Here is a 72,089-nt window from a genome sequence, read left to right on the forward strand (position 1 = left end):
GTTTTTCGGGAAGTCATGCTTCCCATATTATTATTGCTGGGTGGATCAGTTCTTTACTAGACCACCTTAAGCTGTATCTTTGTTATGGTTTTTGTTTGTGTTTTACGATGAAATTCAGGTTAGCTTTTTGAGCTTGCCGGGGCTGTTTTGTGCTCTTTTTTAATATTTCTTTCTTTTTTTAAAAATCTTGATCACTCAAGTATCTGTATACACAGATTTTGTGCATTATATACATGTTTAAGGTGCGCAATTACACACTGGTTAAGTCATGAAATTAACACATGAAAAAAAAAATACAAAAACACATCAAAACCATGCAAGCCTTTTGATCTTTTAAGTAAAATTCTTAATTAAAGAGAGGATAGGTCAGTAATTGAAACTACTAAATGCAGGTCCATTCTGGAACTCTAAGTTTATCTACTCATGACGATATCGATTACTTGAAGTTCTTGCCTTCGTATGTCTGACCAAACTGCCAGTTAGTATCAGTGATGTGCCAAGAAGTAGAACTACGTCCATCACCGGCTATGACTCTAAAGGTAAGAGATTCACCAACTAACATAGCATCTGTGACCCAATTCTGACCCCAATCTCGTCTCATTGTTGTCCATTTTAACTTCTTGCTACCCTTAACCTTCACCATTTTGATATCTCCTGCGCCTGCTACATTCCACACCAATACCTTGTTATAATAGGGGTTCCCCGATATTGTGAATCGAATCCCTCCTTCTTTCTTGCATGGAACCCTTCGATATTGAATAGGAATGATACCGCCAGTTAAATCGGCTATTTGACTGAATGCGGGTTGGGAAAGATCGAAATGAACTGCTGATTGTGAATCCGGGCAAAGGTTAGTTCCAGTAACAAAGACAGAGGGTTGCCCTGGCTTGCACCATTTCTGATCAAGACACTTGACCTCATAGCAGGAACCACATGCCAAACCATCATTGTACAGTGACGGGCTTATTGCAGCTGTTAGTTGACCGTATCCGCGTTTGCTTAAATCCTCATAACCGCATGATCCTCCTGCGCGCAGAATTATTATCAAACGAGGTAATGCTGTTGCGTTAGTCCCAGAGGCATAACGAATGAAAAAGTAAAACAATAATAGTGCTTCCTTTCTTTTAATCGTACGTACCGTTAGTCCCAGAGGCATCGGCACCTCCATAGAACGTAGCCTGACCATTGCCCCATGGTCCTGGCTTGAACTTGGGTTTATGATGCTTGGCAATTTGACCTTCTATCGGATCAGCAGCAATAAGGCTCCTAACTAGACGAGGCTCGGATCCAGAAACATTGACAACAAGAAGGGAGAGAAACTGAAGCAGCAGCAATCCTCCTGATAAGAGAATACGCTGCTGCATTGTCGAAGACGACAATGACATTTTTGAGCCCAAGGGGCAAAACGTGCCTTGGCAAAAATTGAGCTCTGAATGGTTTCTCTCTCTCCGCAGCACTTAATCCGGCTCCTTACCTCCTACCTACGCTACTTTATTGGTATGTCGAGTTCCGGTTGAATGATATTGGCATATATTTATAGTGGCCAGATGAGGTTGGTAATAATTTAGCTGGAGGAACGTAATTCTCTCTTTACCTCCCTTACTATGGAAATGTCCGAAACTGAAGCCCACAGCTTTTCTAAATTAGGCAAAACCTTATTCTGTTATATGGCATAAAACCAATCAGTCTTACCATAAACATGCCCTTATTGAAAAGAGTGGAGATCTTCCTTGCTTGCAAAGCAAACTCCCTTTGTTTTTAAATCGACTTATTTAGAATCCATAAAGAAAATTCCGAACTTGTTTGTAAACAAATTTAACTGATAGTGATACTCGGTCGCAAATAAGCTATAGTTACTACGCTTGTGTCTCGTGGAATTTTAAATTTTGCTCCAGCTCACTAGTACTTGTATATAAGCTCCTTGTATGCATCCTTGTTCTTTGAATAATAATCAATCTCCGCCTGTGAAAAAAACATGACTTGCAGTGAGGACGAAACTTTTAAAGAAAGGAACATGAAACACGACAAATACTGTACCTTGCGAACACCAATAATAGCTGTGACAAGTTTTTCACCAATAAACTCCTTCAAAAATGCATCTTTCTCTAAAGCTTCTACAGCTTCGCCTAGATCATTTGGCAGTCTTTGAAGTCCTTTGACATTAGCCGGATTGGTTACTGTTCCATAATGATAGTCTAGATAATGTCAAAAACTGATAAGGATATTAAATGTATTGTGAATGAACTAGATTGTGAGAAGACATACAAACTGGTTCTGGCAAGCTAAGATGTCTCCGCAAACCATCAATTCCAGAAGCAATTAGTGAACCCAATCCTAGGTGTGGATTGGCACAGCCATCGAAAGATTTCAGCTCAAAGTTGCTGACAAAACCATCTGCAACTCCTGGTGGGCATGCAGTCCTCAATGGAGCTTCCCTGTTTTCAGTTCCCCAGCAATGGTATGCTCCACTCCATGTATTCGGTTGAATCCGATCATAGCTATGCATTTAAAAATGAATAAATCAATACACAGGCAGATTGAAAACTTACAAACTCATTGAGATTGCCTGTCTGCAACCATAACCAAGGAACTAATAATTTTCAGAAATATCTAGTCCTTCAGATTAGCATCTCCTACTGATCTGAAGAATGTCAATGTTAAATGGGAAGTTGCAGAAGAGTTTATTGCAATGTTTTGAAAGCTGACACCAAAAAGGTGAAGAATACAACCTGTTTGGAAGGGGAGATACAAATGCCAAGACAGAAGAAAGATGACCAAGAACTCCAGCCATGAACTCCTCTGCAATTTTGGACATTCCATACCGTGATGATCCATCATTGGATCCCATAAACACATTATTCCCATTCTGTGATAGACTTAAATGGACATGGCATCCAGATCCAATGTCATTCAAAGCATACCTGAGAGAGTACAGGATGATAAATATGTGATGTAAAGAAACGAGCGTTCAACGTTCTCAAGAAAAGACATTTACTAATGAGGAATGGAAAGGGATGGATCCAATTTGAGATTAAAGTAAATACTTACTTGGGCAGGAAAGTTGCCAGTAAACCATTTTTTCTTGCAACAGCTCTTATAACCTCTCGAGTATATACTAAGTTATCCGCAGCAGAAGTACATACTGCATGCCCTGTAACTATCTCAAATTGACCTTTGCCAGATTCAGCATGCATCTGTATGATTAGCAAAGGTATCACTCAAATAATTAACAAATCATTTATAGAAGGAAAGCAACAACTTCAAAAACTTATCTTAGCGTAAAGAGATTTTCTACTTCTAAACACTTGTTTTGGTGTTTATATCTATCATAAAATGCCACGATAAAATATTTACTGAAGTACATGGATAAAGAGATTCTGGTGACACTTGACTAGAATTTTCACGGATATCCACCCAAACATAAACATAAAATTAACATGGATATGTTCTACCTGTTCCACTGTAATATTTATAGACTGGAGAGCTGCATTTACTTCCTGAAGAAAAGGGGACGCAACATCAAAACTTTGAGTAGAACTGTAGGGTGTGTGGTCCAACGGTATCCATTCTTCTTTGCCATCCCTATGTAAATGCTTATACAATTGTGATCATCCAAATCAAATGCATGCAACGAATAACTAAAACAGAGAAAAAAAAAATAGTATACCTTAATACAGCCTTAAAAAGATAAAACTCGTTTTCAAAACCAGCATTCATTTCCTGTAAGCAAGTTTTATCAGTTAACCATTGAATGAAGATTTGTTGTACAATGGACTTGACAAATACCCAACACAATACCAAGTTAAATTCATCTTTCAGGACTTTTGACGCCCTTCGTAAAGTCTCTCTTGGACAATATTCCCAAGCTTCACCAGGTTTAAGTTCCATGTCAGCCAAAACCATTTCCTCCTGCCGAGACCTGCAGGAAAATAATAATGGCTTAATGTGCTTATATCAGTTATAACTAATATCAACATGGACAAAGCTGATAACCAAAATGAGACAGATAAAGCCTATTAAACAACACATTTTTCTAACCATGGGAGCGTCCTCTTGGTTGACAAATCAGGCATTAGTCTGATTTCACCAGTGCCAGTTAGATTAGTTCCATCAGCTGGACCATCGGTAAATGAAGTCATCCCCATAATTGCAAAAGTTAAACCCACGCCCTTATGCCTGACAACATCATAGAAGCGCTTCGCAGGGATTACCTGAAATGAAAATTTAAAATTGAAGTGCTTTACTAGATCACAGTAATCCCATGTCTTCTAAGGTATCAATACAATCAAATTTAGTTTAACGCCTAAGGGAAATCTGCATATTTAATACCGAAAAAGGTACAATTTGTATTGATTCTAATACGCAGGCGCCAAAATGTAGTAAGTCAATTGTCAATCCTCTTCTTTATAGAAACTAATCATCAAATTACCAACTTACACGACATCGGTGCTGTCCAGAGGCATCAACAAAGATAACCCGAACAAACACAATACCCTGCTCCGGTACATTAGCTTTTAGTGTTTTAGAGTCATGAGGTGTATCATCGTTTGAAGATGAAGATTCGATAAGCTTTTGGAGCTTGTAAAGTTGAATAGCATTGTTCTTAAAAATGTCTTTGGCTGCTTCCACAGCTTCAGAAATTGTAAGGTCACCATCATCACATGCATCCCGTAGAACGGATGCCACAACTTCTCGTGCTCTCTTCGCACCTGAAGAATCAAAGGAAATACATTAAACAACTACAACACTAATTAACTGCTACGTAATTTGTTTATACTTGATCTCCCATCAGGTTTATCAAAGCTTTCCAACTAAGACAATTTGTGTTGCTCGCGAGCCTTAGTTAGAAGAACAATTTTTGGTTATAAAAGAATCCAGGCATACCTAAATAGAAGGTTTCTGGAAAAGCATAACCATCGCTGCTGAAAACTACCTGTGGATAATTCTTTGTTTTAGTTTAACTATAGTGAACAAAAAGAGAAATGAAAACTTAATTGGAGTATCACTGTATATTTTCCAAAACATAGTGAAAGCCCGATAAATACCAAGACGAGTCAAAGGAGAAAATGACACACAGATAAACATTTAGACCAGAAATTTGACCAACGAGGTTAGTTTTAAATTATTCCCAACAAACTGGGACCTCAACTATCAAGTTCAGAAGAACAAATCTGAATTTTGGTATAATTTCAAGTATTAACATGGGAACATATCATGAATGTTATTCCCACCTACAGAGGTCAACTCATTGTGTTAGGCATCTTTATTAAAGCATGCTGATAATTGGTGATCACCAGTAAAGCTGCTTGCCACATTTTCCTAGTGATAAGATTCCTTCCCAATTGGAAAAATACCCCCCTAACATTCTCCACTGTTACGAGAACTGATGGACTAATACTCAAATTCTTACAACCCCAGCAAAGCTGTTTAGATAGTAATGTACTGAAAACTTTCGATCTGATTATAGCAGTAAATGTAAAGGTGATGCAGACAGTAAAAGCGCTCGACATGTTCTTACCTTCTTTGTTGGAGCTAACTCTAATAATTCTTTTACTGATGATATCATCCCATGAATGCTAAGCTTTGGCACTGCCAATCCGAAGTCAAGGTACACCTGATTCCAAATCCATTACATGGTCTAAGAGGGTACCCAAACATTAAAATCAATCTTGCCCATGCTTGCAATATGAAAGACCTCGAACCTGAGGATAGACAGATGCTAGATATGATGCTTCTCTTGAAAATGGATATGATGCGTGTAGAAGCACAATATTACATTTTGAATATCTCTTATCATCAAGAATAGCCCGTAGATGAAGGGGATTACTCAGCCTTAAGTCCAGATCCTTATCCCCGAACCTGGTACCGTTTTTCTTAACCGTGTTAATATTTCTCCATTTGAAGATTAACAAACAGAAGAAAAGGAACATAGGTGAATCAGGGCTTATATTACACAATTGCAAAAATCGGTACATCAACATAATCAGATAGTAACTGGAGACAAGTAGTTCCAAAAACCAGATGTGTCACCTCAAGCATATAAGGTTAACAAGTGTGCAGAAAAGAAGATGTTACAACTGTATTACCCTGTATGTATCTGTATCGGCAAGTCAAAACTCAGGGCAATGTCCAAACTGCATGTAAATATATAGTCAATAAAGCTCTTATTCTGGATGCGGATAGGCTTTCCAGCTGCAAAGAGACATAGATAGGAATTAGCAACTGATACCATCACCACCTGTAAAAGAGTCATGTAATAAGGCATCTATTACCACTTAAAGCTTCAAAAAGTCCTTCTTCAGCATCCTTCTTACTAACATTTGGATTAATCTCTAGACCACTTCGATATGCAGCTATGCTCTTCAAACCAACGACTTGATTAGCAACTGTAAGAGGTGTTAATTAAGGAAACAAAATCAGACAACCAAACTTCATTTATGAATCACAGACGATTTTTATTACACCCATATAATTTAAAGGCCAAATCTGGTTAACATTGTAATAATAAATGCAAATGAAACACGATCAGATTTAAAAGGATATGATTTCATATTCGTTGCGAAGATATAAGTAAACAAATCCAATGTCCATTTTGAACCATTTGGTATTTCCTGAAAGAAGAAAACAACTGCTCTCGTCAATCAATTATTTGTATAAACCAGCTATACAACTAAGTGGTTCGCCTTCAATTTAACCCACATAGAGCAATTATATTTGATCAAGTCACAAACATTACATTGTCAAATGCCAGCTCATGCCAAAACTGATAAACACAAGTATATTTACAAGATAATGGTGACCAAAACCACCATTTGGATAATAAAAATACTAATGCAGGATTTATAGTTGAACTAGGTGAATTCGCAGGCGGCAACTCAGAGGTCTACTAGACTCTCATAACCCATTTGGAATGGTTCTCATTAAAACTATCACCCACATTGTAATCACTCCTATGAAATTGGAAACCTATAAATAAATGATTACAAAAGTAGTCTACTTACCAAGAAAATTGACTGTTAATCAAAATGTAACTGTTCCAGATTAAGACAATTGTATAAACTTCTAACTTAATTTTAACAACATTGAACCTAAGTTACCTAACTAGGAGCAGATACATTAAGAGGCAGCAATCCTAGTACTCTTTTCTCTGTATATTTGAATGTAGACGAGTTTCAACCTATGATGAATATTATCAACCAATGAATTTACCACCATACTAGCGAGCATATACGAAAATCTAGGTACATAAAGCGAAAAACACATAGACATGAAATTGAGAAATACATTATCAATAAGAATTGTAAAGTTTAAAATGTCTAAAAACTCACATCATTAAGAATCTTCTCAGCAAAGTATTCAATCCTTAAGATTCTAGCAACAACTGGTGCAACACTCTTATGCCACTCGAGATCATGCATTTTATCAAACTCAAGTCCATCATCAATTAACAAGACAGAAACTTTTGCAGCTTTAAAGCATTCTGAACTAATCGATTCCAGTCCAGCTGATTTCCTATATTCTTCAATACCGTTCAAAGTTTTCTCACAACCATATAATTCTGCAATATCTCTTATACTTCTCTGTAAATTCATCAAAAAAAATCCAAAAAATCAGAAATTTGAAATTCAAGTCAACTTGTACTGTAGTAAAAAAAGTAGTGAACTGTAGAGTTGGAAGAGTGAGTGAGATAGTTCAAATACCTTGAAAGAAAGAGTATGAGGAGCAAAAGATAAAGCATCACCATCAGCTTCAGAGAAACATTTGATGAAAGGAAAAGTTGAATTTATAGATACTAAATTATGAGCATGGTTATCAACTATATCCATTTTCTCTATTGTTTCTCTTATCACTTCATATTCATCACCATACTTCTTCATCTCTCTGAACTCTCTAACTCTAACTAACAATCTCTCTGTCTGGTTAGCTGAATGACTTTGATTTCTTGATTTTGGGGTGAACAAACTGAGACTTTTTCTGTTTAGTTAGGAGAATGTCAAAAATTTTGTCTGTTGATTCGGTGTGTCATGGCCATGGAGATAACACATAAGAAATGTGATACGACACGCCTTTCTTCTTCAGTGTTCCAATTTTACCCTTATATTAGAATGAGAATTGCGTAGAGACCCAAAGTTGGTTAATGGGGAAATAAGTCAACAAGTGTATTAAAATGAGGTTGGACTTGGGTAAATGTGCACTGGCCGGAAATCCCACTGATCTTAGCAAAGTTTTGTAGGTAACCTAGGCTGGTTGAGTATACTAGGAGTAGTAGTTTTTTTGTTTTTTTTTAGTGGTCTCTGTTCCAATGATTTAGCATATAAAGGGCGGTCATAATGAGGCAAGTTGAGCAATCTCAATCGGATTTATCGGTGAGCTATCCTATTCTGATTCCCAATCTAGTAGCTCATTGATTTACTCTGGCATCACCGAGCTGCCTGCTTAAAATCCCTCGTGTAGCTTAAACAATTATAGATGAATGTAAAAACAACCGAAAAAAACTGCTGTACAAACAACGGAAAAAAATCACAAAATTGGTCAATTAACCCAATAACGATAATTCCTGGGTGAAAAAAAATATGTAAAATTTGATATCGTTTAAATGGACGAGAATGTAAAAATAATCAGGATGTAAACAGTTTCATCCTACCCATTTTCAAATACTTTTTCTTATTTTTAATTTACATCAGGATGCATCCAGTTTCACCCTCGCTATTTTTTAAATTTAAGCCAGGATGAATCTAGAATCATTCTTGCTATTTTTTTGGTGTCTTTTTCACCCATACTAATTTTTACTCGTCCATTAGAATCATGTTTTAAAAATATTTGGACAATTGACCCAGTTTCTCTAAAAAAATCGTTTCCTCACAGTTTTCAGAATTTGTGGTCCCCGGTGGACCGTTCCCTTCAGAAGTTTAACAGGGGCCCACATATAATCTGTCTGACGGTTTTTTTTTGTTGTTTTTCACACGGTCTGTTCAGATTTTTTGAACTAGAAATTTAGATTTGACAGCGATATTTATCATAACATGAAAAATAAGAGTCACTGGTTATCCGATGACATCATATGGGTACTCAAAATCATTTTTTTAGATTTTTGTTATAGGGAAAGCTGATTTGTTTAGGGGGAAGCTAAAATAAGAGTCACCAGTTATCCGAACTCAACCATACTACCAAAGCCAAACTCAAGTTCCCTTTATCTGCTCAGCATCTCAGGCTCTAAAACAGCTACCAACCCAACAAGTCTCGATGCCACTACCATTGCAGTAACATAAGTTGATCTACACAAACAACACCAAATCCAAGCACAGTGACATCTTATTAACATGCAACTGCATCTTCTCAGTCCAGTCTTGCTTCAGCTTCATATCATCTTCAGTTCAAGAACTTACTGCAAATAAAACCCTGACTCCTAAAACCTTACCATTGCACTCTCTAAAATCTTCATATGCATCCTTACCAGCCTAAACGTACATCTACACTTCCCATTCATTCTTAACCCAGCTATCAACAACAACTTCATTGTCATACCTCAGTCAGACAACCTTACTTCATAATCTCCTCATCCAAGACTCATTCTTCTCAGCATCTCTTTCTTCATTCCTATAGCTTATCTTCATCAGCAAGCCCAAACCAGCCATCCATCCAAAAATATCAAAACAACCATTCTAGTCTTCTCATCTGCAATTTCCACAAACATGCCACCAGATTCATCACCACAGACAAATTCACCTCCATTTTGAAATCAGACTCAAACCCATCTCTAATGTCATCCTAACCAGATTCAAAATCTCATTAACTCATCATCCTCAAGAGCAATTGAGAGAAACCCATGCCTTTAATGCCTTCCAGGACTCTAGAATCACATGTGTTTTAGACACCTATCAAATTCCCTCATACTTAGACTTTGCTAGTCCTCGAGAAAATCAAATAAAATTAGATTACAACAACTTCATTTCGTTGAGGTTACAGTCAAACTTAGCATGTGTGACAATCCTTTAAACTCCTAGGTGTCCCTAGTGGACGAGTTATAGTCTCGCGAGAATTCACTAGAGATATACCCATAAAACCTGCTTTTCCAACTTACAAGTTATCCGAAATGATAGCATCCAACGCGCTAAGAAGACATAAAGATTATACACACTACTCATAAGAAGTTAAACATATCAAAAAACACAATCTCATTCTGAAAAGTTGAGATAGAAATAACCATGCACTATGAATGAATTCAGGTTCGGTAGTGATCGATAGTCTCGACTCTGTCTCACCAGAAAGGATTTTATGAAATTTCTCTTAATAATAAACAGATTTTTTATGGGTTGCACATGCGTCCAGTTAGGAATGAAGAGAGAATTCCTGCGACACGTTGAATGGTAGGAAGGAAAAACCCTCCGAATTATTTCAGAAACCCACATCTTTTAATAGTTTGAAAACTCTTTTTTCTGACGACCTTTGTCAAAGAAAATCAACCACTTAACGAAGGTGGGAATATGCTTACTTACCTTATTATCCGTTCAACGTGCAGTTAGCACCAATCTCACAGCGTCCATAGAAACGTCTTCGGTCTTCAATCCTTGTCTTCGTCTTCGGTCTTCAACTATTGATGATGACATCTTGAACTTCGTAGAATCTTGGGAATAGGATTATTTCTTCAAATTCCTTGTTTCTTGAAACTTTATTTTGAAAATTTCTTTTTCCATTGGCTTTATTGAAAGAATACAAAACTAAAAATGAACTAAACAAACCAAAATATGATAGAATGAATTTTTCTTATCTTTTTTTTCCTTCTTTTTCTTTCCCCGGCAACGGCGCAAAAATTTGATCGTTGTCGTATGCGTCAAAAATAATATTACTTTCTCAGTACTCAAAATATATTATAGAGCAAGGGCAAGAAAGGATCGTTCCCAGAGAGAGGACTAGGATTATCGTTTGTTTCGGTTTCCTACAGTGGGGGGATTTTCTGATTTTTATGTATGTAAAATAAAATAAAATAAAAGCAAACAAGAAAATAAACACGCAAATCAAGGATATAAAGATATTGGTTAAGGATTCGTTTTCATTCACAAACATGTTCTTGTCATAATAATTAGAATTGATATTTAATCTCTCACTATCAAAAACCCTAGGATACCTTGATCGCAAGAATATCCCGCTAATTTCCTCTTGTCATCAACAAACACATTAAAATATGTGAATATGAATTCTACCAAGGAAACAACCTAACGTGTAAAAGCACTAATCAAGTTTAATTCCCGAGGAGCAATAAGATTGGTGAAATAAGGCTAATAATCAATACAATCGAACGTGAAAAGCGCACTAATTCAATTTAACATAAGTCATGATTCATATATGATTATAAGGATATATCACTACAAGCTATAACCATATTTGTGCTACTTGTATTCAAGTATTATCCCTTTAACGTATAATAAACCCTAAATTAACATTAGATGTAATTACGAGTTTTACCAATTTGCAACTTGAAAACACAAACAATCAATCATACATGCGTTATTTGCAGTGAATCATAATCGATAATACGGAGACAAAACTAATCCATCAATCAAAGAAACATATATATTGTGAAATCAAACTATTCCATAACCAATAATAAAATTTAGCTAATATTCATGGAGTTCATAACAAGAAGAAAAAGAAAGGTTTTCATGTTTCTAACCCTAGAACAAAAGTAGAGAATAAAAAGATAATCGAATTTTAACAAGGATAAGTTCCTTTTTATATTTTTTTCATTCTCCATCCATCTCTGAACTTAGGTCACTCCCATCTTCCAAAATTCCTTCCTCAACCGACCCATGAGTCAAGCCCAGTAAAAACAGTCCAAGTCCATAAGAGTCATTCCTGGATCGGTGAGTCAACTCGTCATACTCCGATTCTGACAGAGCTTCCTCTGTTTCAGAATGATCCAGGACAACTTCAGGCTTGTTACACTTTTGTTCTTCTGCATAGTCATATTCATCTGAACCCCATACAATCACCACACATTCGTTCATTTACCAGGCCTAAGCTTAACTTCATGCATACAGACCATGACAGCAAGCACCAACACCATTCTGCTCTAATAAAAGTCCGCAACACAAGTGCAACCATTTCTTCATCTCCTTAATCCTGCAGCTGTAACTAAACTGCACCATCTCAATCCCTTGCAAGTGCTCAACAGAATCAACCACCTGGTTAACAGCTGCAACCCTTTATGACCACCACAATAACTATCCTCATCAACATTGTTCATGTAAGGACCCTCAAGCACGTCAACGCTATGATACCGGTCAAGAGACGATTAAGCCGTTAATGACTCGAGTAGTTAATATAGATTTTAATTAATAGAAATTAATCTAACGATGACCTAGATACGAACTCTAGATGGGGAAAAACGATTTGTTGGTTTTTTAGAGAATTGAAGAGACGGACGTGTTGTCGAGACTCCTCAACCGATCAAACTGCTCAACCTCACACAGATACACTACAAAGGGAGTGCTTAGATTCGAAAGATCAATCTGTAGGACTCCGGCCTAAACCAAGTCAATGGCCGTTCTAGAGTCAATTCGGTCACAAAGAGGGAGATGGGTTGATCTGTAGGAGGGAAGCTGAGAATTGTGTGGGATCAATGATGATCAAGGATTGTGGATGTGCTGAAGGTTTCTGCAAGTTTTATGTGAACTGTTGAGTTCAAAGTAAGTTCTGGTCGATTGATGGAATTTCTGAGAGTGATGACTCGAAAATTGTCTTGTTTCAATCATGGATCCAGAGACTTATTTATATTTTAAGAATAAACACATTGATCCCTATAAGTGTGACGGTTTCTTGAGTGAAAGAGTGGGAAAGTGGGAAATCGTGGTGAAACCAGTTCCAGGTCGTGCGGAGACTTGGTTAACCGCCCACCCACTACTTTGTAACTCCTTCAACTGTTTGCACGACTTACTCACATTTCTCATCGTGGATGAATCCACGTGTCGTAGGCCGCCAGACCAAAACCCTAATTTATATCCCCCATGTGACGTGATTGATGTCTCATGAACGTGGAGTCTGCAAGGCAGACGTGTATTAGGTCAGTAGTTGACTTTATTAGACAATGAGTCTAAGTTTTGTTGAATTAAGCATGAATGACGAATGCTCAGTGGTTTATGGATTGAACATACGTGTTCTTATGTTGATATTGCTCGTCTGAGCAAATACTGTTAAATTCGAGCAACTGAGCAAGTATTGCTCGATTCGACGAATTACTGAATATTGATGGTTGGATCAATATTCGAGCAACTGAGCAAGTATTTCTCAATTCGACGAATCACTGAATATTGATAAATTACTGAATATTGATAGTTTGATCAATGTTCGAGTAACTGAGCAAGTATTGCTCAATTCGACGGATTATTTATTGGTAACGTGACCCAATAAAATATTAGTTAAAATATTGGTAGACTATCAAATATTATATGATTAATCCATATGTTGATTGCTGAATCAACATAAATTTATTAGTGTTTGAATCTTGCTCAAAATGATGATTTGTGGAGCGTTTATTTGAAACCCTAACTTTTGATCAATTGTTCGTCAATTGATGAATTGCTGAAAATATGTCATGAGTGATGGAGGGACCGACCACATGAGATGATTGATAGGTGTCATAAACACCTTAATGTTTATATGTTATCTATACTTTCTTTGCGAGTTTTCTTGTAAATTATGTATCTTATGTTTACTTTTGAGTTATTAGGTGCAATGGAATCTTTTGGAACAAAAGAAGAAGAAATAAGAGCGGAAAGCGCAAAGCATCATTCCACTTGGAGCTAGGCCAAGGATAAGGAGTTGCTGAGGGAATCACTAAATGCATTCATCATATAATGAGGGGAAGCCAAATTGTCTCTATTACAGGGGCTACCACTTCAGGTGGCCAGCACCCTGGAATTCAGAAGAGAATTCATTTCTCAATCATCTGAGTGTGCGGCTGAGTCTAAAGGGAAGAGTGCAAATCTGGAAGATTGGAGAGGAAATGAAGGCGATGATGTTGGCGGATCGAGTTTGTTGTTCTTGCTGATTCGAACCTAAGAAATATGAGATCTCATGAGTCTGATGGTGATGATTGTTAGAAGAAATGAAGAAAGAACAGATTTCTGGAGTTAGGGTTTGTTGAGAAGAAATGAAGGAATTAGGGTTCTGAGAAGATTGAGATGTGAATTTAAGTTCTATTGGGATCATGAAGAAAGGGTATTGGTTATAACTCGAGTTGATTCAGGTGGTGGTAGGAAGATGATTTTGGAGATGTTGATGATGAATTAGAAGATGGGTTTGGCGCATATTGAGAAGGAGAAAGGGGATCTTGCGGTAACTGATGTATTAAGAAGAAGCATGTGCTGCTGTGAAGAATAGCCTAAAGAATGTTGCTGCTGAACTTTGGTTTGAGTCACTGGTGATTGTTTTCTATGGATGTTGTTGCTGTCTTGGTGAAGCTGTGAATTGAGCAACTTGTTGGTGCTGTGAATGGAATGGCAGGAAGAAGAGTGATTTGTGGTGTTGTTTCAATGGGCTATTACAGGGAACAAGTGGTGATGAATCTGAAGCCAAGGTTGGGAAGCAACTGGTGGTGTTGTAATGATGGGATTAAGCTGTTGCTGGTGATTACTCTTAGGAATTGGTTGAATCTGGTGAAACTTGATAAGAAGATGGTACTGGTGTTGGCTTGGAGTTGGTTCTCTATGAAGAATATCTTGAACTGATGCTGGGGAATGATTTGATGGCAATGTGCAGTGAGAATAGATGCTGAAACGGAGTTGCGGGGATACGTGAGAAGAGTTTTATGAGAATGTGCAATTGCAGAAAATGGATGCTGAGCCGAGATGAATAGAGAAGAGAACTTCAGTTGTAAACTGGTGGACTGAGTTATTGAAACTTGGAGTTTCAGAATTCATGAAGTTGTTATGTTGGAATGGGTTATGTGCAGATGAAGAATACCAAGAGGAAGTGCAACTGGTGTTGTTGTCTTGGTTGTACTGAGAAGGGATCATGAAGCTGAACTGAGATGCTGCTGCTGTGATGAGGTGAGAGTCAGGAAAAGATGAAGTTGAATCTGCAGTGAAGCACGAATGCCTGAGAACTTAGAAGTTGCTGCTAAGAGCAACTGAAATGGCCTTGAGCTGGCGCTGATGGGTTGGAGGAATTCTGTAGATGCTGAGAGAATTTGTGAACTGCAATGAACTGATAAATTGATGTAGCTTTGTGTTGGTGTTGCTTGCAATTGAGTTTTGAGCGCAGTTGAATAGCTGAGAAAGAACCAAGAAGTGTGAAGTGTACTGATTCCAAGTTGACAAGAGCTTTGTATTGTTGTTGTCCAAATGGTAGATGAATTAATATAGATGTATGCTTGGAGCTGAAGCTGTGCAGGGGAAGAGTGAAAATGGCCTGAAATTATGGCCGGGAACATGCCAGAACAGACACAACTATGGCTGAATCGGAGTCAGACGAGTTGACTCATCGATCCAGTGGCTGACTCAGGTGGATTTGGGTTGGGCTCTAGTGTTCACATGCTAGCCCATGAAGGTGTTGGACGTGCAGATTATACTTGCACGAGTTTGACAAGTTATAATATAAAAGGGAGACTTACATTAATTCGAGGAGATCGTCTCTTCTTCTGCTTTTGTTCTAGGACTTGTGAACATAATAGATTTATTTCTTCTTTGGATGAACTCCATGAACATGAACTAATTTTTTTTTGGTTAAGGAATAAGTTGGATTTCTAAACATGGGTTGTGTTCAATAAATTAGTTTTGTCTCCCTACTTATCGTTTATGATTCATTGATGATATTGTTACATGATTTGAATGCTTGTTTGGTTGAGTCTAGAATCAATTGAATTTGTTTTCATCTCTATTGCTAGATTAGGATTTATTATACGCAAAAGTGATAGATTCCTTATTACAAGTAGCATAATTGTGATTATTGCTTGTAGTGATACATCCTAGTAGTCACAAGTGAGTCATAACCTTTGTTAAATCGGATTAGTGCTTTTACACGTTTGATTACTTTGATTGGCCTGATTTCATAGAACTTAATGCATCTAGGGAATTAAACTTGATTAGTGCTTTTACACGTTAGGTTGTTCTCTAAGATAGAATTCATATTCGCAGCTTTTAATGTGTTTGTTGATGATAAGAGGAGATTTGCGGGATAAACTTGCGATCAAGGTATCCTAGGACCTTTGATAAAAGTTGAGATTAAATATCAATTCTAATTATTGTTTTGAATACATGCTTGTGAATGAAAATTGGTCCTTGACCAATATCTTCATCTTATTGATTTGTGTCCTTTATTTCTTTGTTTTACTTTTATTTTAGTTTACTTTATAAAAATCAAAAAAATCCCCTCTTTGTTTCTATAAGAAATCAAAACAAACGACAACCTAGACCTCTCTGTGGGAACGATCCTTTCTTTCCCTTGCTTCATTATATATTTTGAGTAGTAAGAAAGTAATTTGTATTTGACGCATACGACAGCGATCAAGTTTTGGCACCGTTGCCGGGGAGGCAGCGGTTGTCATTTGTTTTTGGTTTCTTATTTTATTTTATTTTTAGTTTTGTTTTTAGTTTTTCTTGTTTTCTGGTTTTAACCTTGTTTTGAGAATCTTGTTTCATGTACCAATTTCTATGGACGGAGCATATTGGAACAATGGGTACGGTTATCAACCTCAACAAAATCATGACAACTATCACCCTTGTGGGGAATACAATCAAAACCAATCCTTTGGTTATGGTCAATATTCTACGTACCCTTTGAGTTATTCTGATACATATCAACCTTCTTATGGTAGGTATGTATGTAAGCAACCACAAGGAGGGGAGACTAGTTGTAAACCTATTCATATTTCTTCGAGTTTGGTAGATGAGATGCAACAATTTATGGTCAACATGGAGTCAGTTTGTAGACAACCAAGCATGGAGCCAGTTTCATCGATCGAATATGCTAATAGTATGTTTGGCCCAATTTCTGATCGTAGTTATGATCATTCACCCATTCAAAGGGAAGATAATTGGCCTAGCAATACTGAAGTAAGTGATTCTACTTTTTCCTTGTCGAACGAGCTTTACCAACAAATGGAACACTATTTTCAAAATTTGGATGGATCACTCCAAGAGCTTCAAAAAGGTATTTCCAATTTAAGACAAAGCATTGAAGAATACAAAGAGGACGTGCAAAATTCTGCGAAAGATCAATCTTTGGGAAGTGGTAGCCAATCTTATGTTAACTATGATAGTGACGGTGACTATGAAAATACATCGCTTGAACCAATTTATGGTGACATCCCCGAGGAGTGTACAATGGAGTCTTTTTGCGATCAAGGTGAAGATGAAAAGGAATATGATGACATTAGTGTAGCTTACTCGAGAATTGATCTTTATAACGATCAAGAACCTATTCAAAAGGTAGAGCTTGAGGTTGATGCAATGAGTGTTCTAAAAAAGTTCCTTACGGTGAGACTTGAATCAACAGTGGAGTATGTGCCTTGCAACAAAGAGGAGTGTGTTGAGAATGAAGCCAATTTGATCCATATTGTGGAAGATCCAATTGAGCTTGCAAAGGATTGTAATGATGATGTTAATGCCGAGACTTTAGTTAAGGTAGAAACAAATGAAGAATGGTTGCAAGGTTTGATAGAGGACCATGATATACAAGAGGTGAATAATTCACTTGAATTTTTCAAGGATGAAGAGGATTCCGTGCTACAAGAGATTGTGATAGGTTTGTCTAACCCTTTGCATATTGTTTCTTCTCCTTTACCTCTTATTGGTTTGAATGTATGTGCTTCGAGAATATTGTTGAATGACTTTGTTTCTCGATTTTCGCCATTAGAGATACTTGATTCTCTTACTATGCAGGTTTTGGAACAAGAAACCGTGGAAGTTCCCGAATTTTATGTTTTATATCCACTTCCAAGTGTGGACAAGAATAAGTGTGGGGGAAACTTCTTTCGGTCGATAGTTTCGTTTCTGTTTTATATTACTAATATTTGTGCGAAGCTAGTGTTTGCAAAACAGGTGCTATGGGTGGATCCCAACTTTTCCGATTATTGGTGTATGGAGAATTCGTCTTGCAAGTCGGGATGACGACTTTAAACCAAATGCTAAATGGGAGGCAACCCACTGGTTTTGTGTATTTATCTCTATCTTTTTATTTCTCAAGTCTTTTATCTTTATTTTCTTATTTTGGATATTTGCATATCAAAACTCCAACTTTTAGAGATTTTTGAACAATTTAGAATAAACACTAGCCTTTCTAAGTAGATGAAATTTTTTCTTGACAATGAGGTATATATTGGCTGAGTTGGGATTAGATGCCAACTAAATTGCTTGTTTAGTGTTTATCCTCTATTGTTTAGAAATAGCTATGAGTTGGAGTATGAGTTTTTATTATGCATTTTATTTTCTTATTGTGTATATATATCATGTTATGAATTTCCCATCTTGAACTTTACTTTGAATAACTAAATTTTACATTGAGGACAATGTAAAGTTTCAGTGTGGGGGAGTGTTCTCATATTGAGTTTTTAGCGTTGTTAGTTTTCCCTTGTGTTTATAAGAAAAAAAAGAGTAGAAAAACTAAAAAAAGAAAAAAAAAAAAGATGATAAACTCCTAAGTCTAGAAACTTGTGCCTTACACTAATGGAAACATCGTGGTTGTAGGAGTTGAGGAACCCATTAATAGAGTCTATTCATATAAAAATAAATAAAATATAAAAACAAATAACATGATAGTTGTCACCATATCTCGGAGTCTTCACCATATCACGTTCTATTTTTATTTTTCCATATTTATCTATTGTTTCTCTAAGTGATTTGGTGGGGCACCAACATCGAATTGTTATCACTGTTAGGATGAAATAGAGTGATTGGGTTACTATGAAAAAAAAGAGACCAGACCAATTTGACCAAACGGTGTACATATAAAAAAAAAGTTTGACACTTGGATAACAATATGTGTGTGTTCTTCCTGTCTCCGTCGCCTAAACAAGCGTGGAATGCAGGATCCATGGGAATTACCATGTAATTTGCTGACAAGAATCATGTGCTTGGATCCAAAAGATCCAATCATGTTGTCGATTTGGAAAAAAAAAAGAGAAAGAAAAAGAAAATATTATTATTATTGTGTTGAATAAAATCGATCATTGGTTCCCTTGTATATGTCAGTGAATTGATCTAGAATTAAGTTTGTCGACCGCTGGTTCCCTTGTATATGCCTGTCGTATTGATATTAGTATTCAGACCAGTAGCTCAATCCAATAGGATTTTTAGGTTTGTTTTGGCAGTGACCTTCAGACCAATATGGGAAACACCGTTCACATAAGTCAACAGTCCGCCACCATCTACTTTTTATATCCATCTTCTTAATCTTTTCATGTAATTGTGGTTGATTAGATTCCGAGTATTGGGGTTGTGTTCAACTTTCCGAATGAAGCTGTATCACTAATTTATGAATTGGATTTTAAAATGGGTACTTCCTCTTGTAATCATTGATAGTATGCCAATTAATAAAAATATTTAGTCCATTCTTAAATTTTCACAGGTGGCTGGAGTTTGGAAGTATAGGTTTTGTAGGTACACCTCTTGTAAACCTTCACGAAACTATAACTCGTCCATTAGGGACATCTAGGGGTTTAAAGTCTTGTTATACGTGCTAAGTGTGACCGTATCCTCGACGACACGAAGTTGTATGTACATTTTGGAATTATTTTGTTTGATTTGTTCGAGGACTAGCAAAGTCTAAGTGTGGGGGAATTTGATAGGTTTCATAAACACCTTAACATTTATCTATTGTTTATGATTTCTCCGCGAGTTTTCTTGTAAATTATGTATTTTATGTTTACTTTTGAGTTATTAGGTGCAATGGAGTCTTTTGGAGCAAAAGAGGATGAAATAGGAGCCGAAAGCCCAAAACATCATTCCACTGGGAGCTAGGCCAAGGATAAGGATCTGCTGCCGGAATCACTAAATGCAATCATCATATAATGAGGGGAAGCCAAATTGTCTCTATTACAGGGTCTACCACTTCAGGTGGCCAGCACCCTAGAAGAGAATTCATTTCTCTATCATCCAAGTGTGCAACTGAGTCTAAAGGGAAGAGTGCAAATCTTGAAGATTGAAGAGGAAATGAAGGCGATGATGTTGGCGGATCGAGTTTGTTGTTCTTGCTGATTTGAAGCTAAGAAAGATGAGATCTCATGAGTCTGATGGTGATGATTGTTATAAGAAATGAAGAAAGAACAAATTTCTGGAGTTAGGGTTTGTTGAGAAGAAAAGAAGGAATTAGGGTTCTGAGAAGATTGAGATGTGAATTTAAGTTCTGTTGGGATAATGAAAAAAGGGTATTGGTTATAACTCGAGTTGATTCTGGTGGTGGTAGGAAGATGATTTGGGAGATGTTGATGATGAATTAGAAGATGGGTTTGGCTCAGATTGAGAAGGAGAAAGGGGATCTTGCGGTAACTGAAGTATTGAGAAGAAGCAGGTGCTGCTGTGAAGAATAGCCTAAAGAATGTTGTTGCTGAACTTTGGTTTGAGTCACTGGTGATTGTTTGCTGTGGATGTTGTTGCTGTCTTGGTGGAGCTGTGAATTGAGCAACTTGTTGGTGTCGTGAATGGAATGGCAGGAAGAAGAGTGATTTGTGGTGTTGTTTAAATGGGTTATTACAGGGAACAAGTGGTGATGAATCTGAAGCCAAGGTTTGGAAGCAACTAGTGGTGTTGTAATGATGGGATTAAGCTGTTGCTGGTGATTACTCTTGGGAATTGGTTGAATTTAGTGAAACTTGATAAGAAGGTGGTATTGGTGTTGGCTTGGAGTTGGTTCTCTATGAAGAATGTCTTGAACTGATGTTGGGGAATGATTTGATGGCAATGTACAGTGAGAATAGAAGCTGAAACGGAGTTGCAGGGATACATGAGAAGAGTTTTATGAGAATGTGCAGTTGTAGAAAATGGATGCTGAGCCGAGATGAATAGAGAAGAGAACTTCAGTTGTAAACTGGTGGACAGAGTTATTGAAGCTTGGAGTTTCAGAATTCATGAAGTTGTTGTGTTGGAATCGGTTGTGTGCAGATGAAGAATACCAAGAGGAAGTGCCGTTGGTGTTGTTGGCTTGGTTGTACTGAGAAGGGATCATGAAGCTGAACTGAGATGCTGCTGCTGTGATGAGTTGAGAGTCAGGAAAAAATGAAGTTGAATCTGTAGTGAAGCATGAATGCCTGAGAACTTAGAAGTTGCTGCTAAGAGCAACTGAAATGGCCTTGAGCTGGTGCTGATGGGTTGGAGGAATTCTGTAGCTGATGAGAGAATTTGTGAACTGCAATGAACTGATAAATTGATGTAGTTTTGTGGTGGTGTTACTTGCAATTGAGTTGTGACCGCAGTTGAACAGCTGAGAAAGAACCAAGAAGTGTGAAGTGCAGTGATTCCAAGTTGACAAGAGCTTTGTATTGTTGTTGTCCAAATGGTACATGAATTAATATAGATGTACGCTCGGAGCTGAAGCTGTGCAGGGGAAGAGTGAAAATGGCCTGAAATTATGGTCGGGAACATGCCGGAACAGACACAACTATGGCTGAATCGGAGTCAGGCGAGTTGACTCATCGATCCAGTAGTTAACTCAGGTGGATTTGGGTTGGGCTCTAGTGTTCACATGCTAGCCCATAAAGGTGTTGGACGTGTAGATTATACTTGTACGAGTTTGGAAAGTCAGAGTATAAGAAGGAGACTTCCATTAATTCGAGGAGATCGTCTCTTCTTATATTTTTGCTCTAGGGTTTGTGAACATGATAGATTTATTTCTTTCTTTAGATGAACTCCATGAATATGAGCTAATTTTATTTTGGTTAAGGAATAAGTTGGATTTTCAAACATGGGTTGTGTTCAATAAATTAGTTTTGTCTCCCTACTTATCGTTTATGATTCATTGATGATATTGTTACATGATTTGAATGCTTGTTTGGTTGAGTCCAGAATCAATTGAGTTTGTTTTCATCTCTGTTGCTAGATTAGGATTTATTATATGCAAAAGTGATAGATTCCTGATTACAAGTAGCATAATTGTGATTATTGCTTGTAGTGATACATCCTAGTAGTCACAAGTGAGTCATAACCTTTGTTAAATTGGATTAGTGCTTTTACACGTTCGATTACTTTGATTGGCCTGATTTCATAGAACTTTAATGCATCTAGGGAATTAAACTTGATTAGTGCTTTTACACGTTAGGTTGTTCTCTAAGATAGAATTCATATTCGCATCTTTTAATGTGTTTGTTGATGATAAGAGGAGATTTGCGGGATAAACTTGCGATCAAGGTATCCTAGGACCTTTGATAAAAGTTGAGATTAAATATCAATTCTAATTATTGTTTCGAACACATGCTTGTGAATGAAAAATGATCCTTGACCAATATCTTCATCTTATTGATTTATGTGCTTCGTTTCATTGTTTTGATTTTATTTTAGTTTACTTTATAAAAATCAGAAAAATCCCCCCTTTGTTTATATAATAAATCGAAACAAACGACAACCTAGACCTCTCTGTGGGAACGATCCTTTCTTGCCATTGCTTCATTATATATTTGAAGTAGTAAGAAAGTAATTTATTTTTAACGCATACGACATCGATCAATAATGGACATCCATGTGGTGCCCAAGTGCTCGAGTGAGCGTGCACCAGGGTCCTTAGTTGGCCAGTTGGTGAAAGAATGATGATTAAATGCAGGTTTCATCATTTATTGAAGTAGTGCTCGATCGAGCATTAGGTGGTGAAACCTAATTATGGAAAAGTGAGGAACCGACCAAGAGGGCATGAAACCGGCCCTTAGTGGTCGTGGGACCAGCTAATGGTCGTTTGAGCAAACTCTCAGTTTGTTGGAAATAGTTTGGACCCAATATGAGCAATTGAGTAAATTAGGTCAAAATCATAAGAATATGTGGGACCGGCTCTTTGCAAACCTTAGGGCCGGTCTTAGTCGGTAAAAGAGGCATGACCGTTTCACCATAACGTCCGTGTCTCAACCCTGAGAGTTTTGATATTTTCTGGTGTGCGATTGAGCAATATTTTGCATTTTCCGAAGAGTTTGATCTTTGACAGAAATTCTTGATTTTGCTCGAATGAGCAAGTAGAAATTTGCTAGTTTGATCAGTATCTTGAGAATATTAAAATAATAATAATATTTTAATATTTTCGTGAATAGCCTAGTCGATCATGTGAATTTTTGACTTTTTGGCTTTTTCATGGTTTGAGTAATATTTGAGAAAATATGAAGAAACCATGATTTTTGTTCAATCGGAGGAATTTCATGAGATGAGGGAAATAATAATTATGAAAGACTAGGGATTATAAGGTGTGGGACAGGCCACAGATAGGGCATGGCCGGCCGGCTAGGTTGCCCGGTCCCGCGACAACTTTTCCTATTTTTTATTATTATTTCTCATGAAACCCTGAAATCATGGAAAACCATGATTTTTGCTCAAAATGAGGAGTTTCATGAGATTAGGAAAATAATAACTATGAAAGACAAGGGATTGCAAGGTGCGGGACCGGCCACGGCTAGGGCATGGCCGGCCGGCTAGATTGCTCGGTCCCGTGACACCTTTTCCTATTTTTATTATTATTTCTCATGAAACCGTGAAAATATGGAGAAACCGTGAGTTTTGCTCAAACAAGGAAAGTTGCTAGAATGAAGGAGTTTTCATGAGTTCATGAAAATAATAAAATAAGGAAAAATAATGGAAGAGGCATGGGGACCGGCCACGGCTAGGGCATGGCTGGCCGGCCGGTGGGCCCGGTCCCTGGACGCCTCTTTATTATTTTAATATTATTATTTTCTCTCTCCTATTTTGTGTATGATTACTCGTTTGTCCCTATTTTTGAATGCTCGTTCGTGCATTTGGGTGCTCGTTCGTGCATCATTGTTGAGTACACTTGCAACATTTTATGGGGCTTACTCAGTGATGGTCCAGATGCCCGGTTGTTGGGTATTTATTACTAATTTATGAAATTCAGTGGAGAATGATTCATGAAACAGAGTAATAAAGGTGAATAGTTATTTATTACCAATCCATAGGATCAGTCGTGGATTCTACCATGAATTCGGAATAATAAAATGAGTATTACCATTCTATGGGATCGTGGATTCAACCATAGAATCGGAGTAATAAAATGAGTGGTTACGTTACCATCCCATGGGTTCGTGGATTCGACCACAGAATCGGAGTAATAAAATTGTCTATTACCATTCCATGAGATCAGTCGTGGATTCGATCATGAAATCGGAGTATTGAGATAAAATAATTATCTATTACCATTCCATCGGATCGGGCGTGGATTCGACCATGGAACCGGACTAATGAAATAAAATAGATTATCTTCTAGGAATTCAGTGGTGAATGTCACGGTAGAATTAATCTATTGCAGAAGCGTCATACCCGTTCTGAAAGGTGCATAATCAGGGAACAACGAGCGTTTCCGGCGTCCTGAAGGCGTTTATCCCTTTCAAAAATTATGTATGGAGAGCCGCCTGAATCTATACACGGTCTCTCTACATAGTCAGGGAACAATGAGTTTCACCGATGTCCTGAAGGCGTTTTTCCCTCTCAACAAACAATTATGTAGGAGGACCGCTCAATCGTTCTTTTATGTAGAGGTGGGTCTCTATGTAGTCGTGGAACAACGAGTGTCACCGACGTCCTGAAGGCGTTAAGTTCTCAATCATACGAAGAAACGCCCAATTATGTTATTCTACATAGAGGTCATGATGAAATGAGCAGCATCGAACGCTCCGGGGAGGCCTTTCGAGTTACATATGCATCATGGCTCGTAAAATATGAATCGTCACATGCATTCCTGAAGCCGTGTCAGAAACATGCAGTATCATGATTTTACGATTTTGACCTTTGTTGAAAATCCACCATCAACATTAAGTCCCCTGCTTAGTGAGGGACAGTCATGTTCCGCGGTAAGCATTAGATGGTGATTTTCAGTTGACGAGATCAGTGGTTGAACTCAGTTGTACAAAGGTATTTTCAGAATGTTCAGGTGAGGATCCTGATAGTATGATAGAGTGTCATCCTGTGAGCACGGAGAGATGATGCACTGCTGATTTGGACGGTCGGACGTCCAGTTTTGGTCGGTTTAGCGTTTGCGACCCCGATCCCAAAAAGGAAATCCTTGTGTTAGGAACAAACGTTCGTTCGTTAGTTTAAGAAACAGACAAAATAAACCTGAGTCTAATGAAAAATTTTGTCTATGCGCTTTCACGAAAGCCAAAATTTTATTTTTTGAATATGTGAAATTTCACAAAAGGGAATAAACGCTCGTTTCAAAGGTGGATGCTCGTAAGAGAGAAAAGTTTTTTTTTTTTGAATAGACGTGCGTCTGTTAGCAATACATTTTTTGTCTATGAGCTTTCATGAAAAAAATTATTTTCGATATGTGAGCTTTCATAAATTTTTGAAAATACACTTCTCGTTTCAAAGACGGATGCTCGCGAGAGGGAGCAAAAATATATACATATATTTTCAAAGTTACGTGAGTTTCGCGTTAAAATATATATTTTTTGTAAAATCAATGTTTTGATTTTGAACAACTGTTGAAAGTAGACAATTATTCACGGTGAAATAACGTCTGTATGTGAGTTTTCACAATTGTGGAATGGACGTATGCCCAACTTTTGAAAAACCAGTGGATGTTCACACAATGAAAATTTATGTGAAATCAAATTTTGATTTTCAGCAATTGATAAAAGTAAACAATTTTTAATAAAGTATTGTTTGTAAGGATTTTGTGATCTGATAGTATAAGCACAAAACCAATGAGTGTTCACTCGGTGGGAGCTGCTCATCCGGTGAAAATTATGTGAATTGTTCAATGATAGAAGTTCCGTTAATTGTTCACGGTTTTATGAAAATCACGTTATGGTTTTGAATAACGAATTTTGTTCGCCTTTGCAGGTTTGAAGGAGCGAACAAATTCTCGAGATTATAATCACTACAGCTAGTGAAATTGTAAATAGGTAAGAGTTGGATGGTTACCATTTTTGTTGCGTGTTTGTTATTGGTATATCCATAACTCCATGTCTTTACCTCACATAATGGTGACTTCCAGTTACAACCACCCTTCTGGTTCTTTCGAGGAATGCTCCAGAAATATAAGTCAAAGATGAAACTTCTGCAGATGTTCATGCCGAGGTGAATCAACCTTTCAGAGACGCTGGAAAGTTGATACATTGTATGTATCTCGATCATCATACGGGAGTCGTCCGTGGTGGAATCAACGCTTTCTTAGCTTTAGCGGGGACGAGATGAGTTATTACTGAAAAGGAAAGCTCAAGATAAAGGCTTGTAGCTTATCAGCAAAACGCCACCGGCTTCAGCAAATGAGACTAGTGGCTGAAGATGAAGTCCGATCTCGCACGGAATGCATAACTTCTGATTCAGATGTATATGAATGAAGAATTTCGTCATAATTCGTCATCAGAAAATTCAGAAGTCAGGTCTTCATTGAAAATACTGTAGAATCTTCGTCCGATGTCGGATTTTTGCGATCTACCCATGTTTTTTCATGCCCAACAAATTTCCAAGCTTTAATAGAGAAGCTTTTTGAGTTTTGAACATGTTTATGGGCCTAAATCGGCGAAACAGTAAACTTCCAGGAGATCTTCAGAAAATTTTCAGCTGACATGTTTTGGCTACAACTCTTTGCCCGTTTATCCAATTGCCGTGAATTTTGGATATCTTGTAGAGGACATCCATACAAAGAGAATGACGTATGAATAAATCTTAGATTCCTTACCAATTTCTCCTAGATCGTCTCTTTGTACAGGGCAGTGTAAAATCACTTCAGACAAGCTTGCTGTAAAACGTCTCTTTTGTGTCTTTAGACCATTTGCTTGTGTCTTGAACGCTTGATGAAGGATTTTAATTCCATTGATTTGAAACCTGAAGCCCTTGGTTGAAACACGATCCTGGTGCTTGCAGTACCATTTTTTGTTTCTGTCAGTCGTAGAAACATAACTTCTGAAACCCTAGTCATGGGACCATAATTGCAATTACTCTCAAGAAGGGAAGATGTAATGACCATGGTTGCATGTCCCGGTGGTAGTATTACTTTTATGATGAACGATTAGCACAGAAGAGTCCGGTTCCACGGGTCTTGGACTGTGAAGTTGATGGTCGTGATCAGTGGACCATCAGTCCCCCAGTATTTCGTTAAATCTCACCCTTTCGTTTTTCCTTCTTCTGGAAAGACCTAGATAGAGGACCCAGATAGAAAAATTGATGTAAAGACCTAGGTGGTCGAAGTTGGAGGTACCTTGATGAATGACTTAGTGAAAATACCTGGTGGACACCGATCGACTATGGAAGTTATGAACCCCGTCTAAGAATTGCTGCTTGCATGTTGTATGCTCTGGAAGCTGTAAAAACCTCATATGATGTCAGAATTCGTTGCTTGACTCCAACTTTTGAAGCTAAGAGACTGAGTTATCATATGAGAAAACAAACACTCAGTTTGGAGATGTCTAAGGCAGTCAATGATGCGTGCACATTCATAACTTGTAATACCGTGCAAATTTTCAGATTTCATAAACACGAGTGTGGAAGCCATATCGTTCTGCTTGTATGTCCGATTGATGTGTCCTTTTGGTATTTTGTAGAAGATACATAGAAGAACATATTTCGTTCAGGAAGAATTGTCCTATTACTCACCAATTGGTACATTTTTGTAAACCCATGGCCTGAAGTGTGTTGTATCTCATTTGTAGAGGTGATGAGAACATCTTGTAGAAGACATAGGATTGTGCCCGTCCGTCGTGCAAGCTTCGAAAAGACTTTCATTTGAATATTTTTTCATGTCTACACAACTTAATATGAATCATTAGTGCTTGGAGAAGTCCGATCCATCGAGTAACACTTCAGGGAATGGATAGTTGATGAAGCGAGGATGTTGCTCATGAGACCGTTGTTGATGCTGGGATCACAATTAAATTTTCTCCATAAATTATTGTTGATGATGAGACCATGGATGGAGTCCTCCAGATATCCTTGTTGATTCCGGTTCTAAGTTGAACGAAAAGGCTAGAACCATGATTTTATGTGATCAGTGAAGAGAAGAAGTCCATCAGTCGTGCAGAGGCTTGTGATGTCGAGAAGTCCTGTTGATGAAGTTTCACAGAATCACCTCAGGTTTCCCAGTGTATGTTGAAGGAGTTTGTGCCATCCATGGGTAAATGATGTTTCATCTGCTTCAGAAGTCTTATCATGGGATAATGAAGACTTATCGATTGTAGTTCAGTTACACTTTGATCGTGATAGTGTTGAATCAGTGTATCATCGTCGAGATACTTGTGCTGAAGACAGATGCGCCATTATCGAAGGCGTACTCTTTGATTGGGATTACAATTTGAAGGCTTCTTAGATGCTCGCATTGAAGCGTCATATCCCTTAATCATCGAATATCTTAGGTTTGATCTACTCGGCCCTGAGTATCTTCTGTTGATTCAGCATCCCTTTCGTTGCGGCAGTGGGATTCAATACTTGTGCAGACATCAGAGCTTTCTGATTTTGTAGAATACATGAACACTCCTGCAAGGCTATAGAGAAACACCCAAAGTGTTCTTTGCCATGCTTGGACATTATCTCAGTAATGAATGTCTCAGTGCTCGATTCGTAGAAATGTCAGATTCAACCACTTGGTAAAATACTAATGCGGTGAAGCTACCATTAATAACATCTTGCAGAGTTGCTAGAAGAAGTACCCATGCTAGGATAGCATGTGAGGAAATAAATGACATATATATGGAAGGAATGAGACTTGCCTGAGTGCGGAACCTCTTGATGAATGTCTATACATCTTTTGCAGGTTCTTGCTTCAACCTCGTCAAAGTTCGAAATTCCTCCAAGTGCTCTGATTATGGGATGTCTGCCAAATCTTCTAGATCAGAAATTTCTTCCTTGGAGAGATGTGCAACCAAATGCTCTTTGTCAGTATCTATCTTTTCAGCGTGGATCCACGCTCGTATGAAGAACATGTCATATCCTGGATCTTCCTGATTATGTGAAACTTGGTTTCTGTTCAGGTTGAACTTATGTTCACTTTGAGAGTGATGTAGCCATAAGTATTTTCGAGCATTTCTTCAAGGTCTGTGATTGAGATGGGATCTGAGTATATTCTTGTCGAGTGATGCCTGCGGCTCTGAGGGTTTTCAGTGGAATGACATTGATGGTGGTGTCAGCATCGATCAACATTCTCCCGAATTCATTTCCTCTGAGATGGACTGCGGTAAGGAGTCCCCAGTCGTGCATCTCCTTATATGTGGATAAAGGTTTAAGGAGCATATCTGGGATGGAAAGACGTCTGTCATAATATAATTCGGTGTTGTGAACATGTCTTTTCTTTGTGCCTTAGACAGATAGAGCAATTTCACAGATATGCTCAATCAACGATTGAACTACTTCTTTGACTGGTTGTTCAGAGAGTGTAAAGGTTCTGACTGGGAGAGGATTCTTGTGTTCAGTCCCCAGTTTAAGCTATTATGGATAAACCTTCTCTTTGAAGATGTGCTTCAAAATGTTGCAGTTACTTGTTGGATGATCGATGAACCTATGAAGGCGACAGTACCTGGGATTCTCAATTTCTTCTTCATTTAGCTCTCTTCTGATGAATGATAATTTGATTGCACCATCTTGAACCCAGACTTCCAGTAACTCAATCACTCCTTCATCAGAAGAGAAAAGTTATAGTCTATATGATCATTTTCCCGTTCCTTGATGTCGGGTCAAGGTTTGTGCATTTCAGGATTGGTTATCTTTCCTTCGCGCCTTCAGAGGAGCCTGGGATGTTGGAGAAGCGCTCTGATGTTGTGTCTCGGCTTTCCTTTCATTCCTTTCAGCAACAACGTTTGTTTAAGGTTGGAGATCGTACTGCTTGTTGATCAATCGCCTGGAACTCCCTCGATTTTCTCGCGGTTCCTCGACTCTGCATATTTTGCTCTTTCCAGTAAAGCAGGTGCAGTAGTCGCTGATCGTTTGGATGCTTCATGAAGCTCTAAGAAAGTCTAGAATCAGAGATTTTCCAGCATGGATCTGTAGAGCGGGATCATTCCGTTGATGCACGAGTCCACCAATTGTTTTTCATTGACATTAGGGTCATGACAATCCAAAGCTTGAACTCTGAATCTCTTTACATAGTCGTCCGGATGTTCAATGTTCTTCTGAGCCATTCTTCCTAAGTCAGAGAGAGTAATGTGCTCAGAGACGAAGAAGTATTTCCTGTAGAAGGCATTAACCATTTCTCCCAACTATCGATGCTCTCAGGTGCAATGTTGTTATACCAGGTTATGCTCCGCCTGTAAGCGATTTCGAGAACTCCTTCATACAGACAACATGGTTGTGTTCGTGCTCACCTAGTGCTTCCAGGAATCGAGAGACATGTTCTCGAGCATTCCCCGTTTCGTTGTACAGTGTGAATGTTGGAGAGGACTGGACCTTTGGGAGAGGAATTCGTTGTGTAGTAGCAGGATATAGAGGTTGATGACGATGAATCGATGGTGTCTTGTCTTTTCCTCGATCCTCCATAAAGCGTTTCAGGTCTTCACGGGTGATAAAGCCTGCAGGTTCCTTTGTTGGTGAGTTATTTGCATCCTTGTGGACTTCATCATCATCTACTACATAGATCGGAGTGAGTTCAGGATCAGCAACAGAAGATGTTTCTTTGGCTTTTCCCTTCTCCCGAGTTTTCTCTGACATCTTGTCAGTGAGATTCTTGAGATTTTTGCATAACTCCTTCTGAGTGTTAGCCATATCAGTTTAATTTTTGGCGAGAACTTCCTGGACCTTCATGATATCATCTATAGTGGGCGGATTTTTTCTGACTTCCTCGGGATGCCGGCCGAAGAGAGGATGACTTCCAATGTTGGTTTGAGGAGGAGTAGTATCACCAGCACCGATGTTGGAAGCACAAGTATTTTATGGAGTACCACCATTGTTGCTAGTGCTGGCGTTGTTTGTGTTAGGATTTGTAACTGAACCTGACCTAAGATCAACCATTTTATGAAAATGTGAGATTGCAACCGAGAGATTAATCTCCCAATGTGGTCATCAATCTGTAGATGGGGAAAAAAGATTTGCTGGTTTTTTAGGTAATTGAAGAGACGGATGTGTTGTCGAGACTCCTCAAACGAGCAAATTGCTCAACCTCACACAGATGCACTGCAAAGGGAGTGCTTAGATTCGAAAGATCAATTGTAGGACTCCGGCCTAAACCAAGTCAATGGCCGTTCTAGAGTTAATTCAGTCACAAAGAGGGAGATGGGTTGATTTGTAGGAGGGAAGATGGGAATTGTGTGGGATCAATGATGATCAAGGATTGTGGATGTGCTGAAGGTTTCTGTAAGTTTTCTGTGAACTGTTGAGTTCAAAGTAAGTTCTGGTCGATTGATGGAATTTCTGAGAGTGATGACTCAAAAAATTATCTTGTTTCAATCATGGATCCAGAGACTTATTTATATTGTCAGAATAAACACATTTATCCCCGTGACGGTTTCTTGAATGAAAGAGTGGGAAAGTGGGAAATCGTGGTGAAACCAGTTCTAGATCGTGCGGAGACTTGGTTAACCTCCCATACAATACTTTGCCAACTCCTTCAATCATTTGCACGAATTACTCACATTTCTCATCGTGGATGAATCCACGTGCCATAGGCCGCCATACCAAAACCCTAATTGATATCCCCCCATGTGACGTGATTGATGTCTCACGAACGTGGAGTCTGCAAGGCAAACTTGTATTAGGTCAGTAGTTGACTTTATCAGACAATGAGTCTAAGTTTTGTTGAATTAAGCATGAGTGACGAATTCTCAGTGGTTTATGGATTGAACATACGTGTTCTTGTGTTGATATTGCTCGTCTGAGCAAATACTGTTAAATTCGATCAACTGAGCAAGTATTGCTCGATTCGACGAATTACTGAATATTGATAGTTAGATCAATATTCAAGCAACTGAGCAAGTATTTCTCAATTCGGCGAATCACTACTGAATATTGATAGTTGGATCAATATTCGAGTAACTGAGCAAGTATTGCTCAATTTGACGGATTATTTATTGGTAACGTGACCCAAGAAAATATTAATTAAAATATTGGTAGTCTACCAAATATTATATGATTAATACAGATGTTGATTGCTGAATCAACATAAATTTATTAGTGTTTGAATCTTGCTCAGAATGATGATTTGTGGAGCATTTATTCGAAACCCTAATTTTTGATCAATTGTTCGTCAATTGATGAATTGCTGAAAATAGGTCATGAGTGATGGAGGGACCGAACACATGGGATGATGGACGTCCATGTGGCGCCCAAGTGCTCGAGTAAGCGTGCACCAGGGTACTTAGTCGGCCAGTTGGTGAAAGAATGATGATTAAATGCAGGTTTCATCATTTATTGAAGTAGTGCTCGATTGAGCATTAGGTGGTAAAACCTAATTATGGATTAGTGAGGGACCGACCAATAGGGCATGAAACCGGCCCTTGGTGGTCGTGGGACCAGCTAATGGTCGTTTGAGCAAACTCCCAGTTAGTTGGAAAAAATTTGGACCCAATATGAGCAATTGAGTAAATTAGGTCAAAATCATAAGAATGTATAGGACCGACACTTTGCAAACCTTAGGTCCGGCCTTGGTCGGTCAAAGAGGCATGCCCGTGTCACCATAACGTCCTTGTCTCAACCCTGAGAGTTTTGATATTTTTTGGTGTGCGATTGAGCAATATTTTGCATTTTCAAAAGAGTTTGATCTTTGACTGAAATTCTTGATTTTGCTCGAATGAGCAAGTAGAAATTTGCTAGTTTGATTAGTATTTGAGAATATTAAAATAATAATAATATTTTAATATTTTTCGTAAATAGCCTAGTCGGTCATGTGACTTTTTGGCTTTTTCATGGTTTGAGCAATATTTGAGAAAAATGAAGAAACCATGATTTTTGTTCAATTGGAGGAGTTTCATGAGATGGGGGAAATAATAATTATGATAGACTAGGGATTGTAAGGTGTGGGACCGGCCACGGCTAGGGCATGGCCGGCCGTCTAGGTTTCCCGGTCCTGCGATACCTTTCCCTATTTTTTATTATTATTTCTCATGAAACCGTGAAATCATGGAGAAACCATGATTTTTGCTCAAACGGAGGAGTTTCATGAGATTAGGGAAATAATAATTATGAAAGACAAGGGATTGCAAGGTGCAGGACCGGCCACGTCTAGGGCATGGCCGCCCGGCTAGATTGCACGGTCCCGCGATACCTTTCCCTATTTTTATTATTATTTCTCATGAAACCGTGAAAATATGGAGAAACCGTTAGTTTTGCTCAAACAAGGAAAGCTGATAGAATGAAGGAGTTTTCATGAATTCATGAAAATAATAAAATGCGGAAAAATAATGGAAGAGGCATGGGGACCGAGCACGGCCAAAGCATGGTCGGCCGGACGGTGGGCCAGGTCCCTGGGCGCCTCTTTATTATTTTAATATTATTATTTTCTCTCTCTTGTTTTGTGTAGGATTCCTCGTTTGTCCCTATTTTCGAATGCTCGTTCGTGCATCATTATTGAGAACACTTGCACCATTTTATGGGGCTTACTCAGTGATGGTCCAGATGCCCGGTTGTTGAGTATTTATTATTAATTTATGAAATTCAATGGAGAATGATTCATGAAACTGAGTAATAAAGGTGAGGAGTTATTTATTACCAATCCATAGGATCAGTCGTGGATTCGACCATGAATTCGGAATAATAAAATGAGTATTACCATTCTATGTGATCGTGGATTCAACCATAGAATCAGAGTAATAAAATGAGTGGTTACATTACCATCCCATGGGATCGTGGATTCGATCACAGAATCGGAGTAATGAAATTATCTATTACCATTCCATGAGATCAGTCGTGGATTCGATCATGAAATCGGAGTAATGCGATAAAATAATTATCTATTACCATTTCATGGGTCGGGCGTGGATTCGACCATGGAATCGGAGTAATGAGATAAAATAGATTATCTTCTAGGAATTCAGTGGTGAATGTCACGGTAGAATTAATCTATTGCAGAAGGGATATTAGCCAGTTAAAGCATCATACCCGTTCTGAAAGGTGCATAGTCAGGGAACAGCGAGTGTCGCCGACGTCCTGCAGGTGTTTATCCCTCTCAACAATTATGTATGGAGAGCCGCCTGAATCTATACACAGTCTCTCTACATAGTCAGGGAAAAGTGAGTGTCACCGACGTCCTGAAGGCGTTTTGCCCTCTCAAAAAACAATTATGTAGGAGGACTGCCCAATTGTTCTTCTATTTAGAGGTGGGTCTCTCTATGTAGTAAGGGAACAACGAGTGTCACCGACGTCCTAAAGGCGTTATGTTCTCAATCATACGAAGAACCGCTAATTATGTTATTCTACATAGAGGTCATGATGAAATGAGCAGCATCGAACGCTCCAGGTAGGCCTTTCGAGTGACTTATGCATCATGGCTCGTAAAATATGAATCGTCACATGCGTTCCTGAAGCCGTGTCAGAAACATGCAGTATCATGATTTTACGATTTTGACCTTTGTTGAAAATCCACCATCAACAGAAACTAGTATCGTCAGATAGATCCCGAAATGTTACGCGAAATGAGCTACTCGAACGTGTCAATCGGACACCGGATGAAGAAGATACGAGATTCGAAAGGTGAAGTAGAAATTAGTCAACCCGCCGTTGACCATCACCGTTGACCTTGTCGCGGACATTGACCATTGATTTGACCTGACTTTCAGTGGACCTGACTTTTAGTGGACCTCTTATTAGTATTCGTACACCCCTTCCAAGTTAGGTCAAAGTGGTAATAGTAATAAAGTGTAAGTCGAGTGTAAGAGTATTTATTTAACTTTTGAAATTAATTTTCATGCACATCTCTTCTTCACGTGTGCTAAGTAGGTGGTATTGTTGTTTTAGATTGTAAGGTGGTGGTGGTGGTGGTGGTTTAGGAAGGAAACAGAGTGTGTGAGAGAAAGAAGATTGTCATAGTATTAAGAAAGAGTTTGGAGTTCTATGTTTTTATTTCATGAAGGAACGGTAAGAATTGTAGTAGAGAGTAAAATATAGATAACTATAGAGAGTTAGAGAGATGATGGAGAATAAGAGGGAGAGTTGGCTATTCTTTGAATTCAATCAATAAATATATGAAAGAGCAGGTTAGAGTTGTGATGGTATCATTGAATAGGATTATGATAAGCTTTTGATGATGATGGCTTTGTTAATGGAGGATAGAAATATTTATAGTGTTCATGGTGATTATCATTATATGGAGACGATGCAAACTAGCAAAACTAACCAAGGTAACTTTTAGATTCATTTTCTTGTGATGAATGATGTTGTGGGTATCGGTTAAACACTGAGAATAGCTTAGAGTCATTAAGTTACATAACTTGAATATTCATGAGTTTTATGTATGTTTTTGTGTTTACTGGCCAACATGTAGAAAGAATTATAGGTTCCTTAGATTATGAATTAGTCCTGGGTTATAAAACGAGACTTATAGATGAGTCTCTTATCTCTTCATAGGACGTAAGTTTGTTTTATTTGGATAACCCTAGGATTATTTATGAATTTCCAAACATTACCCGTCGCGACTGAAATCCCGGAGACATTGTTGAGTAGGTGACTAAACTGGATTTTAATGGTATATTATGTTTGAAAATGACTTTAGGTCTCAACTAGAAACTTGTAGAGGAGACTGCCATATTTTCAAAGAGCTATCGATCAACTGTTTTAGACAATAAATGAAGAACATAGACAGCCGAAAGTAGAGTACTTGTGTTGTGTACAAGTATATAAAAGCCTATTAATTGTTTGATAAATTGCTCGAGTCAATTCAGTGAGTCAGCTGGGTTAGACCGATTCAGTGGATCACATGAATCAGACCAGTTTGTGGACATTTTTCGTGGGCCGGTTTGGCCCGTTGAGATAGGGTTACGGCCAGATTATCTTATGTTGGGTTTTTGGACCAGTTATGATCCGAATTAGCTTTCGGTTCCTTCTGCAAAGTTGTAGGGTTTTTCGAGGGATTCCTGATGATAACTAATTTGACTCCATTTGGATTAGTAGATATTGTTTATTTCAAAATTACTTATTACCAGGTTATGGAACTAGTAATAGAGTTATAGCCATTAGTTATTTCACTTATCCTATAACTAGAGATTGTATGAAAAATGTGTTACGAGCCTTGTATGAACCTTTTGGCTATTTTTTAGAGTGCTTGTGTGATTAACATTTAATCTTTATTAACAATGATCGATCTAAAGAATGAACCAGTGGATTATGGATCTCAAGGTATGCGAGGCTTGTCATCAAAAGAGGTGGGAATCGATAACGAACTCTCTTGCATTCATTATTGTTTTACAAATCTATCTTTTGTGAAATCCATGCATATCTTTGTTACTATATGATAGTGTATGCATGTGTTATCCGTGTGCAATACAAACTAGTTTTCTTTTACATTTTGGGATGAGTTTGGATCTTTAGAAACAACTAATATCTGTGTTTTGGGAGTACTTATTTATTTTCAAAAAGTGATTCTTTCCATTGACTGGAAAGTGGTTACATTCTTTATTTATTGTTAGCATGAAAGGGAGAAGGTTTCCTTTTGATTGGTGTGTGATGTGGTTGCCCAAAAGTTATATCTATATTTATGCGCTGAAGGAGTGAAAATTGCTGCCACTAATAAACTAATAGGCGGTCAAGTCGAATATTATTTTTCCTATTTCTGTACGGGCAACGCATGTCTCATACGTGAATGTTTACTGTTCTTTTAAATTACTTTCAAAAGCTATTACATTATGTTTTGGTGTTTAGAGATAATGACTTGATATGTAGAGTGCGCGTAGAATGAGGTACTGGTAAGGTACATGTCGTTTATGACTTCGAGGCCGGAAAACCTCAGGGGGGGTTTAATGATCATTGAAGCTTCCGCAACAGTCATGCCTTGCTACTCCGAAGGAAGACGTCGCTCAATTATTATTTATGTTGTGAATGTGTGACGGTTTATTGATCGGTAAAACTTTATATTTAAGTACAACCTGCATTGTTTTTAAATCATTCTAGTGATTACTTGAAAGTTAGTTGTTATTTATACTGGGCACCCCTTTTAGGGATGATGTGCTCATCCATCCCCACTTTCAGTTTCAGAGACAGATTCAGATCAAGTTGTGCACGTTGCGATGAAAGCTTCGAGGAGTTGGTTAGATTCCACTGTGTTTATTTTTGTGGTTATATTCTATTTGTAAACCAACTCATTATGTATCACTTGAGAGGAGTTCTTGTATTTATTTCAGAGAGGGTTTAAATTTTGGTTAATCTTTGTTTAGAACTTCTTTCTTAGTGTTTTAAATAGATGTTTCAGATCGTTAGTGCCTCATTTTGTAGCTAATCTCTTGGTTTAGTCAGTTGCTAGCTTAGGGGGCGCTACAGTTCACTAGCACCAACTCAGCAAACTCTGATATCCGCTTATGTTTTCTCCACTGAACAACAAGAAGCACCACAATCCTGCAATATAGAGACAAGTATGATAATATGGACTTATACCCAAGTTCATGGAGAATGTCTAATCTAAACATTATCTTTAAGCCCCACTTAACTATGTCATTTCCCAATTACCTTGATCTTACATTGTTTGGATAAGGAAGTATGGGTAAAAAGTGTGTCTTGTAAAATTCGTATTTTCATATGACTTACCCTCCAGAATTATACTTTCACTTGTCGACAATCCCAAAAAAAAGGTCGTCAAATAATAGACTTGAAATTGTTTATGTAATCAAGAAAATAAGTTTATTGTTGCATTGCAAGTATTGAGGTCTGAACTATGTTCTTGGAGATTTTTATTCGAGATGGGCACAAGCAAACACATTAATATATGCATTAGGGATGTGCACTAGCTGCATGCTTGGAGCATAAATATTGACAAAACGAGAAGAAGAAAACGGTGGCCATTATTGCTTTTCGCTATTTGTTGGACTATTTGAGTAGAACAGAATAACTCTGGATAAGAAAAGAAAAGAAGTACGGGACAATTGGGTATAATCCATAATGCCAAGAGCACATATTCATTCAACTGCTCCTCCAGATGGTCGCTTTTATAAATGTGGAAAACATGTTCAAATAAATATTTACCACCAAGTAAAATAAAAATATATCATAAACATGCAATACCATACAAGTACTGCATTGTCTCATGTCGCATTGTGCACGTAAAAGGTTCACTGGCTGCATATAAACTTTTGGCAACATATTGTCCAAGAAAAAAATGACTTTAACACTTTTCATTAAACCCTTCTAAAGAAATCTAACCACTCTTAATGGTACACATGAAAATACATTGTTTATCATTCGTCACATAATAATTTTTACTCAAACTAAGCGAAGGAGATTTACCATATTCTATTTAAAAGATTTTGTTTTAGCATCTATTACTGAAGAAGGCTCACAATTTCATGAGAAGGGATGATAACTAAGCGCAAACTCTTGCTAACTAATGGATGATGTGTTGTATTTGAGTATCAAACTTCTAACCACTCCGTATACGGTAGTCCCTTATCAACATCTATTATTACAACAACTTTTTATATGTTATCAATCGATTAATATGACAAGCCTTATCTGCATTCACAAATTCATCCAATAAGGTCGACACTAGCCAAAAATTCAACATGCCTTTTATATAACCAAGATTACCTATTTTTCTTCAAAGGCATGCACCTTCAGTGTTCTAATTTGTAACAAATAATTCACAGACACATTTAGCGAATGCATGTCTCTAATAACCACATCTCTTTTATAAATCGAAGTTTTGCAAAACTATGACAACTAATGCATATTTTTGTCTCAATGACTTAAAGGAGTTAATAGTATTATGGTATAGAGAACTATCAAATCTTGAAAATAAATTAGGGTTTGGAAAAAAAAAAGATAAGCTAGGTTTAATTGATGTCTAAACTACTACCTATTTAAAGTTATTATTACATAATTGAAACTCAAAAAAGTGTCAAATGAGTAAGAGTTTATATTGATTAGGCATGTACTAAAGGCATCGCACTCAAATTGATCATCCTTATCTATTTTCATTCTTCCTCAATGACTAGACTTAAAATCTTTACTAAAATTTTGTGTCCAATACTTTGTGATTTTACTATTTTAGAATTCTTGGATGCCTTGTTAAAGAATTTTGTAGCAAGTTGTACATATTATTCTACAAACATACTAGCTTTATACCTTTTATTCAAATACATATTCAAACCAATTTGGTGATCACCGTTAAGGAATATTTGCCGACAAAATCAGAATCAATGTGATGGGTCACACAATATCCAAGTTGTAGTCCATGGAGAATAACATTGGAATGGCATGTCCGTGACTATAATTTTATAATCCAGTGATGGTATCAATTTTTAAATCTTCGGGTAAAAAAGTCTCCTTGGTTTCATATTTCTTTCTCGAACTCTTGACAAAGTTCAGTAGTTTTAGTTTGGACTTTCCCACACTTCGTTTCATATAGTCTAATGATTCAGAAAAATAAATATCTACAAAGATCCTTCCTGGACCATATTATCTCAAGGAAAAGTGTGGGATGAAGGTTTTTTCTGATATAATATAGATTGTTTTCATTTCATTATTATATCTTATTTGAGTTTTCGAATAATTGACCAAAATTCACGATGAAGTAAATGCCCATGTCCATGAAACTTATATAGGTATTTTTCGGCTATTGTTTGATCACGAAGCAGCGGAGGCTTAGTCCCCCATAAGATGTTTACTCTTGATCCTCTTGCACTCTATAAGAATTGATATGGTTCATAATTCAATAGAAGTCATAGATAGTTAAAGTGTGGAAATAGCTGATTATAGTGAACATGTTGAAGTAGATATTTTTTTAGAGATGGGTTTTGTATATAAATGTGTAGCGTCCCCAAAGCTAACAGCTGAGTAATCCAAGAGATTAACTAATTAAAGAGGCACCACGAATCTAAGTCAATACCTAAACATTCAATTAAGAAAACAGCTAAAAAAACTTAACCCAAAACTAACCCCGCTCAGAAATATATATACAGGAATTCCTCTCAAATTATACATATACAATAATCATTTGGTTTACAAATACAATATGCAACATAATAAACATATACGAAGTTAACCAACTAACGGACTCAACTCCTCGAAGCTTTCGCTGCGCAACTCTGATGTGTCTCTGAAACTGAAAGTGGGAATGGGTGAGCACATCATCCCTAAAAGGGGTTCCCAGTAAGAATAACATTTAACTTTCAAGTAATCAAAAGCAAGAGTTGGAAAACAATACATGTTTTCCCAAACATTAAAGAGTGACCAAGTCACTGAAATGAACAAACATGTATATGGACAAACTCCTTCTTCAAACAATGTATAATATTCGTGCTAACCACACTCATTAGCTATTGATATCACCAAGACCATGATGACCCACTCTAAGCAATAAAAGATGAATTCATATAGATATAAATGTGAAGGAGCGTATCCTATATACCACAAGTGGAAATTCGTATTTCCGATAACAATTCATATGACAAACAAACATTACAAGTCCTTTCCAAACTACGGAAAGATTAACAAAATCAACAGAAGTATAATAAAGCAATTTAAACAAAGCATGGAATGCACACTAGACAATGCATGAGTTTGTCAATAAACTTTTGTAAAGTGATGTAGGACATCCTACTCTATTTCCTATTATAGTTCTTCTTAGAACTTCCTATCATATTTCTTTATTTAGGATTTCCTTTTCTAGTTTTAGTGTGTTTCCTAGTTTGGTTTGATTTCCTTTTCTAGTCCTAATTATATTTAGAATCCTTAAAGCCTATATAAGAAGGCATAGGCATAGTAGATATACAGAATTCTACAACCAATATTATTATTTGATTAATATCAAACTTATCTTTTATTTTATTATCTTTATTTTATCATCACTTTTGTGAATCTATCGATCTCACATTAGTTTTTATCTTTTATCGGATCTTTGATCCAAATCATATGCTTCCGCTACGTCAAGTGGTATCAAAGCCGCGTTTGAGATTATCTATTATTGAGTATCTTGGCTTTGTTTCTATCCACGGTTAAGTGCCTGCATTGAGTGCCTTAATTTCTTCGTCATGGAAAAGGAATTTCGTACTACTTTTAGTGTAGATGGAATGATCACTGACTTTATTCTTGATCCATCAAGTCCCAAAAACTATATATCTATTGGAACATCAAATTACTTCAGGGAAAGGAATTGCGGTGAATGGGATTTATTTGGCGGTTTTCTTGATTTTAGCTTCCATTGAGGTAATTATTGCAGTTTTGCTTATTGTGAACTATCTTCTATGAATAATTGTCACGTTTTATTGGGAGAACCCTGGCTATCGAGTTTAGGTGTTGTGTATAATCAAAGTATGCATAGGTTTGATATTCGTCATGGTAATAAATTGCTTCGTTTAATGGGATTACATAAACAAACACCACTACAACATAGCATTGAGCACAAAGAGTCAGATTTTTGGAAAGAATTACATGAGATTATTGCTCGTTTTAAAGAGAAGATTTTGGAAGACATTAGAACAACATTCGATGAGATTATTTCACAAGAAGAAGAAGAAGAAGAAAAAGAAGATGATGAAAATAACGACAATAAATTCTAGTGTTGCTGAAATCGAGCACCCACAATCATCTGATTTTCCTGTTCCAATCACTTCTGTTTCTATCCCTAAGAATGTGCATATTCAAGAGAAACCTGATAACGACGTCAAGAATCTACCTCAATATTCTGAGATTTTTGATGTTTCTAATACTCCCATCGATCTAGTTATGCCAAAGCCAAGGTTCAATAACCTCAGTTGTTATGTGAAATTTCTGAATTTTCCTGCTTATTGGCCTAAAAAATTCAAGTCACAGAAGGAGTCAAAGTATATCGTTCGTTGGGATAGATGCTCGCAGTACTTACTATATTTTAAGGTGAGTCCTTCAAAAGATGGCGGGCGTTCCTTCTTATAAATCACTTGAACTGATTCCAAAGCAACAGTCTATCTCCAGACGGATTTCGTAGGATACCATGGTTGACGACTTAGAACTGTACAAGAGAAAAGACCCAATTCTGGTTTTCTGTGCTCAGTACTTGGGATTTCTAAGGATGGTGACCTGATCAGTTATGAAGTGTATTGGATTGGCACAGCTAATAAGTTTCAAATAGCCGATGATAACGGTTTCACTGATCGTACTCCTCCGACAAGGGATTTTGGTGTTCTGAAGAAGCATGTTTCCGCTTATTCGTACTTCTCGGAAGTTTTAACTATAAACCTGAATAAGGATTCAATATTCGCTGGAAATAAAACAAGCTTATACAAGTAAAACCCCTCTCAGCTGGATACTTGCACTTGGTTACTGATTTAAAATCTAGTTCTTGTTTGAACTCTTCAAACTGGACGAATGGTTATGAAGTTTCATCTAAGACGTTTGAAATTTCAAAAGTATGTCAGGAAGTTTATCCAAGTCTTCAGTGTGTTGTCAGCCAATATTTTGATATCCCACGAAAGCATCCGTGGCTTGTGCCGTGTAAACTCTTAAGGAAAAGAAAAAGAAGAGAAGATACAACTACTAAGTCTAATCCATTCTCAGTGGCGGCAATCTTGGGAGAAGTCTTATGTCAAAAAGAAAAGCAAAGGCTTGTTGTGACGATTGTATTGATAACATGTTAGTTCAGTGTAATGCAAACCTTCCGATAGTTGTCGCCTCAATCTCAGGTGCTCCTGTTGGTGTTTTTTATCACCCTAAAATCAATGAAGATTCCACTGTGTCTTGTTGTCTCTTCAGGACTCGCGTCTTTCAGCAACTTACAACTGTGAAAACTCTAGATGCATCTGAAGTTAAGGTTAAAAATGAAGATATTGTCACGGAACCGCAATCAACATTGAACTTAACTGGATATTCTGCACTAAGTCCTATGCTTAGGGTTCTTCTGAATTATGGTTTGAAAACTCAAGGTTTGGCTGCAAGATGTTTGTCCTTTGACCCAGGTGGAACAATTACTGTTGGGTTGAGTTGTGATGCGTTGTTTTGCGTCAGAAAGAGTTTCAGGATTTTTAGAGCGATATTAACAGTACATGGAAGGCCTATGGACGTTTTTATTTGCTGGGTTCTGGTTTATAATAAAGCTAAGGTAGCTGATATCGAAATAAATTTAGACGTCAGTGGATTTAGAGGCTGTAGTTCAAGTGTGCATTATAGATTGGAATATAGAGATGAAACTCGATACACTTGTAAAACCCAATAAGCCTATTGTTAATTGTAGAACTGAAATAACTGTGATCGCTGCTAAGGATTTGGCAGGAGTTACTTGTTTGCTGGCAGATATACATAAGTCAATGGAGAAGCTAGTGTCGCAGGGGACTATTTTGATCAGTCACAATTTAAATTGTGATCTGCAGCTACTGGTGTTGAATCGTGCAAGGGTTATCGACATACCACTTGTTCTTATATGTACCGACGGATATACCTACATAGAAACTGGCAGGAAACTTTCATCTTGCCATGTGTGCAAGAATGTGCTTGGCCATGACCTCAGGGGAAAAAGAGCTTCTTCATATTTGCTTATAAAACAAAGAGAATGTTTTATAGCTGTACTAAAGGTACGCAATCCAAGTAATCCAACGATCATTATATTTAATTGGTCTAAATATTTTTGTGATTTCTTGGAGGTGAAAGAAATTCATCATGGTGTTCCTAACCAAGATTATGAGATTCCACGAAAACCTCCTTGGGCTGTTCGTGTTGGTTTTCGCAAGCTAACTCAAAGTTTTGCGGGAATTCTAAGACTTACTGGATTATCTACTACGGAAGATTCCTGGAATGAGGTATCCCTATCTAACACCATTAATACTTTGTTGTCTTGTCTGCCTAAGTTGGTTTGTATGGTCTGGTCAACGAGATATTATATGGAAAGCTGGAAATATTGGTATACCAAATGTGCATGGGTACAAGTTCTATATCAAGTGAGTACTGCATCCTGGAGTACATTTTCTTCACAAGCGATTAGATTGCTCTTTCAACATATGACTCGAGTTTTCAGAGTTAAGGAAGACATAACTGATTGTCTCTTTGATTCTTTGAGAGTTGCGAATCAGAATCTCTTCGTTTAATTCAAGAAGCAACCAATTTCTTAAACGTGTCTTATAAGAATATGGAGACGTTATTATTAAAAATTTCTCAAGTGCACCAAAACGAAGAATGCTTATATGATGTATGGTGGGCTTCCTTATTTAATGTAAATTAGTGTCCCAATCGGTTCGTTTATATGGTTGGAGATACCGATCGTAAGATGGATATATGGGAAATGAAAATTGATCAGGGATTGCTAACTTGCATAAAAGGAACTGGTTCTACTGCTGATGCACATCTTTATGCACACTGGTTCTATCTTTGTCTTCGGTATAAATATGGTTCAAGGTCTCAAGAGAAGTTGGATTACTACCTCGTGGGGAAATCAACGTCAACTATTGTGTCTTCATTTCTAACAAGAGATTTTACCGCGAAGACATCCCTGGAAAATGGGAAGAAAAGTTCTCCATCGAAAGAATTTGATAAGATTATGTTTCTCAACATATACATTTATCATGCTAGCTTATCCGAGTATACTGGTGCATGTTTACAGAAGTTTCTACAAGATAGTGATGCGAAGAATCTAATAAATGATGATCTTTGTCATCGTTTTCTACCATATGATCCTGGAAAATATGCTTGTGCTATTACGGCGAACTTAAGGTATCTGATTGATGACCATAGTATACAAGTGGACTTTATTCAGAGTTTATTTAAGCTATGGTCTGAATTCAACCATAAAAATCATCAAACTAGTATGGGGAAAGGTTGTTACAAATGTGGTACCCTTAAACACACTAACAAAGACTGCGTTGTGGACCCGAGATATAAAGCACATGGCAGTGAATATTCGAAAAGTGATGAAAGTAGGCATGAAGATCTTTGTCATTGTTTTCAACCTTATGACCCTAGCGGCGACGGTGTTGATCTTGTTATACCGAACTCATGGTATCTAGTAGATTATGGTCTTCATCGTTGTTTCCGACCATATGACCCAGGCAAGAACGTTTGTCTCCCAACAGTGAACTCGCGGTCGAGTTCTTTTCAAGAAGGGGGACCTGATGTAGGACATCCTACTCTATTTCCTATTATAGTTCTTCTTAGAACTTCCTATCATATTCCTTTATTTAGGATTTCCTTTCCTAGTTTTATTGTGTTTCCTAGTTTTGTTTGATTTCCGTTTCTAGTCCTAATTATATTTAGAATCCTTGAAGCCTATATAAGAAGGCATAGGCATAGTAGATATACAAAATTCTACAACCAATATTATTATTTGATTAATATCAAACTTATCTTTTATTTTATTATCTTTATTTTATCATCACTTTTGTGAATCTATCGATCTCACATTAGTTTTTATCTTTTATCGGATCTTTGATCCAAATCATATGCTTCCGCTACGTCAAAAAGAAACAACAATGGTTACAAAAGAGTCAAATGTATTCCCACCTCTTTTGATGACAAGCCATGCCTACCCCGAGATCCACGATCCACTGGTTCATCCTTTGAATCGATCGTTGTTAATATAGACTAACTGTTAATCACACAAGAACTCTAAGATTCTAGCCAAAATGGCTCATACAAGAATCATACAAGTCTATCTAACAGTTCTAAGCCCAGTTATGACTCTACACCGTTTCATTCTTTACCTTTAGCTAGCCTAAGGTTTACTAATTCAACTAGGTTGGTTCTATAGTCCAATAGCTAAGTCTTATGGACATCTACAACTTTGTAGAAGAAGTCAAAGGCTAACTCGGACCAAAAGGATCCAAACAAACAAAATAAGAATACCAAGTCTAAGCCCAAGCCCAACTAACCGGCCCGTTAAACTAAGGTCTAGTCCAACTGAGTCAACTAACAGTCTCTATCGGTCAATAAGTCAACTAACGGTAAACGTCAGTCAAAGGTCAAGTCAAAAATCAATGTCAGGTCTAGTCAACCGATCCAACTCGGTCAAGGTCAGGTGAACTGGTCAACTCAGGTCAAAAGAGGAACTCATTGAGTTAAACGCCGATTCAACTCAGTCAGATTAACTGAGTCAGCTAAGGGAAAAACTGAGTCAGACTGAATAAGTTCAGTCAGACAGACTAAAGGTTCTCATACAGTTATGATTCCAAACCAGTTCAACTTCAAACTAAACTGTACATCAATTCATTCATTCATTCTTAAATAAACTCTTAATTCCAATTACAAATGCAAACTAAGTTTACCTGCAAATGCAGCTTTAAGCTTTTCATAGCAATCACTTACAATACTCCTACAACTACCATCTCAGTTACACCTTTCCTGCCTACAACTTCAGTTCACTATAGCCTCACAAGTACTACAACCAGCAACTGAAACATCTTAACTCAGCTCAACATTATCAGTTCCATCAAACATCAGTACCAGGACTAAACTCTACAGCTCAACAACACTCCCAACAACAACACCCAACAACTCACTTCACATCCATTCTCTTGCACCTCCAAGACCTTGTGCACATTATGACACAACTCATACTTGTGTCTCCTAGAATCCTCCGTCACCGTAAAACACCACCACCATAACAACCACATCTTCTATTTCAACCTCACCAACAGTTCATAACAACACCGCCACTACCACCCATGTCAACTGCAATTCCTAATTCTCATTATAGTTTCAATTCTCAATCAATAGACCTCCAACCCCCTTCCCTGCATTTCATAACACTACAATAACTACAACATTAACAACATTAACATCATAACACTTGCAGCTTCATATACACAAATAACACCAACATTCTCTAGCCACCAACACCACCAAAATGTTATTGCAACCCCAACTCTTTCTTTGTTCTTAATTCAACATCTCAGATCCAAGATAACATAATAATATCCAACATCACATATAACAACACAAACCAACCATGTCCATCTGAATCTTAATTCAATTATCAAATACACATATTCATTTAATAAAACCGAATAACTGAACTAAACATCTTAAGGAAGAATTACCTCAAAAGCCATTGAAACGAATTCTTCTTTACTATGATTTAGTTTAACTAATCATCTCAATAATCCTCATCAGCATCACTAGTTCTCAGAAATCCCTAAAATAATTATCAATCCTCTTTAGAACCCTAACTCACTGATTTTCCAACAAAACTACTTCACGTCTTCAATTAAACCACAACCCATTTATTCTTCACCCACCAACAACTCAGTTTACTTATCAATTCCATACAAATATACAATTCAATCCACAAACCTTAATTCTAATTTGGAGAAGAACTGGACGAACCCTAATTCCTTAATTCTTCCTCAGAACATCTCCAACATCTAATTAGACAACAACCCTTTGTTCTTCATCTATGAATAACTCGAAATCACCATCAGTTCCACTCAAACCCAAATTCAAAACCAAAACCCTAAACTGATTCTCTCTGTTTCATCATTTCAAATAGAAATTCAATCAACCTCTAACTCTTATAATCTTCAACTAACAACATCCCCATCAACCCATGAATTCACCTGAGAACTCGAATTCGTTCTCAAACTGTAATTCCAAGTATAACAGCATTAAATCATTCTTCTCCCGAGTTCAATAACACCAACTTCATCATCTTCTACTTAATCTGCTCTTCTTTAAAAAATCACTCTCTCAAGCAATACCTCAAATTCATCTCTCGATCTTTAACAGAAGAAGAAGAACAGAGGCGGGGAGAAAAGAAGACAGAAGAAGAAAGAGAAAGAAGAAGAAAATAGAATGAAGAAGAAAAGAAAATGGATCGAGTTTATGTTCTCATCCTGGGAAAAGACCAACGACAAATGATAAAGGAACCCTTCCAATTGATATGGGTAGTCAGGGTCGGTCCAAAGAAAAAAGACTATTTTTCCCTTCATATATATCCAATGATATCTCCTTCGTCCAATATCCGATTAAGACGTTCGAGTAGTCCATTCTGCATAACTTTTCGAGTCCTATCGAGTGGTACTAGTTTCGTATCTAGATCTTTGTTAGATTAGTTTCTATTAATTACTGTTTGTGTTACTCTAATCGATATATTATCGGCTAAGATGTCTCTTGACTAGTCTAATAGTGTTGACGAGCTCGAGGGTCCTTACATTCTCCCCACCTTATATCATTTTCGTCCTCGAAAATCAAACCATCCTTATGATACTTAAAAACTCCCCACCTTATAGAGATAGTCGTATCTCTTATTTAAGCGCAAACAACAAGAAACAAATCACAAACCTATATGGCTTTCTACTACTTAAATTTGTGGCTCTACGTTCAACTATTCTGATTAAAGTTCTATCAAATATGGAAGTCTAAGTTTGTTACACTAATTTCCATTTTATATAAATATGTCTCTACTTCAAGGAAGAATCCTACGAATCTTTCTACGCAAAGTTGAAACTATCAGTTCTCTAGAATAATTATACCATACTTCTATGATCGGTCATCTCTGAATGCAGTTACCCTGTCAAGGTTGGCCAGTCCCAACAATGCTTTCCTACAAACATAGAAACACAACTTTCCCTATTCCCCAGTGCTGGATTAATATTAAGATCAATTAGTCTCTAAACTTCTGTCATAACTGGTGTAATTCTGTTAAATTTACTTCGTAGAATATATAACTAGTTCACCTCATCAAAATTTATTTTATTTATTTATTTCCTAATATAGGTAATCCAAATTCGATTTTACGTCAATTTATAATATTTCATAATTTAAACTTTACTTTAATAACGTACATAAATTTTCCCAAGATTATCTATTATAAATTTACTACCAACCTAATTATTCGAACACTATTATCAACTGTATTATTATTCTCATTATTCTTAAGTTGGTAGTCCGACTGATACACTAAGCCTTAATCTTGTAAATATACTTCTATTTTCACGTAAAGATTAATATAAGTATTTTATTTATTCAGATTGAATTTGTATACTATATCTTGTTAAATATTGGTATTGGTGATATAATATGATCTAAAATTGAGTCTGCATAAAAATATAATATGTCCAATAGTCTTTAGGTTTTGCTATTAGTGTAAAATATCCTATTAATATACGAATTTATTTTCTTTTAACTCTAATATTACACTAAACATCCGAATACTATTATTGCTATTTCATGTATATTTGTTTCATTTAAAAGATTTAATGGATCATTTATTAGACTAAAGTAATTTTGATACACAATTATTAACAAGCTGAGTCTTTTTATTTTATATATTATATCCTCATATTCTTATGCCTAACGCCTAATAAGTATTATATTAACTATCTAGTTTAGACGCAAAAACATATACCTCTTATTTGTAATTAGTCTAATTCACAAAACTTAATTGTAATAAGCGTTATCAATTTTCCCTAACTATTTAATCATAATTATTATTTTTATCGTTATATATTCTTGTTGAAATTTTAACTAAGTTTAATACGGTACTAATTGGTAAATACTAACATTATTTTATTAAAGTTATTATTACCGTTATTATCATCTATAATTACTATAATAATACTTTTATTATTAACATCAGTGGTCGAACTAATATTCTAACTACTCTTTCAATTATTATTGAGTCCCAAAAATATTATTAACATTAATGTGATTATAAATTATTGACCCTACGCATAAGTCAAGGTGCTTAATAAGTTTATATGTGACTTCCAAGATTTATAAATAATACTAATCTCACTATTTTTATAGTACTCCCTCCGTCCCTAATTAAATGAGTTACTTATAGTTTGCACAAATTTTAAGGCAAGGAGGAAAGTGGAGTATATTTAAGTATTTTTTTACAATTGTACCCTTATGGGCAATAATTAGTAAAATTTAGAAACGATTCATCTCTTAAACTATACCACGGTTTTTTATAAACTTTATACCGTTGAAAATCATTTTAAAACACCTAAGCAACGAATATAAACATGACTATCAAATTATACATATTTCATATAGTAACAATAATCAATTAAAATGATAGTCTTAGAAATACCCTCTTGATTAGCGAAATAGCTCATCTATTATTGGACAAAACTAAAAACCAAATAGCTCATCTACGTGTTCATACTTTTTAGATTAATTATTCTCAAATCGTTATTAGCTAAAGTTATAGGTGTACCCTACAACTTTTACTTCATTACATAAAAAAACAACCAAACAAACAAATCAAATAATTCTTTTAGTTATTGATAACTTTTAGTGATTAAGATTTATCTGACAAACCCAACCCAGTTCTAAACTAATCTAGTTCACTAACTGGCACTGGCTATTTCTATCTCTTCCCATATAAGATCTAATAGTGAGCTTTAATACCAACACTGTAGCTCCCCCAAAGCTAACAGCTGACTAATCCTAGAGATTAGGCACTACGAATCTAAGTCAATACTTTAACATTCAATTAACAAAATAGCTACAAAAACTTAACCCAAAACTAGTCCCTCTCAGAAATATATATACAAGAATTCCTCTCAAATTATAATATACAATAGTCATTTGGTTTACAAAAACAATATGCAACATAATAAACATATCCGAAGTTAACCAACTAAGGGACTCAACTCCTCGAAGTTTTCGCTGCGCAACTCTGATCTGTCTATGAAACTGAAAGTGGGAATGGGTGAGCACATCATCCCTAAAAGGGGTGCCCAGTAGGAATAACATTTAACTTCAAGTAATCAAAAGCAAGAGTTGGAAAACAATACATGTTTTCCCAAACATTCAGGAGTGACCAAGTCACTGAAATAAACAAACATGTATATGGACAAACTCCTTCTTCAAACAATGTATAATATTCGTGTTAACCACACTCATTAGCTATTGATATCACCAAGACCATGATGACCCACTCTAAGCAATAAAAGCTGAATTCATGTAGATATAAATATGAAGGAGCGTATCCTATATACCACAAGTGGAAATTCGTATTTCCCATAACAATTCATATGACAAACAAATATTACAAGTCCTTTCCAAACTATGGAAAGATTAACAAAATCAACAGAAATATAATAAAGTAATTTAAACAAAGCATGGAATGCACACTAGATGCATGAGTTTGTTAAGCATAAACTTTTGTAAAAGAAACAACAATGGTTACAAAAGAGTCAAATGTATTCCCACCTATTTTGATGACAAGCCACGCCTACCTCGATATCCACGATCCACTGGTTCATCAGTTGAATCGATCGTTGTTAATATAGACTAACTGTTACTCACACAAGAACTCTAAGATTCTAGCCAAAATGGCTCATACAAGAATCATACAAGTCTATCTAACAGTTCTAAGCCCACTTATGACTCTACACCGTTTCATTCTTTACCTTTAGCTAGCCTAAGGTTTACTAATTCAACTAGGTTGGTTCTATAGTCCAATAGCTAAGTCTTATGGACATCTACAACTTTGTAGAAGAAGTAGAAGGCTAACTCGGACCAAAAGGATCCAAACAAACAAAATAAGAATACCAAGTCTAAGCCCAAGCCCAACTAACCGGCCCGTTAAACTAAGGTCTAGTCCAACTGAGTCAACTAACAGTCTCTATCGGTCAATAAGTCAACTAACGGTAAACGTCAGTCAAAGGTCAAGTCAAAAATCAATGCCAGGTCTAGTCAACCGATCCAACTCGGTCAAGGTCAGGTGAACTGGTCAACTCAGGTCAAAAGAGGAACTCATTGAGTTAAACGCCGATTCAACTCAGTCAGATTAACTGAGTCAGCTAAGGGAAAAACTGAGTCAGACTGAATAAGTTCAGTCAGACAGACTAAAGGTTCTCATACAGTTATGATTCCAAACCAGTTCAACTTCAAACTAAACTGTACATCAATTCATTCATTCATTCTTAAATAAACTCTTAATTCCAATTACAAATGCAAACTAAGTTTACCTGCAAATGCAGCTTTAAGCTTTTCATAGCAATCACTTACAATACTCCTACAACTACCATCTCAGTTACACCTTTCCTGCCTACAACTTCAGTTCACTATAGCCTCACAAGTACTACAACCAGCAACTGAAACATCTTAACTCAGCTCAACATTATCAGTTCCATCAAACATCAGTACCAGGACTAAACTCTACAGCTCAACAACACTCCCAACAGCAACATCCAACAACTCACTTCACATCCATTCTCTTGCACCTCCAAGACCTTGTGCACATCATGACACAACTCATACTTGTGTCTCCTAGAATCCTCTGTCACTGTAAAACACTACCACCATAACAACCACATCTTCTATTTCAACTCCACCAACAGTTCATAACAACACCGCCACTACAACCCATGTCAACTGCAATACCTAATTCACATTCTAGTTCCAATTCTCAATCAACAGACCTCCAATCCCCTTCCCTGCATTTCATAACACTAGAACAACTACAACATTAACAACATTAACATCATAACACTTGCAGCTTCATATACACAAATAACACCAACATTCCCTAGCCACCAATACCACTAAAATGTTATTGCAACTCCAACTCTTTCTTTGTTCTTAATTCAACATCTCAGATCCAAGATAACATAATAATATCCAACACCACAGATAACAACACAAACCAACCATGTCCATCTCAATCTTAATTCAATTATCAAATACACATATTCATTCAATAAAACTGAATAACTGAACTAAACATCTTAAGGAAGAATTACCTCAAAAGCGATGGAAACGAATTCTTCTTTACTTTGATTTAGTTTAACTAATCATCTCAATAATCTTCATCAGCATTATTAGTTCTCAGAAATCCCTAAATTAATTATCAATCCTCTTTAGAACCCTAACTCACTGATTTTCCAACAAAACCACTTCACGTCTTCAACTAAACCACAACCCATTTATTCTTCACCCACCAAAAACTCAGTTTACTTATCAATTCTATACAAATATACAATTCAATCCACAAACCCTAATTCTAATTTGGAGAAGAACTGGACGAACCCTAATTCCTTAATTCTTCCTCAGAACATCTCCAACATATAATTAGACAACAACCCTTTGTTCTTCATCTGTCAATAACTCGAAATCACCATCAGTTCCACTCAAACCCAAATTCAAAACCAAAACCCTAAATTGATTCTCTCTGTTTCATCATTTTAAATAGAAATTCAATCAACCTCTAACCCTTATAATCTTCAACTAAAGCATCCCCAACAACCCACGAATTCACCTGAGAACTCGAATTCGTTCTCAAACTGTAATTCCAATTATAACAGCATCAGCTCATTCTTCTACCGAGTTCAATAACACCAACTTCATCATCTTCTACTTAATCTGCTCTTCTTTAAAAAATTACTCTCTCAAGCAATACCTCAAATTCATCTCTCGATCTTTAACAGAAGAAGAAGAACAAAGACGAGGAGAAAAGAAGACAGAAGAAGAAAGAGAAAGAAGAAGAAAATAGAATGAAGAAGAAAAGAAAATGGATCGAGTTTATCTTCTCGTCCTGGGATAAGACCAACGACAAATGATAAAGGAACCCTTCCAATTGATATGGGTAGTCAGGGTCGGTCCAAGGAAAAGACTATTTTGCCCTTCATATCTATCCAATAATATCTCCTTCGTCCAATATCCGATTAACACGTTCGAGTAGTCCATTCTGCATAAATTTTCGAGACCTATCGAGTGGTACTAGTTTCGTATCTAGATCTTTATTATATTAGTTTCTAGTAATTACTGTTCGTGTTACTCTAATCGAGATATTAGCGGCTAAGATATCTCTTTACTAGTCTAATAGCATTGACGAGCTCGAGGATCCTTACAAAATGTTTGGAAATCGATTTTGTTGATGATTATCCATTGAAGTGAAAGATTAAAATTAGCAAAGACAGTGTTTTTGAATGTATTTATTCCTTTTATTCTCATCCTTCTGATTTTAGTATTACCAACATCTGTGTAGACTAATTCTTTCTCGGACTACCTTGCCACCTTTGGTACTTAATTACTATTGTACACTTTTGTAAACAACTTCAAAAAAACATTATATTTCGAATGAATTCCTTTATAATAACTTTTGATAGAGTCACGCCTAATAGATACTTGTGTTTTTATTTAAATGAGCATTTTAGTTTTTTAAAACTTAATAAGGCGTAATACAAAGGTTTTTGTTGGAAAGAGTGTCTTTGTTTGAATTAAGGTAAATTTATAATAAGATTATAAACCTAGTTTTAAATTTTTGGTACATGCAAACTAACTTATTTAAAAAACGTTTAATCTTTCGCCTTTTGAAAGGGTTCAAGAGGTTTTGAAATGTGAACAATGAACCAGCATATAAACTTATGTTTTCTTTTAAAAAAAAGGGGATGAGTTGGGATGAAAAGTACGATCCTTTGGGGGTGCAATGATGGGTTTCATGTCCTTTTCATATATCACATCAATTATAAAATACCTATCATATAGACTAGTTTAAAGAACTCTTACATAAATAAGAGTCCACAAAACACTCATATTATCTCAAAATAAGTGACGTCTTGCTATGAGCCCATAAATAAGTGACTATATATAATCACTATTGTTCACCCTAATACTGATGATAAGCGCTCAATTCTTTCACTCTCAAATATTTGTGTTAAAAAACAAATGTCCGCAAAACTTACAATACCATATCCAGAAAAAGAAAAACTTTTGAATCCAAATAGTGAAGTGTCATGAACCCATAGTATTTCCAAAGGATCATGATAGGTTATGTATTGGTGTTGGGTTGAATTAGTAAGGATAGTTTAGAAATAATCATGTTTTCTGTTTTAAGTTTATTTCCTCGAGTTCAGTGTTGGCTTAAATGATATAATTGTGTCCGTTGATGTCCTCTTGTTTATACAAGGTCAAGTAAGAGAAATTCATCCAAAGAAAAATTAAACCCTTTATTCTGAAAGTTTAGGCTCTGATTGCAGAGAGAAGGTAGCTTTCTACCATTATCAGATCTTAATCTTGTAGTTGTATTGAAGATACACTACATGAAGTTAATAACAAATCTGCATCACTTCGTATTAACATCAATGTCATTGAAAACATACATAACCCTAAGACATCATGCATGATGAGAAAACAAAAAACAAGAAAACAAAATATGTTCATAGAACTTTTGAATACCGTATCCAAAAAAAAAAAACTTTTGGATCCAAATGCTGAAGTTAATAACAAATCCGGATCACTTCATATGAACGTTAATGCCGTTGAAAACACGCATACATCCTATGACATCATGATGAGAAAAAGAAAAAGAAATACACAAAGAGACAGAAACACATACGTATTTTATTAAAAAAAAAGGATAAAAGGAAGAATAAACTATAAGCCCTAACTTATTAATGGTAATGACACCCCCCCCCACCACCACCCACCCCCCGAACTAATACAAAGACAAAAATACATATTCAAGAGTTCTTACCATGATATTTTTGGGGCGAGTTTCTTCTCCAAGCTCCATAAATGTCTGCTGAGAGAATTTTAGACATAATATAGAGCTTAGTTAAACATGATACAAAAAAGTACTTCGGTAACATATATTATAGTTGTTATACTAATGTCCATCACAGATAAGATTAAAAAAACAAGCTTGAAAAACTGAAGCGGATGTTGATCCTCTAATTGATCATTATTTCTCTTCAAATCTAAATCCAATTTAATGGGTTCACTTTATATCTCAACTAGTAAGAACACATGTGCGATGCACATGCTTGAATTAATCCATTCAACAATAAGAAATTTGAGAAAAATAGAAATTTAATAAAAATCCAGTGTATATTTTAAAATATATTAAGTTGTTAAAACTTTGATATATTTTTTAAACAATGGAATTTCTATAAAGATATAAATTTATGTGATATAATATAGCTTAGTAATTAAAATGAGGATAACTTGGTAATTTAGGGGGTCTCCTACCAAAAAAGACCTATTTTCTTTATACAGTATTAGTAAGTTATATGCATACCCAGAAACCCAATTCGTGTTTAAAAGCATGACTTTGGTGTAATTGGACTAAAAATGCCCATTTTGACTAAATCATAATAATAAATTTTTATGATTCATCTCTTCTTAGGATAATTCCTCGGGTTTGGTTTTCGTTTATTCGAATCGCAGACACTCTGTTCAGTTATGGTTATGGATGACGTTTCACTCCGCAATAGACTTCATGAAGTATACAAGAAAGACAGTGATATGTTGAAACAAGTGTACGAAAACCCGCAGCCTAAAGGAAAGTTGCCAGATAAAATGCTTGATGTTCTTAACACGTGCAACATAGTAACTAGGGATTATAACCTTAATATTGTTGATTCTAATGAATATAACTTTCGTGATTTCTTGTATTAAGGAGCTGATAACTGGTCTTCAAAAAAAAAAATCTCTTCGTAGGCTTATTTAATTTAATTATTCGTCATGAGAGTATCAAATATTTTGGGACTTTTTAGTATGTGATGATGGATGAATAATTGGTTTCCAGACTTGGTTTGTTTTAGGGAAATTTGAGGATTAATACGATTTTTATTAATTGAAAAAAACTAATATTGTTGTTGTTGTTTTTAGAAAAGAACAATTGAAGTTAGCGATATATCATTGCACCTAACGGAATAGGAAATTAAGGATTTTTTCTCTTTATATGGTGATATTGAATATGCTGACATGCGAATGTTTGTTTATGGGTTATTATTCTGTTTTCTTTCTCAATGCATACATTTTTTTTTCGGATTTTGTTAACAGTTATGCTATTGTAGGACTAGTTCCACAATGGGGCACCGACGAAGAAACAGACCTGATCAAAGTTCCAACAAGTGAAAAAAATTATTTTGAATATTCTTTTACACATTTTTTTTCTCTAGAAACAAATAAATCATTACTTTGTTAACTTCATAATATTCGAATACAAGACATAAAGGGTATACAAGAAACTAGTTGAAAGCCTCGCGACAAGTTGGGCTCCAACGCCTTTTGTATTACTATTCTTAGTCTGTGAAAGAAATAACTGCATTTTTTGGCATTGACATCAAATCTAGATAAGTGATTGTTTAGCATTTTCAAGAAATCCACGGTGTCGTTGCTAAGTTCACTAAATGTCGTAAAAGCCAAAGTGCCGAAATCATAACCATGATTTTCAATTCTATAAAGAGTTTTGTAGCTCTAATAAGATTTTTGTTACTTCAAAAAAATAGAAAGATTTATTTTTTAAACATATTTTAATTTGTTTTTTCTTATTTTAAATTATATAAGTAGATTTATGAATAAGTGGGTCAGAAATAACCGATTTTGAGGATTGAGTAAAAGACTGGGTGAAAATGTATGTGTGAATGAAATAATTGGGTTGAAATAGCCGTATTGGGTTGGATGTATGGATATGGGTCGGGTTAGGGCTTTACCCGACCGTGACTTCATCTTCTTGACCTGAAATATGAAGAATAACTTTGTTGTTCTTGATTTTCAAATATATTTATGTTTTTTTTTTTTAAATTTGAATTCGTCAAATTAGAGTATGTAATAGGCATGATTCCTATTGAATGTTTTAGTCTAAATTGGGTCCAAATTACTTTTAATTGGGAAAATTTGATCAACTTAAAAGAATTTAAAAAATTTCATCAAACTTCATTCTTAAGTTCAATCGAATTGTCAGTGGTTGTTGTTTAATTTGAATCGTAAGATTGAAACTAATAATAAACACAACAGAGCAGTAGAGTGACAGTTAGAATGAAAGTTTGAGAAATCTTTTTCCCAACCCATCAAATTTGATAGAACCAAGGAAAGGCAATTGGAAATAAAAAAACTGGAGACAAATGCATTTTTCCGATAACATAGAAAAATCAAATCCCGAAGATTTTACCAACAACTGGTACAAAACTCTTATGCCACTCAAAATCATACATCTTATCAAACCCATATAGCGGAAAGACAGGCATCACAACTAAGCTACAAAACGAGGTAAAGACTTTTGCAGCTTTAAAGCATTTTGAACTAATTGATTCTAATCCGATTGATTTCCTATATTCTTCAATACCATTCAAAGTTTTCTCGCAACTATATAATTCCGACAAGTATCTCGAAAGAAAAAGTATGGGAGCAAAGATAAAGAATTACCATCACCATCATAGAAACATTTGATGAAAGAAAAAGTTGAATTTATATATACAAATTATGAGCATGGTTATCAATTGTATCCATGTTCTCTATTGTTTCTCTTATTATTTCATATTGATCACCATACTTCCTCATCTCTCTAAACTCTCTTACTCTAACTAACAATCTCTCTCTCTCTCTCTAAATGTCTAACTCTAAGAAGGATAGGGTACCTAGTACACCACCAAATTTTTCGTCCGTGAACCTGCATGTACAATCCATGTACAATCAATACGTTTAGATATCAACAAAGAATATCTTTATTCCTGATTGTTATATCAAGGTCAACCCAGTATATACTTGAACTTCAAGATCCAAGTTCAATCAAGAAAAAGTCTTGTATGATCTATATTTCAAGATCCGGATTCAAATAAAAAAAAGTCTTGTAAGATCTTTAATACCAAGTTAAATACTATTTTTATGGATTAACATAGCACTCGTTGTGGATTTTAATGAAAAATTAGTGTTGTTCTTAATGGAAGTTGTAGATTTTTCTCGTTGTCACTCTCATCGGGACTTGTTAACAAGTATATTCATTATTTTGAGCTTGAATCTTGCATGGTGATGAGCTTAAATGCTTAAAAAATTTACACTTTATGTACATCAAATAATAATTAGGGAATTGAGGACTTGGAACCGGTCTCGTTTGTGTTTGACATAGGTTCTTTTCAGAGCGTAAAAACACTACCTACTCCGACTTGGGTGATTCACCTGGGATCTGTATGGAACCATGGAACTTAGATTATCAGTTATTCTTTGCCAACCCATTTACATCTTATTCATGCCTTGGCGGAAGTATCCGCACATCAGGTAGCAATTCACCAATTATAAGGATTGTTGATAAGGCTATGACTCCTAAATAACCAGGGGACTAATATTGATACCATAAATACATTCAGCGAGACCATGATTCATGGGCTTACAATGACTAAAGCTCAATATGAATGACTGGAGACTTGACTCATTCATGAGCATTTGACTAAGAAGTTAAGATAGAAAAGTTTGGAGAAGTCATGTTTGGATACCAGAAGCAGAAGTCAGAAGCAAAATGTTTTTGCTTCACAAAAAGTTGACTTTTTTACTTATAGAAGTTAGTCTGAAATTGTTTATTCAAACTAACTTCTGACTTTTTTGCTTCTAGAAGTCAAAAATCAACTTTTGGAGTGGTACTCAAACAGGTTAACTAAAGGGTCAAACTGTCTTAAGAAACAAAGGTTGTCATTTCTGTAAATATTTCATTGGACACATATAAGCATGAGGTAAAAGAGAGAGTAATATAAATATAAAGGAATAGGGTACTTTGAAAAGCTCTGATTTTTTTTTGGAGGGGAGGAGGAGGGATTGGGTATGTTGTACTTTTACCCCATAAATAGTTCCTGTCTTGTCGAAAAGGTAGTTTTAAACAGATAAGGCTAAAGCACGGCCTACTACATATGTATAGAATGCTGAAGTTTAGGCGAATCTATGTACTAGAACATGGAGAAAGTAAGCACCATATTAGTTATTGTCGATGGAAAAATATATCATCCACCAAAGAAATGACAGCTGAGATTTGAAATGAAAATCAAGGTCAGATGTCAAAGACTCAATTCACAGGTGATGTGATTTCAAGTTGTTGTAGTAGTAATAGGTTCGTTGAGACTTGTGAAAGCAAAATATTTTAGATTTAATGAAATTTAAAACCAAACAAAATTTAATTCAAGATTATTAGGAATAACCAAGACACTGATTCCACTATCACACATGAATAAATTATGGCAAATAATCTAAAACTCTAATTATCTTTTAAGTCCCTTATTTCTTAATTCACAAATAATCAGGAAAATTCTCAAATATCAATTGTATTCCCTAAGCATTGATTATCAATTGACTAAACAAAGTATAACCTATCAGATTGAATCACAACTAATTAAGAAAGTTATGCAAACAATTTAAAACTCTGCAAAAGTAGTGATTGAGTGAATTATGGATTATAAATTATAAATTAGAGAAAATAAATAGTTACCAATTATTCATGCGTAAATAGCTTCCTCATTTCCTTGGTTGTGGGAGATTTAGCTCATTATCATGTTGGAAACACGCTCAAAAGTTGATTTCATTGCTCAAAGGGTGTTTACAAAGATGAAATGGAGAAAAACTATTAAACCGGGTTTTGTAACAGTTATATTTGTTACAAACTGAAAAGAACGATAGAATAGTATTGTCGCTGATTCTGTAGCTCTCGACCCACGCCTGTGTGTCGTTTCCACTGTTGAGAAACGACTGATGTTGCGCGCCTTATGTTCTTGGTGTTCTTCATAGCAGTAGAAATGGTGATTCTTCTGCAATTCGACTTTCACAGCTCTGTAATCTCCCAAACTCTCCGTCCTCGCTTCTCTGACTCTCAACACCCTTTAAATACTCTTCATAAACCAAAATACTCGACAATAACTCCATATAATATCCATTGATTACCCTTATTCTCTACTTCATAGTCACGAGAATAATTTCCTTTCTCAACTCCTTCACGCGTCTGCATGTACTCTGTATACTCTCAATAGACTCATACACATTCCATAAGAAGATTAGCACGCTGAAAACACACACACACCTTCCCAAAATATCTCAGAAATTTTCCCGAGAGAGATTGCCCTGTTTTGTCGAGATTATATGAAATCTTCTCCTTCAATCGAATTTAAATCTCTTACCAATCCTGTTTAGTCATAACAGGTTGGTATCAAACCAAAACAGGTAACAAATACGACCAAATCACAATGCAGAGTCCGACAAAATCATGTTGAAAAAAAAAATCCTGTGAATATCAAACTCCCTTGTCTTGCTACGAATGGATTATCCAGCCAGTTTTAGCTAACTCCAAAGCCCATACCATCCCTGTCTATCTGAACTGAGCCCATCCAACAAACCTCAGTCATTGAATCTCATGAAATCACGTCCAAAAGGTTAATCCTGTTTCTGCCAGTTGCATGCAATGCTTTCCCGCCAAAACTAATTTTTTGAAATGAAGAAGAAGGTGCCCCTTAACCAAATCCATGGGTGCCGAATAACCAGTGGGGTGTTATACAAAACTGGGGTCCATTTAGCAATTGCCCTCCGAGGGTGCCTTCATCAACTTTTCGAGCCGAATTCTCCGAAAATGTTTATTTCCCAAAAATACCTATAAACACATAAAATACCATAATAAGTACGAAATCGAGTACCAACAATACAGAACATTGAGGATAAATTAGACACAAAAATATGTCTATAAAATACCCCCAAACCTATTATTTGCTAGTCCTCGAGCAAAACTAATAAAAATAAAAGCCTAACTCACTAGGTGGCCCTAGTGATCGAGATATAGTCTCGGGAGGGTTTACCAGAGGTGTACCCACAAAACCATGACTTCTAATTGGTCACAAGTATCCAAAGAGCTATGAGGACATACAGATTCTCAACCTATCTCCAAGTAACTAGAATGCCAGAGAAATTAAAGGTGCCAGCTCGTAAGCTGAACAAAGAATAGTGGAGACACATCCGCAATACTTCTAGATAAAGAGATATCCACTACACAACTAGATAAACATTGTAAGATGCGTCTGCTTTACAGCTGGATAATATTAGGAGAGAAATAAAAATGAGAGGGACATCTGCTACACAGCTGGACTAATTACGTGTGATGAGTTGAACCAGTGCTAGAAAGATCTTGTGCCAGATGGAAAGCGGACTAACAAAGCAACCAATATGCATCTCTTCTTGACTCTCTCATAGTGCTCAGTAGAAACAACGTCTTCTTCCGTCTTCAACTGTTGATGATAAACTCTCGAACTTCGTAGAACCTTGACAATTAATTCTTCTCTTCGATTTCTTGCTTGAAACTTCCTTATAGATTTCTACTTCCCTATGGCCTTATTAAACAAAATTTAAATGTACTTTTTTTTGGAAACAAAAATAACAAGACAACAATTTACATGGCCATTAGAGAAGGACTTTAGAACTTAGATCTTCACAAATTGTAATGTCTTGGTATCATGAACTTCAACAACGTATATCGTTTGATTTTCTTTGCTCTTGTAACTCAATCTTCAACTTTGATTTTTTTGAATTATTCTTTTCTGTTGTTGCTTCTAAACCTTAAACGTCTTCAACTTTCTTCATAGATTTTTATGTCGCTCCGCTTGTTGATGATGATAAGTTTCTACTGAGAGAGAGTCGTAATACAATAACTAAGACTACATTGTGAGGTTGCTTTGTCTTTCTGGCATTTCCTTCTGACCTACTTGCCTTTCCATCATGGATGGTTAGGTCCATCACGGTCACCCTCTAAAAGGAACAAGTTCTCTCCTGAATGTCAAAGATCTCAATGTCTTTTTCTCTAATGTCTCAGAAGAATGTTATCCCTAGAAATTCCAATTTCTATCTTTTCGGTGAGACACCGTATGTAAACTTAGCTAACCGGATACTATGTGACGCTAGAAGTTTCAAAAATGCAACTAAAAAGTTCTTCCCCACCCCCAAACTTAAATCTAACATTGTCCTCAATGTTTCTAATGAAAGAGCAGTACCAAAAGTAAAATAACATGAGGAGAAGTTGGAAAGATAGTACCTGAGTGAAAAAGAAATCAAAAACTAATATACAACATATAATCGCCTCGATGGTCAGTCAAGGGTAAACAGGGTCCTCCTGAGGGACCTCCTCAAAATCACCTATAGGAAAGGGCTCTAAAAAGGGTTTCAATCTCTGACCGTTAACCTTCGAAGAACTACTACCATCCGATGTCTCAATCTCAATAGCTCCATGAGGAAAGACAATGCAAACAATAAAAGGACCCGTCCACCGAGAAAGTAACTTCCTAGGGAAAAGATGCAAGCGGGTATCATACAGAAGAACTTTTTGAACTGGAGAAAATGACTTTCTTAAAATATTCTTATCATGAACAAGTTTCATTTTGTTCTTATAGTCCTTACGCTATCGTATGCATCTCTACGAATTTCTTCCAACTCATTGAGCTGGAGTTTCCTATGGGCACCTGCCTTGTCTAGTGAAAAATTTAGCTGCTTAACAACCCAATATGCTCTATTTTCTAACTCAACGGGTAAGTGACATGCCTTTCCATACATAAGTCGATAAGGTGACATTCCAATGGGGGTCTTAAACGCAGTACGGTAAGCCTAGACGACCAGTCTTTCTGATTAGGATTAATTGTTTTCTCTAATATATGTTTTAGCTCCCTATTGGAAACCTCTACTTGACCACTAGTCTGTGGATGATACGGGGTAGCTACCTTATGTGTAGTACCATATTTTTTCATCAAAATCCTAAAAGGTCCATTACAAAAGTGCGACCCTCCATCACTAATTATAGCTCGCAGTGTACAAAAATGTGTAAGTATATTATCTTTCAAGAACTCAATCACAACCCTATGGTCATTAGTCTTACACGCAACCGCCTCAATCCACTTAGAGACATAGTCTACAACGACAAGGATGTATAAGTTACCAAAATAATTAGGAAACGGACCCATAAAGTCAATACCCCACACATCAAAGACCTCAACAATTAAAATAGGGTTCAAGGGAATCATGTTCCTACGGGAAATGATTCCTAATTTCTGGCAACGCTCACAAGTAATACAGTAACTGTGGGAGTCTTTAAACAACGAAAACCAATAGAATCCACACTGCAATATCTTAGCAGCAGTCTTCCTAGCACTAAAATGACCCCCACAAGCATGATCATGACAAAAGGAAATAATACTGGACTAGTCACTCTCAGGTATACATCTCTTAATAATCTGGTCGGGACAATACTTAAATAAATAAGGATCATCCCAAAATAAGTGCTTAACCTCGGCTAAAAACCTAGAACGATCTTGTTTACCCCAATGATGGGGCATTCGACCAGTAACAAGATAATTCATTATATTCGCATACCAAGATAATTGGGTAACAAAGAACAGTTGTTCATCAGGAAAGCTATCCCTTATAGGAAGGGGATCATCAGGGGAATCAACAACTAGCCTAGACAAGTGGTCTGCTACTACATTTTCAGCACCCTTTTTGTCTCTAATGTATGGAGAAAACTCTTGCAACAAAAGGATCCACCTAATCAATCTAGGTTTCTTATCCTTCTTAGACAGAAGATATTTCAAAGCAGCATGATCAATATATATTACGACCTTAAAACCTAAGAGTTAGGGTCTAAACTTGTCTAAGCAAACACAATGGCCAATAGTTCCTTCTCCGTAGTGGTATAGTTCAACTGGGCATCATTCATATTTTTGCTAGCATAGTAAATCACATGAAGTAACTTATTTTCTCTCTGACCTAGCACAACACTAATAGCATAATCTGAAGCATCACACATGATCTCAAAGGGTAGGTTCCAGTTGGGTGCCTGGACTATGGGGGCGGTAGTGAGTAAATTATTAAGCTTCTCAAAAGCCTATAAACAAGCATCATCAAAGACAAACTTAACGTCTTTTGCAAGAAAATTGCAAAGAGTTCTAGAAATCAAGCTAAAATCCTTAATGAATCGACGATAAAAACCTGCATACCCTAAGAATGACCTAATATCTCTTACGGTTTTTGGGACCTGTAAAGTTTTAATAAGGTCAACTTTGGCTTTATCTACCTCTATACCCTTCGAAGATACGATATGCCCTAGAACAATTCCTGAACGAACCATGAAGTGACATTTTTCCCAATTAAGCACTAAATTCTTTTCCTTACACCTAGTCAAAACTGATGAAAAATGATGCAAGTACTCATCGAAAGACGAACCAAACACTGAAAAACATCATCCATAAAGACCTCTAAGAACTGTTCTACCATGTCAGAAAATATGCTTAACATACAACGTTGAAAGGTCGCAGGGGCATTACAAAGCCCGAAAGGCATGCGTCTATACGCAAAGGTACCAAAGGGACAGGTAAGATTAGTTTTGTCTTGGTCTTCTGGGGCAATAACAACCTGATTATAACCGCAATATCCATCTAAAAAGCAATAATGGCTACGTCCAGCTAATCTCTCTATCATTTGGTCGATGAAGGGAAGGGGAAAGTGGTCCTTCCTAGTGAACTTGTTCAATTTTCTATAGTCAATATAGACACGCCAACCCGTGGTCACCCGGGTTGGGATTAACTCATTGTTATCATTCTGGACTACAGTAATACCGTATTTCTTGGGAACAACCTGAACGGGGCTGACCCACTTACTGTCTGAAATGGGGTAGATAATGCCTGCATCTAACAGCTTAAGAACCTCGGTTCGAACTACTTCTTTCATATTAGGGTTCAGTCGACGTTGCATCTCCCTATAAGGTTTGGTGTCACTCTCTAAATAAATCTGATGCATACAAACAGTGGGACTTATACCCTTAATGTCTGTTATGGTCCACCCTAAAGCTTCCTTGTTGTCCTGAAGGACGGTTACTAGCCTACTTTCCTGATCACTATCCAAGTCGGATGCTATAATCACATGTAAAGTTTCAGATGGGCACAAAAACACATACTTTAGGGTATCTGGTAATGGTTTAAGGTCCAACTTAGGAGGCTCTTCTAAAGAAGGAACTAGGGTAGACTTAGAAACTGGTAGTGGTTCGAACTTAGGTTTCCATCCATTACTAGTGTCTAACAAAGGGGTTGAGTCTAACAAAGCATTCACCTCATTAATCACATTATCATCATCAAAATCAATCCCAAAGTGAGCTAGGCATTTTTCTAATGGATCTTCTAACAAAGTGTTTGGTAACGACTCCTCGACTAATGTTCCTATCATGTTCACCTCTTCTATGTTCGAGTCATCTAGTTCAGAGGGTAGCTTACTAATATTAAAAATGTTCATCTCAATAGTCATATTACCAAAAGACAAATTCATAATACCGTTTCGAAATTTGATGATCGCTTTGGATGTAGCTAAAAACGGGCGACCTAAAATTACTGGTATCTGGTTCTCTAGGTCAGGGACATGTTGGGTATCTAGGACAAAAAAATCCACAGGATATATAAACTTGTCGACCTCTATAAGAACATCCTCGATCACACCACGAGGAATTTTAACGGACCTATCAGCTAACTGAAGTGTCATCTGGGTAGGTTTCATCTCACCAAGTCCTAGCTTAAGGTACACATGGTATGGAAGTAAGTTCACACTGGCTCCTAAGTCAAGCAAAGCTTTCTCGACACGGTATTTACCTATTATGCAAGAAATAGTAGGGGACCCTGGGTCTTTATACTTAGGAGTAGTGGTATTCTGAATAATAGAACTCACATGACTAGCTAGGAAGTCTTTCTTATGGACACTAAGTTTTCGCTTTCGTGTACACATATCCTTAAGAAACTTGGCATAAGCGGGAATCTGCTTAATCGCATCTAATAATGGAAGGTTGATGGTTACCTGCTTAAAAACCTCCAATATATCATTAAAGTTGGACTCCCTCTTAGTTGGAACTAGCAGCTGTGGGAATGGGGCTCTAGGAACAAAGTCGGGATCAATATGACCCTCATTGGTCTCTTTAGAGTCTTTATCAGTCTCCTCAGTTTCTGGTTCATAAGGGTGAACTACAACATGTTCACTATCAGGCATGGAAACCTTGTTGTCCATCACTCTACCACTCCTAAGGGTTTTAATAGCATTTACATGTTCGGATAGTCTTTCACTTAATTCATTAATTTCTCTAGGGTTGGGTTGGGTTTGAATAGGAAACTTACCTCTTTCTCTTAAAGACTCATTTATCTGACTAACCTGGGTTTTCAACTCAGAAATAGCCTGAGAATTAGCATGACCTATTATCTTATTTTCTTCTAAACCTTGAGCGACAGATTGCTGAAACGGCACAGTGTTACGAGTTAACAAAGAAAGAGACTCTTCTAAACTCATAATCTTATTATCCGAAGGGTTCTGAAACTGTGCCGGAGCTGAAGGATTCTTAGTATAGCCAAAACCTGGGGGAACCTGAGAGTTACTAGACTGACCTTGATTCTGGCCCTTAGACCAAGAAAGGTTGGGATGGTTTCTCTAGCCAGGGTTATAGGTTTCTGAATATGGGTCAAACTTCTGACGGTTATCGAATCTAGTGTTGTTATAAAGAGCATTGGCTTGCTCCTCAACAGTATGACCTTCCCAAGGAGGCTCTATTATACCATTATTATCACTAGAATGACCTAATTCTAAGGCTTCTAACCTTTTGGCTATGGCTGCTCTTTTAGCATCTGACTCATAAGATCCTTCTACCCTATTGACATTTCCTCTACTTAGAAGAATTGTTTTCTGGGGTTCCGTACTATTTTCCCATTGTTGGGTCTTATCGGAGATTTCATTCAAAAATGTCATCGCCTCATCAACAATTTTATTCTCAAACCCACCTGTGCATAAGGACTCAACCATGGTTGTTGTTGAATAATCTAAACCCTCGTAGAGGATCTGAACTAACCTAACCATCTCTAAACCATGATGAGGACATTGAGATATTAAGTCATTGAACCTTTATAAATACCTATATAAAGATTCTCCCTCTTGTTGAGCAAAAGTACATATTTGTGTCCTAATAGACGATGTTTTGTGCCTTGGGAAAAACTTATGTATAAAGGCAGATGTAAGTTGGTCATAGGTTTCAATTGACTCATAAGCCAAACTATACAACCAAGATTTGGATTTATCTTTTAAGGAGAAGGGGAATTACCTAAGTTTTAACGCATCATCACTAAGGTTTTTAATTTTCAGAGTACTACAAACTTCCTCAAATTCCCTAACATGAAAATATGGGTTCTCATTCTCTTTCCTAAAAAGATTGGGAGCATCTGTAAAGTCCCAGGTTTGAGTTCATAATTTGCCTCGGTTTCAGCTAACTTGATACAAGACGGACGAGAGGTCCTAGTTGGGTTTAATAAATCTTTCGAAGTTGCCATTTCTGGCACTACCAAAGGACTAGGAGTACTTTCTTCACTATTTGTCAAGTTTTCAAAGCTGAAATTTCCAAAGACAGGGCTCTAAAAAGAAGAGTCTTCGAGCTCCCCGCCTTCACAAGAAGAACTACTAGGTTTATCACTAATCAAACGACCTAGAGTGTTCCTTTTCCAAGACCGCTCTTTAATAACCTTGGGCATACACTAGAAAAACAAAAGAAAAATAAAGAAATCCTAAAAGGAAGGGAAGTTTTATGCAAACACAAACAAGGCTGAATCCACCACAGCAAACCTACTGATTTTTAGCAAACAAAAAGCATGATGGCTCCACTTAGATTGTTTCTAGACCAGCTTCTAATCCTTCGAAAGGGAACTCGTTACAATTTAAGCAAACCCCTCTGGAATCAATCCGAGTTTAAGTAAGTTAAATCGAGACGAGGGAAGCTCAGTGGAGCTTTGATACCCAAGGTATCACCGGCGTTACAAGGCGGCGTATTCAACTCACAGAAACCATCATGAACTTTGAAGCATGCTTAAAATAGTAACCAATATTTTTCGAATGACTTTCCTATTAAGATCGTTACTCTATAGGTCTCGTTCTAGTCAAATTTTAGGCTTAGGCTCGCGTTTGGTTTCGTTTTTCTAAGGCGGACAAGAAGGGAACGGTGATGAAATCCGAACCCTTATCTTGTATGGCCAGTCCTTTCCCTTTACTAGGAAATTAAAGCAGCCGTTTTCAAATCCTCAGCATACATGCAAACGAAGGAATACAGTAACTCGCTGACAGGGGATTCACGAGTGTTTCGACAAACTTACCTCCCGTACCAGACGGGGGATGAACCACTGAAGTCGAATCGGGTCACGACTCCTATGTCATGTACGAACCCGAGGGGCCGAGGCGATATCGTAATCGCGTCTTTCTCTGCAAAACGGTTTATATTTAAACGACTCTTCTGTAGTTTTTTTTTTTTTAAAGTCCCAAAGTCCAAAAATAAAGTGCAAAAGAAAAAGATAATCTAAAAAAAATTGTCTCTCTATTTCTCTTTTTTTTATTTATTTTCTTTTTCTTTCGCTCTTTTCGCTTTGTCTTTAACTCCAAATCTTTAAGTATTCACCAAAAGCTTTGGCAAATTTTCTTTCACTCCAAATTCCAGAATCTGTAGTAAAAAGACAAAAACCCAAAAACGTAAAGTAGAACAAACAAATAAAAAATACCTAAAAAAATAAATATCTAAAAACTCTAGCCTAAAGACAAATCCGCGTCGGCGGCGCCAAAAATTGATGTGATTTCAAGTTGTTGTAGTAGTAATAGGTTCGTTGAGACTTGTGAAAGCAAAAGATTTTAGATTTAATGAAATTTAAAAACAAACAAAACTTAATTCAAGATTATTAGGAATAACCAAGACACTGATTCCACTTTCACACATGAATAAATTATGGCAAATAATCTAAAACTCTAACTATCTTTAAGTCCCTTATTTCTTAATTCACAAATAATCAGGAAAATTCTCAAATATCAATTGTATTCCCTAAGCATAGATTATCAATTGACTAAACAAAGTATAACCTATCAGATTGAATCACAACTAATTAAGAAAATTATGCAAACAATTTAAAACTCTGCAAAAGCAGTGATTGAGTGAATTATAAATTATAAATTAGAGAAAATAAAATATTTACAAATTATTCATGCGTAAATAGCTTCCTCATTGCCTTGGTTGTGGGAGATTTAGCTCATTATCATGTTGGAAACACACTCAAAAATTGATTTCATTTCTCAAAGGGTGTTTACAAAGATGAAATGGAGAAAAAAATATTAAACCGGGTTTTGTAACAGTTATATTTGTTACAAACTGAAAAGAACGATAAAACAATACTGTCGCTGATTCTGTAGCTCTCGACCCACGCCTGTGTGTCGTTTCCAATGTTGAGAAACGATTTCTGTTGCGAGCCTTATGTTCTTGGTGTTCTTCACAGCAGCAGAAATGGTGATTCTTCTGCAACTCGACTTTCATAGCTCTGTAATCTCCCAAACTCTCCGTCCTCGCTTCTCTGACTCTCACCACCCTTTAAATACTCTTCAGAAACCAAAATACTCGACAATAACTATATATAATCTTCATTGATTACTCTTATTCTCTAATTCATAGTCACGGGAATAATTTCCTTTCTCAACTCCTTCACGCGTCTGCATGTACTCTGTATACTCTCAATAGACTCATACACATTCCATAAGAAGATTAGCACGCTGAAAACACACACATACCTTCCCAAAATATCTCAGAAATTTTCCCGAGAGAGATTGCCCTGTTTTGTCGAGATTATATGAAATCTTCTCCTTCAATCGAATTTAAATCTCTTACCAATCCTGTTTAGTCGTAACAGGTTGGTATCAAACCAAAACAGGCAACAAATCCGACCAAATCACAATGCAGAGTCCGACAAAATCATGTTGAAAAAAAAATCCCGTGAATATCAAACTCCTCTGTCTTGCTCCGAATGGATTATCCAGCCAATTTTAGCTAACTCCAAATCCCATACCATCCCTGTCTATCTGAACTGAGCCCATCCAACAAACATCAGCCATTGAATCTCATGAAATCACGTCCAAAAGGTTAATCCTGATCCTGCCAGCTGCATGCAATGCTTTCCCGCCAAAACTGATTTTTTGAAATGAAGAAGAAGGTGACCCTTAACCAAATCCGTGGGTGCCGAATAACCAGTGGGGTGTAAATAGTGGAGAAGGTGCCCCTTAGTAATTGAGGTTCCCCTTATCCAAAACTCGGTCCATTTAGCAATTTCCTCCGAGGGTGCCTTCATCAACTTTTCGAGCCGAATTCTCCGAAAATGTTTATTTTCCAAAAATACCTACAAACACATAAAATACCATAATAAGTATGAAATCGAGTACCAACAATACAGAACATTGAGGACAAATTGGACACAAAAATGTGTCTATTAACAGGTCACTAATTTAAGAAGATACGCAAAGGTAGATACCAGAGACCTGAGTTCAACCTCATAATTTGAGAAAAACCTTGAAGTTGCCAGCTGAGTAAATACCTGCAATGCTATATTGTCACAAGAAAGAGCTGTCCCGGGTCCATATAAGCGCAAGGTGGGGAAACAAATTGTGTCCAAGCAATCACGTGCTCACGAGTGAGCATTTGAGATAGAAATCATTTACATGTAATCCTTGTATTCGTATAATATATAAATAGCCAGAAAGGCTTGTAGTGTAAACAAGACATTTTTTAAATAGAAATTACACTTTGAATATTGATTATCTCCTTCTCTCTCTTCTGATTCTCTCCAAGTTATAGTTCTTCAACCAACTTAAGAACATAATCAGGAAACCCTAACTTTACAAACATGATTACCGATCCAAGATCAGAACTAGAGTAATCAAACTAAGATTACGATTATAATCAGAGAACTATAATCAAAATAATGTTAAGGTAAGTTCTTAAACTAGATGACACATCTTCAGTTATACTTCTCCACATTCTAGAGATAACTACATTTTGACCAACACAGTGCTTGCTCTCTTGCAATATTGGTTCAAACTTCCACCACAAATTTTTTTTTATAAATGGTTGAACTAGGACCAATGTTTGAATAAGGAATTATGGGTAAAAATAATATGTCGCGTAAAGTTTAGTTTTTCATCTGGTTTTCCGTCCGAAATTATGTTCTCACTGTTTTCGACAATTTTAATAGAAGAGATCATCAAATAATAGAGACTCGGTACTATTTATCTAATAAGGAAAAATGAATTTACTATTGTGAAAAAGATAGGGTACCAAATACATCACCAACTTTTTCTCTCGGAAACCCGTATGGACAAGCTTGTCACAATCCATAGTATATATCAACAGATCATATCCTGCACCTGATTTGTAAAAAAGTTTTC

General features: G+C 36.5%; 2 protein-coding genes across 3 annotated transcripts; both read right to left on the reverse strand.

Annotated features, from left to right (window-relative positions):
• Positions 1 to 294: 294 nt before the first annotated feature.
• On the reverse strand, positions 295 to 1,507 carry LOC113298708 (expansin-A9-like). The gene is made up of 2 exons (XM_026547522.1): positions 1,139 to 1,507; positions 295 to 1,026 (listed from the first exon to the last, which is right to left on the reverse strand). The coding sequence occupies exons 1-2, from the start codon at positions 1,383 to 1,385 to the stop codon at positions 437 to 439; spliced, it is 837 nt and encodes a 278-aa protein (XP_026403307.1). The 5' UTR covers positions 1,386 to 1,507; the 3' UTR covers positions 295 to 436.
• A 151-nt stretch (positions 1,508 to 1,658) lies between these two features.
• Positions 1,659 to 8,024, reverse strand: LOC113298706 (protein fluG-like). 2 transcript variants are annotated; one of them, XM_026547520.1, is made up of 18 exons: positions 7,701 to 8,024; positions 7,329 to 7,580; positions 6,544 to 6,611; positions 6,276 to 6,388; positions 6,087 to 6,192; positions 5,703 to 5,859; positions 5,519 to 5,614; positions 4,885 to 4,933; positions 4,438 to 4,709; positions 4,039 to 4,211; positions 3,799 to 3,919; positions 3,668 to 3,720; positions 3,453 to 3,582; positions 3,049 to 3,194; positions 2,730 to 2,921; positions 2,266 to 2,498; positions 2,038 to 2,177; positions 1,659 to 1,962 (listed from the first exon to the last, which is right to left on the reverse strand). In XM_026547520.1, exons 1-18 carry the CDS (start codon positions 7,875 to 7,877, stop codon positions 1,900 to 1,902), a joined length of 2,541 nt encoding a protein of 846 aa, XP_026403305.1. In that variant the 5' UTR covers positions 7,878 to 8,024; the 3' UTR covers positions 1,659 to 1,899. The 2 variants fall into 2 exon arrangements, with proteins under 2 accessions (XP_026403305.1, XP_026403304.1); XM_026547519.1 differs by having other exon boundaries at positions 6,273 to 6,388.
• Between the last annotated feature and the right edge of the window lie 64,065 nt (positions 8,025 to 72,089).

This window comes from Papaver somniferum, chromosome 7 (assembly GCF_003573695.1).
Source record: "Papaver somniferum cultivar HN1 chromosome 7, ASM357369v1, whole genome shotgun sequence".
NCBI lineage: Eukaryota > Viridiplantae > Streptophyta > Magnoliopsida > Ranunculales > Papaveraceae > Papaver > Papaver somniferum.

Bases quoted from the DNA above. Each gene is read 5' to 3' on its own strand.
- LOC113298708 (XM_026547522.1), bottom strand. From the start codon at position 1,385: ATGTCATTGTCGTCTTCGACAATGCAGCAGCGTATTCTCTTATCAGGA. The intron at 1,027-1,138 runs GTACGTACGATT...TTCTGCGCGCAG, and splicing joins CGATGCCTCTGGGACTAACG to GAGGATCATGCGGTTATGAG.
- LOC113298706 (XM_026547519.1), bottom strand. From the start codon at position 7,877: ATGAAGAAGTATGGTGATGAATATGAAGTGATAAGAGAAACAATAGAG. The intron at 7,581-7,700 runs GTATTTGAACTA...ATGAATTTACAG, and splicing joins CTCATACTCTTTCTTTCAAG to AGAAGTATAAGAGATATTGC. The intron at 4,710-4,884 runs GTATGCCTGGAT...TTGATTCTTCAG, and splicing joins TCCAGAAACCTTCTATTTAG to GTGCGAAGAGAGCACGAGAA.